Source organism: Phoenix dactylifera, chromosome 14 (assembly GCF_051530095.1).
Source record: "Phoenix dactylifera cultivar Ajwa chromosome 14, Ajwa_hap1_PhDact_Kaust_v1.1, whole genome shotgun sequence".
NCBI classification, from domain to species: Eukaryota; Viridiplantae; Streptophyta; class Magnoliopsida; order Arecales; family Arecaceae; genus Phoenix; species Phoenix dactylifera.
This window is the reverse complement of record NC_143203.1, coordinates 20,842,113-20,914,201: the sequence shown is the minus strand read 5'-3', so window position 1 is coordinate 20,914,201 and position 72,089 is coordinate 20,842,113. Positions and strand designations below refer to the sequence as shown.

At 39.2% G+C, this 72,089-nt stretch overlaps 3 protein-coding genes across 8 annotated transcripts; all 3 read right to left on the bottom strand.

Moving 5' to 3' along the window:
* Positions 1-20,358: 20,358 nt before the first annotated feature.
* LOC103712675 (galactokinase-like) lies at positions 20,359-40,078 on the bottom strand. Of its 6 annotated transcripts, none has more exons than XR_005514412.3 (14): positions 36,713-39,977; positions 36,425-36,609; positions 35,898-35,944; positions 32,764-32,858; positions 32,578-32,660; positions 31,005-31,073; positions 29,630-29,815; positions 27,910-28,044; positions 25,986-26,120; positions 23,563-23,615; positions 23,062-23,132; positions 21,786-21,863; positions 21,478-21,619; positions 20,359-20,701 (listed from the first exon to the last, which is right to left on the bottom strand). XR_005514412.3 is itself a non-coding variant. In XM_039132531.3 (14 exons), exons 2-14 carry the CDS (start codon positions 36,870-36,872, stop codon positions 20,591-20,593), a joined length of 1,497 nt encoding a protein of 498 aa, XP_038988459.1. In that variant the 5' UTR covers positions 36,873-37,362; positions 39,943-40,078; the 3' UTR covers positions 20,359-20,590. The 6 variants fall into 6 exon arrangements, 5 of the variants coding, with proteins under 5 accessions (XP_038988459.1, XP_038988461.1, XP_038988460.1 ...); XM_039132531.3 differs by lacking the exon at positions 23,563-23,615 and having other exon boundaries at positions 36,713-37,362; positions 39,943-40,078; XM_039132533.3 differs by lacking the exon at positions 23,563-23,615 and having other exon boundaries at positions 36,713-37,036; positions 39,943-40,078.
* A 55-nt stretch (positions 40,079-40,133) lies between these two features.
* On the bottom strand, positions 40,134-47,726 carry LOC103712665 (prefoldin subunit 3-like). The gene is made up of 6 exons (XM_008799249.5): positions 47,392-47,726; positions 43,617-43,674; positions 43,152-43,223; positions 40,774-40,893; positions 40,563-40,664; positions 40,134-40,402 (listed from the first exon to the last, which is right to left on the bottom strand). The coding sequence occupies exons 1-6, from the start codon at positions 47,541-47,543 to the stop codon at positions 40,331-40,333; spliced, it is 576 nt and encodes a 191-aa protein (XP_008797471.1). The 5' UTR covers positions 47,544-47,726; the 3' UTR covers positions 40,134-40,330.
* A 13,417-nt stretch (positions 47,727-61,143) lies between these two features.
* On the bottom strand, positions 61,144-65,665 carry LOC149751393 (uncharacterized). The gene is made up of 2 exons (XM_089927120.1): positions 64,300-65,665; positions 61,144-63,886 (listed from the first exon to the last, which is right to left on the bottom strand). The coding sequence occupies exon 2, from the start codon at positions 62,572-62,574 to the stop codon at positions 61,144-61,146; it is 1,431 nt and encodes a 476-aa protein (XP_089783246.1). The 5' UTR covers positions 62,575-63,886; positions 64,300-65,665.
* Positions 65,666-72,089: the final 6,424 nt, after the last annotated feature.

The window sequence follows — 72,089 nt, the reverse complement described above, 5'->3', positions numbered from 1 at the left end:
TTAAGTTTGACAACCTTTAGTGTCTTCTCTCCTGTTTGTAGATCGGACCTCCAACTTCGAGTAGATCTGTCCATTCGACTGTTCGTGAAGCTAATCCAACCTTGTCTGGCCGAATGTTGGCAGCAACCCTTCCAATCTTCCGGTCTTCCGTGGATACTCTATATCTCATGTGACCAAGACTATATATCATCAGTGGGAGGATGAAATAGAAAAATATATATAACTCTTTATATTACTTTTTTTTGGCATCATGTTAGCGTTTCTAATATTATCTTCTGATGGTTTCATGTTCTAAGTTTAGAAGTTAGGGGGGATGAGTAAATCCACCAAGGATCCCACTCAACGTGGCTCCTTTCTGGTCTGCTGCTTTGCATGCCTGTTCTTTTGCTAGATTCCCTCTGCTTGTGGTCTACTAATTGCCTCATTTTAATTCCTTGGGTCCATTTGGCTGACAAAAGAAAAGGAAACACAAGAAAAGAAAGCTTGTGTCCACGTTACTTTATGGCAAAATTGGTTGTCTTCTTGGTTTTAGGAAACTAATTATTGACCACAAGTTGTGCATCAAGGAACCCTTCGTATCCTGAGAAACATGCTTCTGAATCCCGGAGAAAAAGGAAAAAAATTAAAAAAGAACTTTAAGAGCCCCATAATTTCATTGGGTACCCATCCAATTAATTATTGGCTAGGCAAATTAAGAAGTTCGGCGAAGGTTCTGCTACCTCTTAAAAGCTCGTTTCCGTGATTATTATTATTTTTTTGTCCTATGTATTAAAAGGATTTTAACCTCCAACTTACAAGAGTACTAAGACACGTAGAATAGAAGTAAGATATATAGTGTTATTTTACCATTAAAGCTGTCATAGAACTATGAAATCCAAGTTGGTTGGGAATGATTTAGGACCAGGCTAGATTTCTACTGTATTGAGGTCATGTCTAAGATTGCAATTACTTGTATAGATTATGTCCAATGATTTTTTATCACTTTGTTGGAAATTTGCCACTGCATGCTCGGCTCAGCAAAAAGCCAAAAACACCTCCTTGAATCACCACAAGTATGCATTAAGAACTTTATGCGGGCTTTCAGATTTTAATGGAAGGCCTTTGCTTTATCATTTTCTCAACCCTTTCAATTGGTTTTTCAAAGATAACTTTAAGTTTTTTTCACCGTCCATTTGTTAAATAAATTTAAAGTAGCAAAATGGTTGTGCTTGAAGAATCCCTTCTTTCTCTATTACCACTGCTTCCAGAACTCCCTTGCTTCTTTTACTTATGATCTATGTACAATAAAAAGTTCAACTAACCTTTTAATGCTGACATAGTAGGGTCCGATTCCAAGCATGCTGGTGAGCTTTTGCTGAGTAGAGTTCCCACAGAAAACCTGATGGTGTCAAGTATTAGAGTACTAAATAACTTCTAATAAATTAGTTACCAACCCCCTTTGTGGAAAAAAAAAGGGAAAAAATTAGTTACCTGTCTTGAAATATCTTATTATTTTTTTAGAGGAAGTTTTTACTTTTATTATATTTTTATTTGGTAGTCTCTTTCTCTTCTCTCTCTATTTTATATCTTTAATGTGAGACGTCTCTTTAATGTGAAGGATATTCTCTTATCTTGAAGATTCTAAGTATCTTTTTTATGAAGATAAGAGGTAGAAGGCATCGTTTATTTGTTTGAAGTTCCTATGACTTAAAATAAAGTTTTCTTTTACGTGTTACTGCAAAAGTATTTCTGAATGATATGACACTTTAGATATACACATCTTAGTTTTAAAAGATACGTCAGAAGGTTGTTACCTTTGATTTGACATGATGGTATAATCTACCATGAACATATGCTACAGATGCATCATCAGGATGCTCTTACTTCGAGGACTCGATGTCCACTTGCTTTAGTTCATGCAGATTTGTGCTGTCAAATGCAAATCCCATCATTGAATAAAATCTTTATTTTATTATGTTTGTGGATGATTAGAACCAAATGACCTAGGTTTATTTCATCAAAAGAAAATTTGAAGTATTTTATATGTTTTGGAAATTTAAAGATCTTGTGAGGGATGAAAGTGGCTACTTGATTAGAACTCTTTGAGAATTTGTATCTAATGATTTTGAAATTTTTTGTGCAGCTAATAGTATATACAGGTAATTGACAATCAGCTATTCTTCTCAACAAAATAGTGTAGTAGAGCGCAAAACAAGAGCTTAATGGAGATGGCAAGAAGCATCCTGAAAGCTCAAGGATTTACTAACAAATCTTGGGTCAAGGCAACCTATATCTTGAGGTGCCCCACATCATCTTTAGAAGATATTACCAGTATGAAGTATGTGTCTTGCTTATATTTATGTTTCCTCTCAAAAAAGCAAAAAATAGGTGATAATTTTGTTAAGTGCATATTTATGGGCTATTATGATCGAAGTAAAGCATATAGATTTTATAGTCCTGCCACAAACTCTTTGATTATCAGTTATGATGCTATTTTTGATGAACAAAAGCATAGAAGTGGAAAGAAGTTGTCTACCAAAATCCTATTACTATTTTAGATGATGTACCTATGGCTGTTCAGCCAAATAATGATGACAGAAATCCTACTCTTTTTGATAGTGGAAATCCTATTTCTCGAGCTTCCTCGAGCCCTTCTTCTTCTGGTGCTGTTTCAAAAACATCTCCTAGAAGGGTTTAGTGACCTATTTCTCGAGCTTCATCAAGCCCTGCTTCTCCTGGTGCTATTTCAAAAACATCTCCTAGAAGGGAAGTCTTTTGCTGAAATTGATGAAAGATATTCGTTTAGTCAAATTGCTGAGTTATATTGGTTTTGAGATGCAATAAAGTTAAAAGATTGGTACAAGATGATGGATGAAGAAATTGTGGTACCGGTGAAAAGCCACACTTGGGAGCTTGTAGAGATCTTCCCCCAAACAAAGAAGCCATTAATTTACAGTGAATCTGTACGATACAATATGAGCTAGATGGATCAGTTAAAAAGCTGAAAGCAAGAATTGTGGTGAAAGGGAACCTTTACCAACAACAAGGTATTGATTTTAATAAAACTTTTGCTCCAATTGGCAGATTTGATACTGTTGGAATTATTTTGGCTTTAGTTGCACATAACGTGTGGAATTCTTTTCAAAATTAATGTAAAATTAGCTTTTTAAAATAGGTTTTTTGGATGAGAAAGTGTATATTAAGCAGCCACAGAATTATGAAATTAAAGGACAGAAGGAAAAGTTTTGTAGATTAAATTAAGAAAGCACATATTGGCTGAGCAAGCACCAAGGCCATCGTACGGTAGGATTGATGCACACTTTAATTCAGAATGGATTTTAGCATAGTGAAAGTGAGCCTAGACTCTACATCAAGTTCAAATGTACAGAAATTTTGATTGTTTGTTTATATGTAGATGACTTGATTTATGCTAGGAATAGTGAAAAATTGATCGATGAATTAAAGTCTCATATGATTAATGAGTTTGAGTTGGCAGATTTTGCTTTGATGAATTATTTTCTTGGATCAAAAGTGCAACAATGTGACAATGGAACTTTAACTATCAGAAAAAGTACATAATTCATTTGCTTCAAAATTTAATGAAGACATGCATGAAATTTTCTTTGAACAATGATAGAGAGAGGGTTAATGCCGGCAATTACAGATGTTTGACTCGTCATTCACTCTAAGTGATAAATACAAGGCCAGATGTTGAATTTTTTGGTTGTTTTGATAGCAGTGGGTAGGTTCTATAGATGATCACCAGAGCATCGTTAGGTTCTTGTTCAACAACGGTATGGGGGCTATTTATTGGTCCTTGACGAAGCATCACTCAATGGCACTATCATCTTCAGAAGCTGAATTCATGACAGTCACTGTAGCAATCTGCCAAGCCATATGAACAAATCGAGGCGACGACTATCTACTGTGACAACTAATTAGCTATTGCAATTGCCGTCGCCCGATCATTGAATTCATATGTCTAGGTGGGTGTGAAAATTGGAGCTCTTCTCTGCATATAGCATCTAAAAAAATATGAGTATCATGAGCAATACCCTCCTATCTAGCACAAACAAAAGTGAAACGCATATCAAAATTACAACAAGCCATAAAATTTCATGTAGGAATCCTTTTTCGGCCAATATATGGTACTTGTTTGGATGGAGAAATTTTCACTAGTATATGGGTGCCATTAATTGCTCCAATGTAGTTCTTAAAATAAGGCTACCAACAACTATCATCACGGATTTTACTTGGAATATTTTTGAACTCTTTAGCTAATAATATTCTTGGACATTCTTAAAACAACATTTAAAATATGGATGAAATATCTACTAACTGTTTCTCCAGAATGTTGAAATCGTTCTTGAACCATCCTATTCCCAAATTTATGTCCTAGAATCATCAAAAACATAGACACCGACTCCTCAACAAGAATATATCTAGAAGCTCTTAAACTATATTTGACTTTCAATTCCATGCACAGATCAATAAATATATGTTTTTCCATTCGAAATTATTGTTGGCATCTATTTGGATTGCCATATAAAATCTTTGATACAAACCTCTATCCGGTTTGATAGGAGGTCCTACAAGGCTCCTTCTCAATATATTTAATGTAATATTCAGTAACCATACCAACAGTTGCGGTTAGTACAGCATAAAAATTATCATCATCAACTATCTCTTCTTTACTGGAATAATTCTCCTTAGAACTATTGTCAATGCTACCCATACTTGTAGAAAAAATATTATGCAAAACATAAAACATCCATAACTGTTGGGGGGAATAAAGTTTTCCCCCAAATGACATAAATGCCCCTAAGAAGCCGTACAACCTCCGACCCCGGACAGCCGAAGTCAGCGTCCGACCTCGGAACGCTCGGCCACAAGACGACCGACCCCGAAACCTCCGACCTAAGAGAAACCCCGATGTCCGAGGACCGTACTCTAACACCCCTCCGGCATTTATTGCGCATGGCCGCTGTAATCTTCCGGCACACTCAACAATAAATGCGGATCTCCGGCTTACTCCACCATTAATGCGGATCTCCGGCTTACTCCACCATTAATGCGGATCTCCGGCTTACTCCATAATAAATGCGGATCTCCGACTTACTCCACAATAAATGCGCATGGCTCCTGACATCTACGGATCCCCAGCTCTCCACGGCAAATCGACCCAGCAGGGTCTAGTCGACTATGATAAGTCTCTGATCTCGGCCATACCGCCGACATCAGTGCAATGATTCGCCTGACCGAGCGCCGACCTGAACAACATGCCAAGCCGTACTACGGCCTCGCCCTGTTACATCACAGGTAAACCGACCCCCGCATATAAAAGGGAGCCTTGGCCTCTCAAGAGGGGATTGGAACATTCATACACCCAAAAATCACTGTTTATCTCCTTCTCCCCACTATTTGCCCCCACCCTGACTTGAGCGTCGGAGGGCTGGCGCCGGAGAACCCGGCCACCGGTTCGTGTGCAGGCACCCGGACGGAGGACGCCGCCAGCCAACGGATCGCCGCCCCGCTGCGAGGACCTGCTGTTCCTTCTCTCCGACCGCCCCGGACGGAGGACGCCGCCCGCCGACAGACCGCCGCCCCGCCGTGAGGACTAACAGTCGCTCCCTCTCCTCGACCGAAGATTGCCCCCGGGTCCAATTTCCAGCAACAGTTGGCGCTAGAGGAAGGGCCCGAGTAGCAGTCATGAAGTTGAGAAGTAAGGGAGCCTCTAACGTCTCCCGGCGTCCCCCGCAAAGTCCTGGACACTCCGTCCAGAATTCTCCAACTCCGGCTGACCCAGCTCCTCAGGTCCAGCCGGAACAGTTCAATGCCCTGGCACAGCAAGTCCAGGCCCTGGCCGCCGCCGTTCAGGGCCTGCGGCGCGTGGAGGCTTTACCGGCACTTCCCCCGCAGGCCCAGGCCCCGCCGGAGTGTCTCCCCAACGGCCCGGTTCTCCCCAGCCAAAATTTGCATGGCTCCTCCGGAGCCAACAATGGAGAACGAGCTTCTCCCCGGAGAGAGTTACCGGGAGAAGGTTTCGACCGGAGACCCCAACTTTCTGAGGCGGAGTCAGCCCCGGATCACCGTGAGCTGGCGCAAACCACAGCGACAATCCCACGAGTGGGGGAGCTCGACCGAAAAGTCGAGCATCTGGAGCGCCAGATTGCGGCACTCCACAGCAAGAAGGCAAGACAGGAAGGGGACTTTGAGTTCACTACCAAGTCCCCCTTCTCCCGCCAGATCGAGGACGAGCCAGTTCCCGCGAGGTTCAAAATGCCTCAGGTGGAGCCCTACAGCGGAATCACCGACCCCCTCGACCACTTGGAGAGTTATCGGGCCCTCATGGCCCTACAAGGGTCCTCGGAGGCCATACTCTGCAAGGCCTTCCCAGCAACCCTCCGAGGGACCGCTCGGCTTTGGTTCTCTGGTCTGAAGCCGAACACGGTGTCCTCTTTTGAGCAGCTCGGCAGGCAGTTCGCCACCAACTTTGCTGCCAGCCGGCGCCAGCGACGGACATCAGACTCCCTCCTGAACATCAAGCAGAAGGAGGGGGAGTCCCTCAAAGAGTACCTGGACCGCTTTACCGCCGCCACATGGGAGGTTCGCGAGCTAGACCAGTCGATAGCCATGTCGGCTCTGAAGACTGGGGTCCGCTCCTACCGATTCCTCTTCTCCATCGAGAAGAGCTTCCCGGCCGACTTCACCGAAATGCTGGCCCGAGCCCGGAAGTACGCCAAGGCCGAGGAGGCAGTCGCCTCCAGGCGGGGTGCAATCGAGCCCACCTCGAAAAAGCGGAAGAAGCGCCGCGAGGAGCGTGGTCGACAAAGGAGCCGGTCTCCCCGCCGAGAGAAGAATCTCCCCAGACTGAGGAGCCCGCCCCGTCAGCAGGGGCGACCTCAGCAGAGGACACCTCCTCGTCCGAGGTCTCCACCACGACCCCGGACGTACCAGGCGAGGTACGAGAACTATACACCCGTCAATGCTCCTCGGGCCGAGATCCTGATGGAAATTGAGGGTCGGGACTTCTTCCGACCCCCGCCTCCTATGCGAGACACGGGATTTCCCCGAAATTCCAGGAAGTACTGCCGCTTCCACCGAGATCGCGGGCACGACACAGAGGACTGCTTCCAACTCCGGGACGAGATAGAAGCGCTCATCAGACGGGGAGTACTCAACCGGTTCGTGAGGAACCGACATGAGGAAAGGAGGCCGGCGGAGAATGTCGCACCAACCGAAAATCCTGGCGGCAACAGGCCTATCGCCGGCACCATCAACATGATTGGGCGAACCTCGGCAGGAACAGCCGCCCAGGGAGCACCCCCGAAGCGCCCACGCACTGATGAAGTCATCTTGTTCTCGGACGAGGACTTAGAAGGGGTCGAGACCCCTCACGATGACGCTGTGGTCATCTCAATGATTGTAAATAGGTTTGATGTAAAGCGTGTCCTAGTTGACAATGGAAGCTCAGCCAACATTTTGTACTACCATGCCTACCAAAAAATGGGGTTGACAGAAGGATACCTCCGGAGAATCAATGCCCCGCTGGTCGGGTTTACCGGAGATGCGGTCCCGGTTGAAGGTGAGGCTAGCTTCCTTGTCACAGTTGGCCTCGCCCCCCGGGAGAGCACTGTGAGGATGGACTTCCTGGTGGTCCGTCTGCCCTCGGTCTACAACGCCATCCTTGGGCGCCCAGGGTTAAACGCCCTTCGAGCCGTGGTTTCAACTCGCCATTTGCTCATGCGGTTCCCCACCGGCCAAGGAGTGGGCGAGGTCCGCGGAGACCAACCGGTCGCCAAGCAATGCTACATGGCGGCCCACACAGTAAAGCAACCAGCCGAGGCACCAGACCGCCCGATGGGCCCTTCACTGCCCATAGAAACCCTCGATGCGAGGGACACCCTCTGGAAGAAGCAAGTAGAGCCCGGTGAGCTCCTTATTCAAATCCCACTACAAGAAAATTTTTCCGAGCTAACCGTGCAGGTTGGCTCCGGCCTCGGCGCCCATGAGAGGAATCGCCTCGTCAGCTTCCTGCGGGACAACGCTGACGTCTTCGCCTGGTCGCCCGCGGACGTGCCAGGAATTGACCCCGAGGTCATGGTCCACCGACTCCAGGTGAGGCCAACCAGCAGGCCTGTAAAGCAGAAGAAAAGAGGCTCCGCCCCTGAGCGACAACGAGCTGCGGCCGAGGAGGTGGACAAACTCCTCGGAGCCGGCTTCATCCGGGAGGTCTCCTACCCGGATTGGCTCGCCAACGTAGTCCTCGTAAAGAAGGCCAACGAAAAATGGCGTATGTGCGTGGACTACACCGACCTGAACAAGGCCTGCCCAAAAGACAGCTTCCCTCTCCCGAGCATCGACCAGCTCGTCGACTCCACTTCAGGACACCAACTGCTAACTTTTATGGACGCCTTTTCAGGATACAACCAAATCCGAATGGCGCCAGAAGACGAGGAGAAGACGGCCTTCATCACCGACAAGGGCACCTACTGCTACAAGGTGATGCCCTTTGGCCTGAAAAACGCTGGGGCCACCTATCAGAGACTGGTCAGCCAAATCTTTAAAGACCAGATCGGCCGGAACATGGAAGTCTATGTGGACGACATGTTGGTAAAGAGCCAAGCGGCGGAACACCACATAGCCGATCTCAACGAGACATTCGCCAAGCTCAGAAAATACCAAATGAAACTCAATCCGGCGAAGTGCGCGTTCGGAGTCACCTCGGGCAAGTTCCTGGGTTTCATAGTGACCCAACGCGGAATTGAAGCCAACCCGGAGAAAATCCGGGCACTGCAAGAGATGTCGCCTCCAAAGACAGTTAAGGAGGTGCAGCGGCTCGCGGGGCGGGTAGCCGCCCTGGGAAGGTTTGTTTCTCGATCAGCCGAGCGTTGCCTCCCCTTCTTCAAGAGCCTCAAACGGCCGAAAGACTTCCGGTGGACAGAAGAATGCCAGCAAGCCTTTGAAGAGCTTCGGAGCCTTCTGGCCTCTCCCCCGCTGCTCACCAAGCCCCAGAAGGGCGAAATTCTTTACTTATATCTGGCCGTCTCCCCAGCTGCAGTAAGCTCGGTCCTCGTCCGGGAAGAAGACAAGCTCCAAAAGCCAGTCTATTACACCAGCCGGGTTCTCAGGGATGCTGAGACCCGATATTCTAAACTTGAGAAGACCATCTTCGCTCTCATCATCTCGGCTCGGAGACTCAGGCCTTACTTCCAAGCCCACACGATAGCTATATTAACCGACCAGCCTATGAAGCAGATATTGCAGAGGTCGGATCGTGCGGGAGGATCGCCAAATGGGCGGTCGAGCTCGGGGAATTCGACCTAGAATATCGGCCCAGGCCGGCTATCAAAGCTCAGATACTCGCCGACTTCATCGTGGAGTGCACCCTTCCGGACGACCCCGAGCCGCCATCTGAGTCCGTGGAGGAGACCCCGAAGCAGCCATGGGTCCTGCACTCGGATGGGTCTTCGACCCCGGGGGGCAGCGGGGCCGGACTTATCCTCACCAGTCCAGATGGAGTGGTGGCCGAGCAAGCTCTGCGCCTCGAGTTCCCGGCCTCGAACAATGAGGCCGAGTATGAGGCTCTCATCGCCGGGCTCAAGCTGGCGAAAGAACTAAAAGTGGGAGACCTGACGGCCTTCAGCGACTCCCAGCTGGTGGTGAACCAGGTCCAAGGAGATTTTGAAGCTAAAGAGCCATCCATGCAAAAGTATCTCCAAAAGGTGCAAGAACTCACATCTGCCCTGAATTCTTTCAATATTCAGTATATTCCCAGAGCGGAAAACCTCAGAGCAGACCAGCTATCCAAACTGGCCACCTCCCGCATGAGCGAGCTTCCCAAGGGAACAGCGCTCGAGTATCTTCGGGTCCCCAGCATGGAGGAACCCGAGCCCACTATGTGCATCGACTCCGAGCCAAGCTGGATCGACGGGCTCATCTGCTATCTTCAGGACGGAACTCTACCTCATGACGAGACGGAGGCTCGCCGAATCAAGCGCCAGGCTCCCCGGTATGTCTTGTACGAGAATAAATTCTATCGACAATCATTTACTTCTCCCCTTCTCAGATGCCTCCGCCCCTCCGAGGCGGACTACGCCCTCCGAGAGGTCCATGAAGGGATCTGCGGAAATCACCTGGGGGGTCGAGCCTTGGCCCATAAGATCCTGCGGCAGGGATACTACTGGCCCACACTCCAGAAGGACGCAACAGATTTCGTCCGCAAGTGCGATCGGTGCCAACGAAACGCCAATATCCAGCGCCGACCTTCAGCTCTGCTGACCTCCATCATCGCCCCCTGGCCGTTTGCCCAATGGGGGATCGACATCCTGGGGCCCTTTCCCCTGGCCACCGGACAGAGAAAGTTCCTGGTCGTCTCCATCGACTACTTCACCAAATGGGTCGAGGCCGAACCTGTTGCCCGGATCACCGAGCAAAAGATGCGGGACTTCGTGTGGAAGTCTATAATCTGCCGATTCGGACTACCCCGTATCTTTATATATGACAATGGTCGACAATTTGACAATGTTCATTTCAGGGAGTTTTGCTCTGAGCTCGGCATTGATCATCGCTTCACCTCGGTTGCCCATCCCCAGACAAACGGGGAAACTGAGGTAACTAACCGAACTATTTTGCAGGGACTCAAAGCTAGGCTTGATCGGTCCAAAGGACAGTGGGTCGAGGACTTGTACAATGTCCTTTGGGCGTACCGGACCACGTTCCGACTGCCCACAGGAGAGACCCCCTTCAACCTAGCATACGGCACTGAGGCCGTCATCCCATTGGAAATCGGCTTGTCTTCTCCGAGGGTGGAGCATTACGACCCCGATACCAATTCCTCCCAGCTCAGGAGCAATTTGGACCTCGTCGAAGAGACAAGAGAGGTCGCCCGGGTGCGCATGGCGAGATATCAACAGCGAACGGCCCAATACTACAACTCCAGAGTTAAGCCCAAGCTCTTCAAAGTAGGGGACCTCGTCCTCAGGAAAGCCGAGGCTTCTCAACCAACCGAGCAAGGAAAGCTCGCCCCAAACTGGGAAGGACCGTATCAAATCGCCCGGGTACAACGGCCAGGGGCGTACAAATTGAAGTCCCTGGAAGGGACTCTGATCCCACGAAGCTGGAACTCCGAGAATTTACGAATGTACTACCAGTGAAACCCCAAGGGGTTCAAGATAATCAGGATAATGGACTCAGCTCCTTTTTCTGCAAATATTTCTCTCATTTTGATGACTGTAATCCTCTTCTAATATTAGGTCGTCTGTGATCCTCAGATCCCCCGGCCAAAATCGGGATGCCTCGAGGCTCGACCGTAGAGTCCCAAACTCCCTCGACCTCGGGAAGAATCGCAGGACGGTGAAACGTCGACTGGTGCAAGATTCCTCGACTAAGGTCGAGATGCCCCGAGTGTCGACAGTGCGTGCCCAGACCCCTCGACACTTCGGGAAGACGGGGTAGTACCTTCGCAGTCTCCCGTGGCGCTCGACACCAACAACGGGGTAGTACCTTCGCGGCCCCCCGTAGCGCCTCCTCGACTAAGGTCGGGATGCCCCGAGGGTCGACCGTAGAGAACCAGACTCCCTCGACCTCGGGAAGGCGCCGTGAGGGGTGGAAAGGGTGGCTCCACCCGGGGCGCCACAAAGTGGACCCCCGGGAGCGGTCGACGATCCCCGATCCCCGAAGCGAGCGATCCCTCGACTAAGGTCGGGATGCCCCGAGGGTCGACCGTAGAGAACCAGACTCCCTCGACCTCGGGAAGCGTCGCCGGTCGGTAGAGCGTGCCCAGACCAGCCGACCTGACGAACGATCCCTCGACTAAGGTCGGGATGCCCCGAGGGTCGACCGTAGAGAACCAGACTCCCTCGACCTCGGAAAGGCGCCGTGAGGGGTGGAAAGGGTGGCTCCACCCGGGGCGCCACAAAGTGGACCCCCGGGAGCGGTCGACGATCCCCGATCCCCGAAGCGAGCGATCCCTCGACTAAGGTCGGGATGCCCCGAGGGTCGACCGTAGAGAACCAGACTCCCTCGACCTCGGGAAGCGTCGCCGGTCGGTAGAGCGTGCCCAGACCAGCCGACCTGACGAACGATCCCTCGACTAAGGTCGGGATGCCCCGAGGGTCGACCGTAGAGAACCAGACTCCCTCGACCTCGGGAAGGCGCCGTGAGGGGTGGAAAGGGTGGCTCCACCCGGGGCGTTACAAAGTGGACCCCCGAGAGCGGTCGACGATCCCCGATCCCCGAAGCGAGCGATCCCTCGACTAAGGTCGGGATGCCCCGAGGGTCGACCGTAGAGAACCAGACTCCCTCGACCTCGGAAAGCGTCGCCAGTCGGTAGAGCGTGCCCAGACCAGCCGACCTGACGAACGATCCCTCGACTAAGGTCGGGATGCCCCGAGGGTCGACCGTAGAGAACCAGACTCCCTCGACCTCGGGAAGGCGCCGTGAGGGGTGGAAAGGGTGGCTCCACCCGGGGCGCCACAAAGTGGACCCCCGGGAGCGGTCGACGATCCCCGATCCCCGAAGCGAGCGATCCCTCGACTAAGGTCGGGATGCCCCGAGGGTCGACCATAGAGAACCAGACTCCCTCGACCTCGGGAAGCGTCGCCGGTCGGTAGAGCGTGCCCAGACCAGCCGACCTGACGAACGATCCCTCGACTAAGGTCGGAATGCCCCGAGGGTCGACGGTAGAGAACCAGACTCCCTCGACCTCGGGAGGTATCACAGGTCAGCAAAGCGTCCACGAACCCGCCGACCTGACGTGAGATCCCTCGACCAAGGTTGAGGCGCTCCGAGATCCGACCATAGGGTCTTAAGCCCCCTCGATCTCAAAAAGGGCTACAAATCAACAGAGCCTCCCCAGATCCTCTCAACTCCGGCAGGAGTCGCCGGGTCCATGGGAAGCCCGAGCCCCTTCTACAAGTCAAAAATGACTCCGGAGGTCGACGAGGAAGGGAAGCGACCTACTCCACCATGCGAAGCATGACCCCGAGAATGCAAGAGGTACACCCAACTAGACGCCCTCCTTGTCAAATTTTATCTACATATTGCCGAGCGGGATCTCGTCCAATGTTGGAGTCTTATTTTGCCCCAAAGCCGGGCTTCTTCGCTGGGTCGGCTTAAGACCGACCTCCCAACCTCATTATGCCTGCTCTGTTCGTCAAGTCTCCGCAATCCGTACTAAGGCTTCATAAAGTAGGGCCCAACTCGGCTCTTCTAAGTAAACTCCGACGTCCAGCTGAGAAAGTGGTCCCGGCCACGAATGTACCAGCCAAGCACAGGTACCAAGGCAATCTTTGGGAATCCCAGCCTTGTTCACCGAAATCTCGGCAGGGTCCGAGAACGATAACTATGAAAACCTTCGGCAATAACTTGTTTATTAGCCCGCGCTCCCTATGAGAGGTTCGGAGTTGAGTTCGGAAACCCGACTAAACTCTCCGAATAGCGGCACGAATAGACCTATTCCGGTCCCACTTGAAGGGCTAAGGCCCGACCTCGGTGCCTTAAGATTTTCCTAAAGGCCAAACGTGGCAACTCCCACGACTCTAAGATCCGAGTTATAGGACTTAGAGAAATTTTCTAGAAACCTAAGCTCGGAGCTCCCTTTGGTCGAGACGACTGGAATCCGAGAAGGCTAAGATATAGCCAGGGAAAAGGGCAGCTTCGTTAAGCAGCCCAAAGATTAAAATACGAAGTTAGAGGTCGTCGAGGCGGTTAGCTAAGGTTCTAGCCTCATCCACGACAACAGAGGGAAAGATGAACACAGAATGACAAAAACATTTCTTCATTAACAAAGGGCCGGAAGGCCAATTACAAAATTGGAAGTCGGCCACTCAAGGCCGACCCCGGATACAATGAAAAAGAAAAGAAAAATATGCTTAAGTCCTAAGCGGCGGGAGCCACATCCGGGGGGTCATCCGGCACATTGATGACCTCATGATCTTCCTCTGGAATAGGCTCGGGGCCGGGAGCAGGAGCTTCGGGCGCCGCCTCCGGGGTAAACCGCGATCCGACCTGGGGGCGGCTGCGTCACCCTGTCTTCCGGCCCTGCGGTTTCAAGGCGAAACCCGGGCTGGAAGAAGAAACGAGAGCGGATTAACTCCAGCTCCTCTTCCGACAGACTCGACCCAACCTCTTCGGGACCGGAACCCATTCTCACGGAAGAGTGGAGCAAAAGTTAAGAGTAGAAAATGGAAGTTGACGAGGAGGAGAAAAGAGGAAACCCTAGTGAAAACAGGAAGAAAACCTACTGGACATTGCCGGAAATCGCTCCGGGCACCACCAGCAAGATTCAGCTGAGGGAGGAAGCAGGGGGGAAAGACGACGAAAATAAGAGGCAGCCAAACAAGACCTTTAGGGCAGACTCGTGGGGTTTATATAGACCCCCCCTGACGGCCCAGATCGACGGGGTCGGTTCCCATCCCCCCGACCGGGTTGCGCCACGTGTCGACCTCGGAAGCCGAGGCACCGTATTCACTCCGGTTTAATAAATCGGATACGAAATCGAAGCGTTGTCCCATCGGATCTCGGGGCCTCATCATGGGTCCACAGAATCAAATCGTCTTGAGGAACGAGCGGACGTAACCCCCGCTCCCCTCGTTTAATAAGATCTGGGACACGTGGAGCCCCGATGAGGCCTCCACTTCTTCGGAATTATGATCCAGTAACATGAAATCGAAAGCGTCCGACCTCGGGTCGCGCCGCGTGTCCGTTTCAAACCCCGTAACGGCACACTCATTAATGAGCCAGAAACGTCGATTACGGAATCGAGACACCGCCTCGACGAGCTCGAGGTCCCCCATCATTAATCCGCCGTAAAATGATCCTGGCGATTCAAGAAGCATGATGATACGAGCTCCATCATTAGCTCACCGAATAAAGCAGCCTCGAGACGCCAAAGGGCGCATATCTCACCATGAAAGCTCCGGAAAGCACAAGGGGGCGGGCGAGACCTTCCCCCCAACCTTAGTGACAGACTTTACTTCCCACGTCCGAGCCCCACAAGCCGCTCGAACTCGGAAGTCGGGGGGTAGTGTTGGGGGGAATAAAGTTTCCCCCCAAATGACATAAATGCCCCTAAGAAGCCGTACAACCTCCGACCCCGGACAGCCGAAGTCAGCGTCCGACCTCGGAACGCTCGGCCACAAGACGACCGACCCCGAAACCTCCGACCTAAGAGAAACCCCGATGTCCGAGGACCGTACTCTAACACCCCTCCGGCATTTATTGCGCATGGCCGCTGTAATCTTCCGGCACACTCAACAATAAATGCGGATCTCCGGCTTACTCCACCATTAATGCGGATCTCCGGCTTACTCCATAATAAATGCGGATCTCCGGCTTACTCCATCATTAATGCGGATCTCCGGCTTACTCCATAATAAATGCGGATCTCCGACTTACTCCACAATAAATGCGCATGGCTCCTGACATCTACGGATCCCCAGCTCTCCACGGCAAATCGACCCAGCAGGGTCTAGTCGACTATGATAAGTCTCTGATCTCGGCCATACCGCCGACATCAGTGCAATGATTCGCCTGACCGAGCGCCGACCTGAACAACATGCCAAGCCGTACTACGGCCTCGCCCTGTTACATCACAGGTAAACCGACCCCCGCATATAAAAGGGAGCCTTGGCCTCTCAAGAGGGGATTGGAACATTCATACACCCAAAAATCACTGTTTATCTCCTTCTCCCCACTATTTGCCCCCTCCCTGACTTGAGCGTCGGAGGGCCGGCGCCGGAGAACCCGGCCACCGGTTCGTGTGCAGGCACCCGGACGGAGGACGCCGCCAGCCAACGGATCGCCGCCCCGCTGCGAGGACCTGCTGTTCCTTCTCTCCGACCGCCCCGGACGGAGGACGCCGCCCGCCGACAGACCGCCGCCCCGCCGTGAGGACTAACAGTCGCTCCCTCTCCTCGACCGAAGATTGCCCCCGGGTCCAATTTCCAGCAACAATAACAAATAAAACAAATGATATATAAACATATAATATAAATAACACAAACAAATAAAAAAGCACCAACACATAATATCTATAATATCCATAAAATCAATAGCATCTACGATACATTATCCAAGAGATAACATAAATACATATAGTCCATCATCATTCTACAATAGAAGTTCATAATTAAAATTACAAAACATATTGGCATAATAGTACATTTAGAACTATTGTAGGTTTGACATTTGCTTGAGCCATTCAATCTGAAGATAGGTATTTTAGAGAGCCACAAACATCTCTCGATGTTTTCTTTTAAGGAGCACCTTAGCAGCAGTCAAAAGCAGTTCAGGTTGTGTTGCCATCTCAAGTATCGCACGCACTACGCCCATCATCTCATCGATACTACATCCAAGTTTATCAATTATCTTGGATGACACTGTACTCCTCTTCTCCGCTGCATCAAGAAGATGACTCAATTGCAAATATATAAGCTTCTAGGGGCGGCGGTTTGAACATCTTTTTAAATGATAGTGTTCTGGATAAGCATATTGTTGTTTAGAAAATAAATAAAAAAAGGCATGGAAAAGAAAATATGGTTTTTTGAAACGCTAATAGAAAAAAGATAACTGGCGGAGCCATGATGAAGGTAAAGTGAAGGCATGTAAGTATGACCCTCTAGTTCTCCTAATCAAGCATAAGTTATCTTTAAATATATAGAGGACTTATATGCATCACGGATGCAATTAATGAATTTTGACCATTCATGCGCAGTTACAAGGGAATGCAAAAATCTCTTACAAATTTTTAAAATGAATAGAATTGCTTGATGAGATTTGCTAGTTTGTATTCAGTCAACAATCAATAGCAAGTGAAGTAATCAGTACAATGTGTTGGCAACATTGTTTAATTCATAAAAAACATGTTACTTGTTAATAGCTATATGACTACAGTCAATAACCAAGCTCCAATTTTTTCTTAATCAAATATGATAATAAATAAAATCTAGCAATGCAATCCACGTATAAATGGAAATAAAGAATATCCTGATTCGACATGTATATTGATTGTTTCCTAATAATTAAATACCTTTTCCAGTAAATACTATAGAGCCAACAAAGTAGGGCACGGGCATATCCTCTCTCTATAACATGATTGATCTCGCGGTCCACCGAGGATGGAGTTGGTGGACCGCGATGTCGTGGTCCATGCTTAAAGGAGGACCGCAATGTCGTGGTCCATTCTCAAAAGAGGACTGCGATGTCGCGGTCCACGCTTGAGCCTGGACCACGATGCCGCGGTCCATATCCTCTTGATACGTGGACTGCGATGTTGCAGTTCAAGCTCAAAGAAGGACCGCGATGCCGCGATCCCTACTTGAGCCTGGACTACGATGCCGCGGTCAATATCCTCTTGATGCGTGGACCGCGGCATACCACAATGCCGCGGTCCATATTCTTCTGATGCATTGCGGTCCATGCTCAGAGAAGGACTTCAACGTAGACCGCGATGTCGATGGAAAAGAATCAATGGAAGATGGATTGTTTCGGAAGGAATAGAGAAGAAATTACAATTTTTTTTCCTAAAACAGGATTCAAAAGTATGCATACAAAAATAGAAAAAAGAATATTTTTTCTGCACAGGAGGAAATTTGTCCTGCAGCTAAGATTTCTTGTTGGGACTCCTGCAGATTTTCAGGATTATAAAGGGACATTTTGTGTAATTTTTATATTTTATCACGGATATTTTAGTCAAAAAAATAGTTTCTTGACAGGGTTTAGAAGCGCTTTTCCAAAAAGCTCTAAAATGGAGCTTATTCCAAAAAGTTGTTTTTAGCTTTATAAAAAAGCAAAAACAACTTTTCGAAATTTTTACCAAACATCCATATTTCATTTAAAAGTGATTTTGGAGAGCCAGAAAGTACAAAAGCTCCTCCAAATGGGTCCTAAGTCCTAATCTGATCGAAGTATTATTTCTTATGTGGATGAGCCAATGTGCTTTATGAAATGTCTATAATACAACATTATGACTAGAAAATCCTAAAGGGTGATATATACAGACACATGCAAAAATGCATGGGAAAACATCTTTGTTGGCTGAACCCAAGAACCAAAAGCTCTGCCAAATAGGGCTTTATTCTTTACAAACATCTAAATACAAGACACCATCACTGCACATCCTTTGACCGCTATGCGACTAGTAATTCAGGTATGGCAGCATAAATTAGACATTGAAGGCTACATACCTTACAGTGAGAAAGAAAAACAATATTAAGGATAAGTTGGATTTAGGCATGGGACTTAAGAAAGAATTATCTGGATTTGCACATGTAACTGTCTTCTTTAATCCATTTAATCTCTCTGCTATTAAAATCCACAGTCCTAGGTGTGAGACCATCCTCAACCCTAGCAAACTCAAGCCTCCTCAGGCTACCTACCTTTCGGTTCCCCTTTTAACGATAAATGTACCTGACTCTCTGTAATTTCTTTAAAAAAAAATGACAAGAAAGGAACAAGCAAACAAGATTAAACATGGAGTATATTATCAATTCTACTCCAAATAATTTTCATCAATGAGATCACGGTGATCCATGCAATGCTCTATTCTTATGTCACACGTGCCAAGTGCTGTTGTCAATTCATGTTTGCCATCCATGGTGGGCTTGCATGTGGGAGCAATCTCGTATATGGAAGCCGTAGCCAATTTATTCAGGCTACATATCCAGCAACAACGTTTCCCTTTCTACATTGAATTAACGAACCAAATATTGTTAAAAATAGATTACCTAAAAGTTGCTATCTCGTTATTTTATAATAGTATTATAAAAAAATAATCCACTATAATAAAATAAAAGATTGAAAAGAGCTTGTCTGTATCGAGGTGTGTGTGATATACACAGTTCTAAAAATATGATTCGTCTCCTATGTGCAGGTTTGTAGCCATCTCGTCTTTAAGATACAACAACTCGGCTTAGCTCGGTCCTCCTCTAACGAGCCTGATTGTTATGGAGGCTTGATCCGACCGACTCTTTCAAATGCTCAAAAAATAAAAATGATAAAAAGCAAAAAGTTGAAGGGTGGAAAAACTCTGTCTATAGAAAAAACTTTCAGATGATAGAACAACAGTGAGAAAAAGATATTGGCTCATTTTTGAATCAATTTTGGAGGAGTCTATTTATAGACTTTATTTGGAATACCAAAGAGACACGATGGTTTCGAAAATACGTAATATTTCAGAAACACCATATTTTTTTGAAAATTAATGTTCTCTTTTGAAGAGTCACAACTTTTATAAAAGAAGAGCCTCATAAAAAAATATTTTAAAGCATTTAAAAAAACTAAAATTTAGAAGATAGAAAATTTCATTTTTTTAAAACAAAATTATTAGAGTTTTAATTAAAAAATTTAAATTCTATTATCTTCTAAACTTTTGTTGTTTAAATGCTTTAAAATATATTTTTGTAAGATTTCGAAAGATACGTTATTTCTGGAACATTACGTATCTAGAAAACCATCGTGTCTCTTTGATATTCTGGGTAGAATCTATAAATAGACTTCTCCAGAATTAATTTAAAAACAATACAATCTCTCTCTTCCTCACTGGTACTTCTCTATCTCTCGAGAGTTCTTTCTATAAATAGAGGGTTTTTCCACTTTTTCCTTTTTGCTTTCTACCTTTTTTTATTTTCTAGACATCTAAAAGAGAAAGATTTTCTACTTTTCAACTTAAGAAGAGAGAAGGATCGGACTGAGCCGAATTGTTGTACCTAAAAAATTAGATTGCCGCAAATCTGCATGTAGCAAGCGAATCACGTTTTTAAGGCAATGTATATCACATGTCTTAATCCAAACAAGCACTTTTCAACCTTCTGATTTTATTCTAATAAATTATTTTTTTATAATACTATTATAAAATAACAATATAATAATTTTTAGATAATAAATTTCTAATAAATATGTGGTGTCGGAGGCATCTCTTGTTGTAGCACGCATCCTTTTCATGAGTTCATGTGTTGATAAAATCCACCATGGTCGCTAGAGTAGGTGAGTCAAATGCTGTCATTCGGGTAGGAAGAAGAAAATTCAGGAAATAGAAGAGGAAAGACCAAGTGGATTAAGGTTGACAAAAAGACGAGGAAACAGAAGTTAACAATCACCATGTCCAATAATTTTTAACTTTAGAAGCGGTCTCTCCACAAAATATTTTTATGGATTAGAAAATTCAGACAAATAGAATGGAGTTAGCCTGCCGGGCATGTAAGGATCCACACACAGGGGAAATGGAAAAAATCAGCAGCTTTTTTTGTGAGATTCGTGTTATGCAAGCACTGCTCGGACAATGTTTATCATCATTTGCCAAAACCGAGGAGCATTAAATCCATGCTAGAGATTTTAAAAAACCAGCTGCCCAACCTGAGATGTCAGAACACGAGAAGCTACTGAATTAACTGATAGGTGACTTGATTTCAACTTGATTTAATTCTGCTATTTGGCAAAACAAGGTGCCTGATGGTAGCCTGGTGAAAACCAGGACCATTTTATGAGAAATTCTCCGACATTATAATTTACAGAAGCTTACCAGCCTCACTGTATTTATTCTGGTAAATGAAAGCTTGGACATTAAGCATTGTTAATTCCTTATAACACAAAGGAAAACATAGAATAGAATCTAAAACTTCAATATTGCTGCACCACTTGATGGCTTTGACGCAAACACGTACATGCCAAGATCATTCTTGTTAATGGTACCCCTCTCAATCCTTGACTGGTAGAACTTTTCCTGCAATAAATAAACCTTACATTTAGGAGAGAGTAATAATAGATATTAATCTAGAGAGGATATATTCGCAATTATCGCAACAAGTTGAACTTGTACAAAAGAAGACGAAAACTACCACATGCAACATTGTACCATAAAACAGAGTCTGCAAATCATCTTTCTCATAACATGCAAATCATCTTCCCCAGAAAACTTTTCAATGGGAAGTTACAGACCCCTACCCAGTGTTAAACTACTACTTAAAAAATTAATCTTCTAATCAACAAGAATTAACAAAAGAATGTTAGTGACAAATGATCTACAGCAGGTTAAGGATGATGCTATTTGGTCTGACCCATTTCCAAAGAATGGGTGCTGGTTTACAGGAAATAGCAGTTGATTATTTCCTGAACAGAGTCATCTAATTAGGGAAGAGATTTTCGATAGTATGAAGTACAGGAACGTCATAGCAATTAAGATGTTGTCTGATACGGTTTAGTTTACCACGCAATAACTTATAGAGACAAACATGTAGAAGCAAACCCATATCATTAAAAAATCCATGAAAACAATAGCTCCCGCGCATCTCCTATTAATAACAAGTGGTTGCAGAGTTCTAGACAGCGATATGACGTAATATCTATACAGCAATTACCATAGTTCAGTTATAAGTATATTGGAGTCTTCTCATAATTTTTTTTTAAAACATATTTCTTATTCGCATTCAAGGAACTCAACTGTTATTGGCTGTCTGTCGTTAAAAATCACGGTCAGTTAATCAATGTTAGGGAACCAACCTTCAAATCAAGAATGAACTGAGGGACAGTACTTTCTTTAACTAAAGCAACTGCACAACCACCCCATCCAGCACCAGTAAGTCTTGCTCCAAGTGCTCCATTATCTCGACAAATCTTTACAAGTTCCTCCAACTCTGGGCAGCTGATTGAAGAAAACTGATTAAGGTGCTGGCAGAATATAATTATTTATGTGACCTAATCAAGGTTGAATAACAGTCTGTAATAGTTGGAAAGCATATCAAAAGGTGACATCCTCAACATACAGGTGTCATAGCATTAGAGGAGGGGTGTACACAGAATGGCCATACCTGCACTCATAAAGTACACTGCAACTATAGTGGCTCACATTCATCAGGTCACCAAGTTTTTTAAGCATGTCCTCATCACTGCAAATTGGATAAATTCCAGGTGCATTATTGAATCTCAATATTAAAAGAAATCTCAAAAAAATTCAAAAGAATTGAGATTTTGTTTAATGTAGCATATGGGAAAAGACATGAGATGACTATTTGATGCATAAGTGCATTGTCCTGTCACACCAAATACAAGGCATAACTCGATAAGTAACTACTGTACTGCACATATTTCCTATGGTCATTGTTCTGATCGAAATAATAGGACATAAGTGCAATGTGTATCCTTTGTTGATGCAGTTCAAAACATGAATTGATGATGATAACATATTAGAATACTAAATTTGAAAAATTTATTGAACTGAAAATATGTAGAGGATAGCTTAGTGGAAGTATTGACAAATATATGGATTAGAGCTGATCATGGGCCGGGCTTGGGCACAGACAAGGTCAAATTTTAAATAGACCCGATCCAAAGCCCAATTAAAAATAAATAAAGTTTAGGCCCAAGGCCCGACCCGTGATCAGCTCTAATATGGATGCAACTTCAGTGATTGATTTGTGATGAGGCCTGCATCAAATTTGATGGCCAATAGCAATCATTACAACCAACCTGAATTTTTATTATACACAACAATGGAGAGATCAACTGAGGCATATTTGATGGAACAAACTAGGGGTAAACAAAGTGGAGGGTGCTTCTTTGGTGTTTTGTTCTCATTCCAAAAATCATTACAGTGAGCTATTGAATGATTGTGCAAATATGGTGTACAAAGACTTTTGTTGTTTACGTCAAATTATGCCATATTATTCATGTATATCATGCAAAATCTGGCTAACAACATGTCAGCTTTCATTGGAGAACCATAAAATTTTGTAGCAATCAGCAAAAACCATAAAGCATTCAATCCTACATACATAAATAAATAGCAGAAAACAGTGTAGCTATATGATCAGAAAATCACCCAAACTATTGCTACGACATAAGCATAGATGAGGATTTAGATTCACTTATATTGCTGATATCATCATGTAAATTCTGAGACTAAGATATACACAAATTGATTTATTATAATTCAAATATCTATAAAAGCAGTAGACAGCATGGAGTCGTATACACTGTTCAAGAATTTGCTCGATAACCACAAGAAGACTTTGGTTCAAGAGAATTAGCCAAGAACATTAGGAAAAGGATACACGAAGGTATCAGATTGAGAGTAGAAAAGTGCACCTGAGTTTTGATAAGACAGTATCCCTAAATGCATGGACACGCTTGGCCTCGGAGTAAACATGGGAGGCACGCTGAAGCAATATACATGTAAGTGGATCAGATACTCAAAAGAGTGAAAGAAATTTTGCCTGACCAGACACTAGTGCCAAAGAGGAAGAATCAATTTGAGAATTGCAAGTCTGCCATTTCATAGTGACTGTGAAAGTGAGATATTTGAACTCAAGTCCACAAAATTCAACTCCAATAAACTAAACGTTGCTTTTTGAATTATCTTCTTATCTCCATATATTATGCAAGGTACAACAAATAACGACTGAGTGTTGAATTTACAACACTCAGTAGTTAATTATATACAGTAGTCCAAGCATAACAAAGAACAAATTTGTATGAGCATTTATAAATGTATGGAAAAAATAATATAACAATTTTCTACTTGGAAGGACTAAGTTGTATGGAACAAATTTATATGAGCATAACAGAGCTGAAAGCTTTGAACTCAACCTGGCATATGAAGGGGAAGGGAGTACTGCAGCAGCAGATCCTTTGGCCTCTCTCTTTGGTGCAAATGTCAAGTTCATTGAGAAGTTTCAGGTTAGATGAGTTATAATTTGACATATAAAACATAGTCCATGAGATCAAAACCATGGGATTAATCTTTTTGAGATACAGGGGAAGACAGGGAAGGTAAATATGGACTTGCTTTCTTCACAGTACAAGGGCTTACTGCTGCATTTTTCCTTCCCCACTAATAGCCATCCAAATAATATTTTTAATGTGTATTTTATAAATCTTGTTTTAACATGATATAGCCAAACAACTAAATATTTAAAGCCAGGACTTGAAAACCAATATTAAAAAATGTTTTTGCAAAATCTACCTATAAAATCTGTCTTGTAGAATACCAAACTTGGCAGCCAAACAGCCCTTAGAGGACCTCTTTGGATTAGGCCGATTAGTAGTGGATGCTCCAGAACACATGTAACTATTCCTTCAACATGGACTCTACTCCTATTCAAATAGGAAAAGATATTTTCATATGCAAATAATTTATATTATTCTTTGTTATTCAATGTTTTTTACAGAAATTGTTATTCAATATCATAACAACTAAAAAGCTCTTACAGTATCTCCAATTTTTTAAAAATTAATAATGGTCTCCTCTCAATAACAATAATAGTAATAGTCTATTACCTTTTTCTCAACAAAACAATGGTCCATTACAATTGATGCCTGGTTTTGAGCATTGACAATTACATAAGGACATAAGCCAACCGCGCATCGAGCATACCAAAATATCATCCTTTATTTCACAGAAATTACCCAGAATCCATTTCGATAAATTGACAGGTTTCTTCTATAAATTGCCTACTTTCTACTACATTCCTTAGTTTGTAAGATTTTCTTCCCCTTTTCAGTAAGAAAAGCTTTACTTCGAAATTCTCCTTTCATCTAACAAAATTATTTTAATTTCAATTATTTTAATATAACATATGGTGCATACCATGTATTGCATGCATCTGCTTTAAGTAGTGCTAGCTTAGTTCAAAATATACTCATATTATATTTTGCAAAACCTGAGCTCCATATTTTTTATACTATTATAAGTTAAAGACCACTTGCTTTCTTGAGAGAGTTTTAAGTTTTAGTTATTATATTAAAGTTACATTTTTGATTAATAATGAGACATTATTTTTTTTTATTTTGCATTGCATAAACCATGTATCTCACAAGTTTTAAGCATGTTATGATCTATGTTTTAGCGTTTCTCTATCTCTTCTTTATATCTACCAAATGCACATTGACATGTGTGAACTTACCAGTGTGTGTGCATGTGTATATAGGTAAACTAGGACCTGGTCGAGTAGATCTCCACTTAGATCCAATCAGGTCATGATTGGAGGATGGGGGTCCAACATCAATGATTCAAGCTATTGGATGCGATCTACTATCTTTAGATTGCTTACACAAAATATTGTGTAAGTTGGAGACCCCTACCCTATGCATCAAGTGGTAAAAACATATATTATTGATGCATAGGCTAACGATCTCCAAATTATATAATTTTTGGTGTAAGTAGTTTAAAGGTAGTAGATCACATTCCATGGCTTGGAAAATCGATGTTGGACCCACATCCTCCCATAATAACTTGACCGGATCGGAATGGATATCTACTCGGATCCTAGTCTACCTCATATACATACGTACATATATATATGTCTATATATATATATATATATATATATATATATATATATATAGTTGGACTACACACTTTACATTAACTCCTTGTAATAGGAGCTAACAATTTCAAAATCAATTATAAGCCATCCAAATTGAATATCCAAATTATTGAACATGATCTACACTATTAAAAATACTTAGAAAACAAAATCCACAAATGATGGTTGTCTACATCAAGTCAGTAAACTAATGGTATTAATTGCACTACTATGGTAAAATACATGATAGGGCACATAAATTGAAAATTCTTTTTATTGATTGATCATAGCAAAACATGGTATCAATTGATCTACACATCTTAAAACATGGGCAAATATTAATTTAACTAGGTTTCAATGATTAGATCATAGCAAAACATAATATCATGCTATTACCACCGTCCATTTTGACACCTAATTGCTGATTAAGTTACAGCCTAGAAAACATGATTTTTGGTCTCTAGACATTTTTTATAGTGTGTATCATGCTCAACAGTTTGAATCTTGATTTTAAATTATCTACCACTGATTTTGATTCTTTAACTCCTGTTTCAAGAAGAAAGAGTTAACATAAAGTATGCAATCCAACTCATATTTATGTTTGTGAGCGCAGCATCTCACTTCAACAAACTTAAGATTTATATTAAAATTTATGTGCACATTATAGAACATATGTAGACAACACAAAATAAAATTCAAAATTACCTGAAACAACTTAAAATGCTTGGCAGCTCTTAAAACATCTAATGAAGTTGGAGAATTTGCAAAAATAGCAGTAAGACTCTCTCCTGTGACTTTTTCAACATCTTCAGTAGTGTAAGGCTCATCTTTTAGGAGTTCCTATGGACCACGATAAGAATATAAATTAAACTATACAAAACAAAATAAGAACATAAAAGCTAATCATACTACAAAAAAGTAATCTTGGAAACCTTTAAAATTGCTAGGGGGATACTGCATAATTCACAAAATTTCAGAAAGACAAGAGAACTACTGAGCATAATGCCATCTAGATAGATTTTTTCTGTATTGCTTAAATGGAAAATATTTTGCATTAAAGGAGCAGCACCAATTAGACTGACTTGGACATGGAGAATAAAGATGGTCTAAGTAAACAAGATAAATGTAGTTCAAATGAGATGGGTGTGTCATAAAACTAGGAAGCATTTGGCGAGGAACGAGTGTATTAGAGACATAGATATTGCATATTGCAAGGAAAAACTAATGGTTTATTTTTATTTATGGTAGGCCCGTGCATGGTTAAGTGGGATGACATGGTTTCAAATCTTAGTGAGATGTTCGATGGGATGCCAGGGTAGGGTACCATACTATATCGAACCGGACAGTATGAGGCATATCGTACCATACCGGTTTGGTACCAGTACACAACAAAGGGGCATACCAACACTCGGTACGCCGAACCGGCTCCGCTACCGGAACGGACACAGTGACAGGATGGCACCGATATGAGGCCCAGTACCGAGACGACATACCTTGCAAGGTACCGTCCCAAGTGTCGATATGGGATCATCCCACCATCATGCCAACATCCTGAGCAGCACGTCCTACGAAATTCCTCATCTTACGTGTCAAGATATGCGAGATGGCGGTGCATCCTATTCCATGGAAGAACCGACATGGCCCTATCTCACAGGATTTAAAACGTTGAATGCCAGTCCATGCCAATCAGCATACACCGTGTCAAGCCAAAATCTCCACTTAACATTGGGTCAACACCACACATCAAGCCCTTTTCATGACTTTTTAATTCTGAAAGGGCTTTTAAGTCTTTTTATTATTTCCTATTTTGGCATGTGGTATGCTAGCAGCACCACGATCCCTGGGAACATGCCCATTGAAGATTTAAGATGATTCTAACATGGAGAAATGCTTGAATATATGCTGAAGGATCTAGGATGAGGTGGGGAAGATTAATGGCTGGACAAATGGAAGTTGTGAGCAAGAAAGAGAAGACTTGCAATGGCCCAAAAGTAGACCTTGATATGAAGAATCGGTGAACGAGGATTCAATGTCAAATAACTGGGGCAAGGTTGAGATTTATGGTTAATTGGTCATTGTTTTTTTAATAACTTAAAACATTTATGCTTTGTTCGTGTTTGTTTTGCATACTAGGTTCCACTTCATGCACATACACATGTCAAAGCACAAATTACATCATGTAGAGTAACTATTTTCCTCTATTAGCCATGTCAACTCTTGGCTAAGGTTGCATGAGAACCTTAATGAATTCACAAAGCCATGACAGGTTTTATTTTAAGCCATCAAAATTAAGCATTTGTTTAATTTCAGAACCAGCCAGGCAGTGATGAGGACCTGGCCATCTTTCAGTTCCTTCAGCATGAGAATCTTACTTAGATAGAGAAATTCAAGAAGTTTCTATCGATTTAACTGTAACGATCTGCAATCCTGTATAACAATTTAAATTCATTTTAGTAAGTGACTCGTCCTTTGTACATAATTGGCACACATGCACAACTCCTATAAGCTAGAAGAGTAGCCTCTTCTTTATTACTTACTGAAAAATAGTTTCATGAACCCCAAATTCATGGGCTAGGCATGATAAAGACTATAGAAAAGTGCAAGAATAAAAGAATAATGGCAACAACACCTTAACAGCCACTCCAGGATCAGAAGATCCATGGCTGCCAGCAAATTTGACACACATCCCTTCAACATCAGATAGAGTCTTCACATTGGAAATTGCCTCAGTTGGTTTCATTCCTAGCTTTATGGCAAGAACGATCTGCAAGTTAAGGAAAATTACTCTTACTGAAGAGGTAAACAAATAGTGTCAGAATAATGACATCAACACTCAAAAATGAGATGGAAAAAATTGCATCCAAGTGAAAAATTCCACGAGAATGGTGACATGGTGCATCTTATAACAAAGCTTTAGTTGCAGCCCCAAAAGAAGAAGTTTGAGTTGATATACTAAATCAGAAATAGGTTGTACGTTAAGGATAATAATTACTTTTCATCTATTTAAAAAGTAAAAAAAAAAAAAATTTGGAGACAATGGACCTTTTTGGTGCAAGCATTTTTCCCATTAGCTATATAGCATTTTTGAACTCTGCAAATGGGGTAACTGTAGTTATGTCATAACTGAATTATATGGGGTTGCAAGTTTTTTTAATTCCTTTCCTTTTCAGTGTTGCTGTGGTGAGGAGGCTAAATCTTCCTTCAATATGCCGACTTTGTATTATAAATAAAGAAAAAAAAAAGCAGCAAACCAATGCCAGAATATTCCATTTTTTCCAAGCAAATGCAGCTCCCACCCTTTGCTTCTTCCAAGCGGACAGACTGGTCCATACCATTCACAAGCAGTTACTATCGCTAACCAATTTTCTTCAAATAATGATAATTTCATTGAAATTTCTGGATTGCAATGCATTTTGTTCTCCATAACCCACCCTACTATTGCTTATCTTCCACCTGCATTTTATGCCCACTAAAGTTGGCAAGAACAAGGGACAAGAAGATTTTAATCGGTCAAAAGGTGGCGAATGAAAATTCAGTTCAATTATCACGAACTGATAGATGAGTAACAGAAGCAAAAGAAAGACATGGGAGAAGGATCAAGGGATGAAGAAAATAATATTATTTTTCTAAGAAATGGGTAACAATGGGTCAGTAGGTGGCAAAATCATTTCATCCAAATTAACAAACAAAAAAAGAAAAGAAAAGTATGAAAGGATTATGTTTGCTTTAAAAAAAGATTTTATGTAGTGGTTCTCAAAAATGTGACCTGTCAAAATCCCAAAAAGGAAATAAAAAATAAAATCATAGAGCATGTAAGCTCCCATAGCTGAAAGGTGATACAGCCAAGTCATTGTGACAACGTCCTACAGACCACCAGTAGGCAACTAGGGTGATGAAAATGATTGCCAAACTAGAGCAACGATATGCTTTTCTGGGCCATAGAAAGGTTCGAGTAGCAGTAAAGATGGATGAAGCCATAAGTGGGAAAGAATGATGGAAAAGTTTTAACCAACCACAAATTGTCAGGGTAAGTTTGTGGATTATGGTTTTTATTGTATCCTATATGATGCCAACATTTCTTGTGCAATAAACAATTACTAAGTCAATGTCCGGCTTAACAAATACAATATCACAGTTTTAATTAGTATAACCATTATAGCTAGATCAATTATATGGAAATCTTGTTTGGCAGAAGCTGTACCATTTCCTATGTGTTCAGTTCCCAAGAATCTTCTCCAACATACAATGAAACAATAACGGTGTAACATGCCATGATATATAATGTTGGGAAAGACATTCAATTTAACTGAAGATTTCTTTCTCTGCAAGAAGAGGGGACATGAACTTACAGCAGCCAAGCGGCATTCTACAACACGATTATTATAGTTTGTTGCGGCTGTCACTGCCTTCTGTGATTCTGCCAGTGAATGTGCGATTATAAAAGTACCACTGGCAGGTAGTTGCACATCACTTGCATGGATAGGATTGAAATCTATTAGCTCAGCAAATCCAGTTTTGGCCATGACAGAGATTGCCTGTCAAATAAGATGATACAAAGTCTGATGAAGGTATTTCATTATTGACAAAAAAAACACAACTCAAAATCAAACAGATGCAGAAGTCATGCAGTGAACAAACAAGTTAACAAAAAATAGCAAATAGACTGGAACAGGAAACATGCACCCTTTTCTGTATTTTGCATGCAAGTAACGCAAGATACTGTTTTCTGAAACTACTAATTAATAGAAGAACAAGAAAAAGCACAAACACTACAAGAATCCCATTTTGCCTAAGCTGGATTAATTATCTTCACATGGACTTAAGCACAAAATTATTAACAAAGGATGGTTAGTCCAAGTTACTATGCAGCTCAAATACAGGATGTAGTCAAAAACCAAAAGCTGTGCAGATATCTCCCTCTATGAATACATGAACGTTTTAATTCAGAATTTATATTGTGGTTCTGTGATATGGTGATTTGCAGACATTGTGGTAAAAGATTGGTTGACCGAAACAAATTGAGCATATACATCTTAATCGAATATATAGGCATCAGAACATATAACCAAAAACAGAGAGCATGACATAGGACAGAGATTCCAGTTTTACTTTGCAGCTTAAACATCCATGCAAAAATCAAAAAAATGACCACATTATCCAATTGAGGTCATTTAAATTCTGTACTTATATGTGTAGTTCTACAAACTGGATATATGATAAAATTTGAGCTTAAAATCCAAGTAAATTAAATGCAATGAGATACAGAGTCATTAGTAGACAGGCAGCAAACTCTACAAAACAACAATAGGGCTACTAATCTAGAGGCATAAGATCTCTGAAGCAAGCATATTCTTATAACACTTAACAAGCGAAGTACCCATGAATGAAGTCTTGAGAGATTGCAGCCTAAATATGGCATAGGCAAGTGATGTAAATCATTTGCAAGAAGTAATATGCAACCATATGAGAAATGTGTTCCACAACCTGGAGATTGGAAAAATGGTTTTGCTTTATTATACCTTAGACTACAATTCGCACGCAATTTGAAATCATTAAAGATAAAGAGCCATTAAACATATTAATCATTATAGAATTCACTCAACTGACTTAACATATTGAAGTGTCTAAGTCATGAATACACTAGTTACTTTCTTCAAAAAGGAATATGACATGACTTTAGAGAAAAATCATGCGCAACATTCGATGTGAACATAGCTATTTCACCTGGTCCATGCCCCCGGATTGTGTTCCAATGTGCCGTTCACATTCACATGTAAGTTGAGCAATTTCTTTCTGCAAAATAGTAAATCAGATTAATGCTAACACAATATAGACTTCCATCAAAAGGGGAAAAAAACTATGACCATGTTCATCACCAAGGCCCCTCCTTCTATCGTTGACTAAAATAACAACTTATAGAAAATGGAACAAGCTTATATCATCATGTTAAATTTCTACGTACAGGTGTAACAAGTGAAGACGATGATTAAATTTAAGGACCTTCGGCGTAGATGCCAAACCAGGACAAATGCTCAAACAATTTAAGGCCCACATGGAACTATTATCATTCAGTTTTTGTTTATCAACTATTATGTTGCAAATACTAGCCTATGTTCTTTATCCAATTCTCACAAGATAACTTCCACAGATTATACATGTTGGTGACAGCATGTCAATATGATTGTTGTTTAAGTAGTCAATATTGTTGCAGTTGATTCTACCAACTCTTGCTAACAATGTGTTGATTTCTGCCTCACAATTGGTGCATAGTGTCCTAAGTTCTAGTGTAGAATGTTTAGAACATTGATGCATAAAAAATAACATAAGAAAAATAAAGGAATCGAGTAGTTAAGCCTGACATACAAGTCATTTAGCAGAAAGTCAGCCATGCGCCATCTTGCTAGAACAGATTAATGATTCATCAGTTGATGTGGCTCTAGCTGCAAGTTTGTGACAATATCAATTGTGGGTTTGTAATTAAATAGTTTGGCAACCCAGAATTTGACCACAATTGTGAATAAAGTGTTTTGATGATAGGGACTTGTGGACTTCACAATTGCGGGTTGCTGGATTACTAAATTGCAAACCAAAATTGTTACTTTGGTTCGGTACTTAGGGTTAATGTTGCACTAAATAATCGTGATATTTAACAAATTAGCAGTAACTGAAAAGATGGTCCTACTAATCCGTAGTTGTTTAGTCCTAGTGCTACGTCACAAGTATGGCCCTGCCAGACACAGCATTCTGGTGATGGGTAGAGGTGGCTGTGAAAGTACTAGCTGGTGGTACACATTGGGGAATAGAGGAATGATGATCAGTAGAAGTGGAGGAGGCAGGATTTGATGGTTAGCCAAGTCAGTAATTGGTGACAGTTGTTGTGGGTGGTGCAATCCTGATCATGATTGTATGGTATAGCTAGCTGCAAGAATTATGTGTTGTTTATCAAAATGAAACTCAATAGACCACTATCAAAAGAAGAATCTAAGTTACCATAAGGCAGGCCTTGTTCTAGAAATCTGGCCCCAGGCTAGCAGTCATCCCCAGATTTGCACACTCTGACCCATTAGGACATGAGACAAATTTACCCAAATTTTGATTTTCAAGGAAAAGAATTCAAAGATATATCAAAACATTGATTCAATTTTGGAAAGAGAGATCTTCAAGATGTTTTCTTTGAGTAGACACAACCAATTATATGAATTAGATAAGGTTTTTGAACAATATAAACTGCAATTTGAGACATTAGCGCAACCAATCATAACACTTTTTTTAGAATTAGATGCTGCAAAGGTGATACCTTTGGGAAATTCTTGTCAAAAACAGCCATTATAGCAATTGTGGCAGAGCAAACAAATGCTGCAGAGCTTGACAACCCAGAGCCTAAATGACAGTAAAAAACATAGAATTAACTGTTAAACATATGAATAGCCATTTAGCATTAATAACAAATTAGCAAATCTATTAAAAAAATGAAGAGTAGCACCTGTGGGAACAATCCCATCAACAACTACATCAACGCCAACAGGTACACCAACATCTATTCCTTTTGATTTAGCAAACTCATAAAATCCTTTGTACCTGTAGATAGAGATCTTGTCAGATTAGACCTGCCTTACAGGCATAATTTTCTACAGTCTACAGGCAACTTAAATTTCTCAGAAAATGAATACGTGTGCGAATTTTAGAATAATACACCTACTGCTCTTCATAAGTGCAGGTATGTGGAAGCCATGATGGTGACAAACCAAATCTACATAAGTGCAGATTACGAGCCATTGATTTAGATGTGCAATGCATTTTCTGTTTGATGACGACTTTACAAATTTCATAATAATTATTTTCTGGCAGAAGTCCTGCAAAATGGAAAGCTCCTCTAGATCTCTATTCGCTCCATCCATCCGTTCAGTTTTTTTTAATATCATCTTTATGACCCTTTAATTGGAGGTTCCAGCCTCCCTAGACCATAACTGGCTTAAGCCTCCTCCATTTGTTTCCTCCCTTCTACACATGTTTAAATACACTGGGCGTAGCTACACTTTTGTGCCGTATGAATGTACTTCTATAAATTTATAATTGAAACAGTTTGATCTACTCATCCCACTTAACATCATATCCTTAATCATATGGTTATCTTTTCCATCTTACTTCAGTTCAATTATGGACAGATGTCAACCTGATGGATGCATACATAACCAAAGAGTCCAAAGTTAAGTACACATCCACCCTTTTCCAAAGTCTAAAACTTTAGAATCCTTCCAATTCTAATAGTAGTCTTGGGTAATCTATGTTTTGTGCTTCTTCCATGCAGATGGGCATGGTGGATCATGCTTACACTATGATATGTTATGTTTGTCATTCATGGGCAATGTCTAAAGAATGGTGGGTAATGATGTTATGCTCTTGATTCTAGACAAATATGAGATTCAAATAAAGGCACTTTCTTTTAGCAGCTCTCTTCTCTACCTCAGCTTCTGCCTTTCTATCATCTCTCAACTTCCTCAACCTCCAACCCTCTCTTCTGACGAATTCCTCTCACCTTGCCTAATGTCTTATTTTCCTTGGCCTCCCATTTCTTGCATGTAAAATGAGGAAGTGATTGTTGAGGCATCGGGGCAGGCTCATTATAGAGCTTTGGTCATGTCACTTATGTCTCAAATGAGGAATCGCTAGATACTGCCCCCAACATTATCACATTCCCTCCCTCTGCTATTTAATATGTATTTTTTCTTTTAACGTTCATCATCATTTGCTTACTTTCCAACTTTACAAGGCTATCTTTCAATTCATTACTCACCAAACATATTCAGAATTGCTATACATTTCTCTCTCAACTGATAAGATTCATATCTTACAAGAGATGATGACACAAAAATCAACTCACTCTCATGATGTGATTTAGATGGGCTAAGCTTGTAGCAAATACCTTTTCTCAGTGTTGGTTAAAGCTTTAATCTGGCAGAAAATAAAGAACCATCATTCCATTATTGTTGTTGCTTGTGTGGTTCATCAAAAGATTGACTTCAAGCTGAGAGATGCTTGATAGATGTTCTAAGCTTTTATCAATGGCATAACTCTGTCCATTCTATCACCACAACTAGAATGGCCATAAGAATAGGTGACCCTTCTTCAATTTGACAGAAGCATTTTTAAATGGTAATTGTCTTTTTTCCCTTGCTTTGAACGTGTTCTTGTATCTACAATATATTGGAAGGTGCTCCTTATAGTACACTATAATATAAACTCCAAGTTTGACAGCCTAATTCTCATCCCATTCAACAAGGGGTAAAAGTGGATCGGATAATATCCATCCGGATCCATTTTTGTGTGACTTATCTGTCAACTTTTCCACTATCACCCCCAAAAAACCAAACTTTGCCTGCTCAACCGTACTTTGGCTATCTTACGTAGAGCTGAATTTGGTTTTTTCTGCTCACGAGAGAGCTTTCCCTAACCCATGAAAAAGCACAGGTCCACAGAAGTAACCAACATTCATTGGTGGGGAGCGTCGACTGAGCTAAATTAGCCCTGGGCGGGAGTGAGAAAGATGCTGCTATCTTAGCAACTGGATCTGAGACTGCTGCAACAACTGATGTAGTTTCTACCCGGATCTATGAGGATATGGATAGAAATTTGAGCATCCGATTAATATTTGTATCCGTATCCATATCCATCAAAGAAAAATAAATATGGATATAGACAGACAAATATCCGATCCATATCCGAATATCTGATTCTATTTGTAATCCTATTTAATTTTAAATAGCACTCATGAAGTTTTTCAAAAAATAAATGATCATAGTAACATGCTATTAACTTGATTTATCATCTACTTAGTAATATCTTTAATTATGTAGTCATAAAGTTTAATTATATGATATGTATCTGTATTTATATCCATACTTTCGATATCTGATTTGTATCCGTATCTGTTAAAAATAAATATGCATATATAAATTTTTGCAACCGACTAACATGCATATCCATATTTGTATTCGTCAAATAAAACAAAAATGGATATGGATATGCGAGTATCCGAACCGTATCCGATCCAATTTCAGCCCTGAATTCAACCCTCAATCATTGACCAAAGGCAATCCGATAAACTTTATCTGCTTTTGCACTATAAAAAATAGACCCTCCTTTGGCTACAATTGAACTTCTAAAAGTCTAGACTATATTTTGGTGGGAGAGAAATGTTAAAGTGAAATATAGAAAGTGAGAGTGAGCGTATTATGTTCTTTTTGCAATTTTTTAACTATAATTTTTTCACCATCACAAGCATTTCATGTCTCCCAACAAAAGTTAGAGTTAAAGAATTAGCTTCTCCAACATGTTTACAATCTGCAACTCTGAGGTTTAACGGAAGTTTGTTGATTCAGCACCTAAGGTGACAACCTCTCCATGACTGATTCAACCTATCCTCGTACAATAATAAATTATATAAATGTTTTTATTCAAATACATTATTTCAACCAATCAACAGTCAGACCTTATTATATAATGCTGAAGTTAAAGGTGCACTAATTGCAATTAATCAAGAAAAAAAAAGGCATTCCATCAGCTAAATTAAGAAGATGGGAAACTTCTTAATAAAAAACATGGAGAATAACGCCCTACCCGCAAATAAAATAATGTCCCCACTTGTGGTTCTTCAAATCAACTTCCTGCAAAATAATAACATTCATTGTATGTCCACGTGATGATCAGAAGAGAAGAACATCTTAGAAATGAGTAATTAATGAAGATAAATAGATGAAAAAAAAGAATAATGCAATGTAATCTATATGCAAATAAAAGCATGCAGAAATCCAACAAAGCTGAAATTAAGAAAATTGTTCCACATTTTCCTCTGCCTGGCACAGTCCTCAGCATTCATGTATGTCTGCTCTACCAAAATCACTCAAGCAGTCTTTTCTCACTGTTTTTTTTTACCGGTTTTTCTGAGTACAACGGCGAGAGCACCACCAAGCAACTCCACTTGGGACAACCTCCCCCAAGATGGGAGCGGTGCAACCACCGAGATACAGCCCAAATGTTCTTGAATCATCCAAAGAGACCGAGATGCTTAAAATCCAACATCCCCAACATCAAATCCTTTCGCATAAAACCCAAGAAAAACGGAAATAAAAGGAAATGATACATACTTGATCGGGATCAGCAGGGTAAGTACACATGGCATACTTTCCATTCACATTCCCAATCCGGAGCACCTTCGGCGACTCCCCGGCATCGTGCCTCCTGATCCCCACGATCGTGTCCTGCCGTATGGCCATCGGCAGCACCGAGTACCCCTCGTAGTCTATATGCTCCCCGATCAGATTCACCCTCCCTACAAACCAACAACACAAATCCATCAAAACCGCCCAATCCCACCATCGTTTCCAATCAAAAACAGCTCCAAAGAACGCGAATCCGCGGATCAAGAACCTTACCAGGCGATCGTGCGTAGACCTCGGGCTCCTGGCCGAAGAGCTCGACGAACTTGGCCTTGAGCGTCTGGAACCGGAGCTGCGCCTCCTCCAGCGGCGATCCCTCACCATACACCGGCTCCAAGGAGGAGTAAATCGGGACCGGAAGCTCCTCATGCGCCATGGATCCAAGAGAACACCTCCAAGCTTTAGGACTAGGGTTAGGGTTTCTCCTCTCTCTCTCTCTTTCTCTTCCCGTCTTTCGCTCTCGCTCGCCGGAGCTTCGCTCGCGCTCTCAAAAACCGAGATCTCAACGGAGTGAGCTCCGCCCTTAAACGCACGTACATTCTGAACGAAAGGAGAGGATGGAGACAATTAGTACGTGTTCTTCGCATATAGTTTATATGCGAGAATAAGATCGCCGTCCTATATTTCCCAGAAAAATAGCATGCGTAGACGTGGGGAGAGGATTTACGATGTCGCGTGGAGATTTGTATGCGCAGATAAGCGAGAGGGGACGAGAGGGAGATGGGGTCGGAGTCAGAGGAGAAATCGCGACCGTTGGAAGGGGTGATGGAGGATCCGGAGATCTCGCGGGAAAGGGTACTCAAGGCCGGGCCAAGCGGTTGGAACCGTTTATCCACGTGTGATAATTTTGGCTAATGTATTCACATCTGCCACGAATTGCTCTTTTAATTAAGATTTGTTTACATAAATATCCTCTTAAATATTAAATTTTACATTAACATCCTTTCCAAATTAATATTTACATATATATCCTTTTAAATACATATTTGCTATCCTACCATTTTTATTCTTATTTTTTGCATATGTATCTAGGCCATCTAATACCATTTAAAAATTAATGGTTTCAAATTAAAATGACTAAAATATCCTTAATAGACTGATGTGCAAAAAAATATTTTATGGAGGATAAAAAAGTAATTTCAAATTTTTATTTTGTTTTTAATTAAAATAAATATGGTTTTTTATTAACGGTATTAGAAGAACCATTATATTAGGAACATCTATACAAAAATAATGTTTTATGAGAATACATGAAATAAATATAAATTTTAAGAAGATATACACACAAATTTGAATTTTTAAAAAGATATTCATGCAAAAAAAAAACTCTTTAACTAAATTAGTGTCACACAAACTTATCCATTGTACATCAAATTCTGTGTGTTTAGAAATCATGATTGAGGATTGCTTGTTCTATAACATTTTTTATAGTTTTATGCTTGATGGAATGATGAGTTTAGGTGCTAAAACCTTTACTTTGCACATATGCATGGTGGGATAGCATAAATTTCAATAGTTAATGTCAAAGAACCTATTTTTGAGCTGCACATCTAGTGCTAGATGGCTACTCTATCATCTCCAGGTGCAAATTTTAAAGGGATGTGGATTCATGAAACGTGGCATCAACGAAGGCAGGTTTTCATGTCCATCTAGCACTTTGTAGAAATATAATTTGAAATTCCCCAACCCCAAGCCCAACACAATTCTTGATCACATGCGAAAGTCCTATAGTGGAATCTTCTTTTCATAAAAAGCCAATTCGCTAGAGCACCGGCCTTCCTATATTGTGCAAAGAGAATGGCAGTTCTACCGAGGAAGAAGGGAAAAGCGACTGAGGCTTCAACAAAAGCAGCAGAAGCTGCCTTTTGAAAGCTGCCTTTTGAAAGAGAGTAGACGTGTCATCATGGGTAAAAACAAGTGCGTTAATGTAGAGAGGAGAGATTGCATCCAAGGCAGCTGAGGCTGCGGCAAAGAGAGCAGAAGAGTCTCAGAAGGCAGTGGAAGAGGAATCGATGGGAGTAGAAACAGCAATTGCAGCAGAAGCTACTACAAAGATAGCAGCGGTGGCAGCAAAGAACACAGAGATGAGAGCAAGAAAAAAAGTGGCCAAGTATATCATATTGGTCCGAATAGATCGATACGAAACGTATTATACCATATTGATTCAATACTGGTATCCGATACGGATGGCGTACCGAATATCGATAAGCCAAAAAAACTCTGTACCATACCATACTGACACTAGGCTAATGTGACACGGTATGAAGTGCAGTACCCAGACAATGAACCTTGTCTCACAACAATTACTCTCTGAAAGTAATTTATTATTCACAAGTTTTTTTTGATAAATAAGGTTCATGACTCAAAGTTAGGCATGCAACACATCCCCATGCACACCGCCAATTACAACCACTAGTTCCGCACAGAAATAAGCACTTGATGAATGAAGCCGACAAAACAAGCAGCTGTGATCGGCAACGTGCACAGCCACGTGGTACATGCCACGAAGGATATAATTTCTCCAGAGTAATCTAGTTCATTGGTTTGCTTGTTTTTTTTTATCCCACCTCTATCCCGAGTTAGTATCACTGGATTTAGCATACCAGTGACTTTACTCTGAGGCAAGGGTATGAATGAATAAAAGGTTCCCAACTTTCAATGTTAGAGACCACCAGCTGGAATATCCAAAAAATTTTCACGGCCTTGAATTTAATTCTTCATATAAAATTTTTGATATACTAGTAAGATCTTCCAATTAATACTTCATATTATATTTCTAAAAGTGATAGATATATTATTCAATAGCAATTATTCAGCTGTCGTTATCAAAGCTAATTAGAAAATAAAACTGTAGCTCTTCAGGTAGCTCTTACTCAAGCACAGGCTTAAACCAGTTGATGCATGGCACTGGTGCATAAGATGGTGAAAAAACAAAAAAAAAATGATGATAATTGGTCATTCACAAGGTCGAGTTTGGAAGTAATGACAGTGAAATCAATTCGAGAAACATTAAGGGAACGGGGAAAAAAATGAAAGCACTTAACATATTATGACAATCAAAAACAACAGAGAATCAATTCCTGTACAACAAATTGCATGGCATAATGAAGGCACTAAGATCACATTATTGAAATGAAGATTGTTGCCTAGAGGAACACCAAACTATTAGTTAAAATGTCAAAAACAGTACTCTTAGAAGTAGCAGAATTATTCAAATTAAGATGCCCACAGCTGACACAAAAACAAATAGAAAAATACTTCAAAAAAATAACAAAAGGAAAGAGTATGGCCTGTAATGGGAGAAAAATCAACATCTTGTTGAATTAAGTATAGTTTCAGCATATATACTAAAAGTTATACCAATTCTCTGTCATGGGTGGTGCTAAAACCATTCAAGGCCAGACAGCAAATTGTTATTGAGCCAAAATAAATTTCAAAGACCATACCAGATGCATATATTATCATGTGTTCTCAATGCCGACTTTAACCATGATGCTTGTTATTTTCCTTCAATATGGCAGTCCATAAAAGGAATGTGCACCGCAGCCTTTGAGCCCAGAATACTTTGAACCCAGAATTATGATGGCATTACCTGTAGTGCGCTCATTATTGTCTTAATGATAGCAAACAGCGAATATAAATCTGACAAAAACGCTTGATCTCATATCAACATACACAATCAGTAGAAATTTTCTGAAGATATAATTACTTCACAACAACATAACTAAAAACTAACAAGAGAACCTGATTCAAAAACTGTGAGAAGAAAGAAGCAACCAACTAAATAACATAATCAATCAAGAGCCAGTTTAATAAGATGGGGCTACTAGAAAATTAAGTTTCCTTTGCAGCTTGTCTGATCCTTCGCTGATGAACATCCCAGTTATACACTCGAGCGGTAGTAACCTGCACAAACATAATTTCTGATCATTACAAAATGAGATGTATACACAGGTTAAAAAAAAAAACATCGCCATCTGTTTCTGCATAGATTTCTTCTAGAGAGAGAGGGGGGGAGGAATGGATTTACCAAAGAAAGAATAACTATAATTAAAGAGCGTAGTACCTGAGTAATGGTCACTTGATCCCTCAAGAATTGTAAATCAGCAACAAGGACTTCTAAACTGGCCCTAGCATTTTCTAAGTTCTTTTGTAGAAGGGTCTTTGCCTAAAGAAGTCAAAAGGATCAGCACAAAACTAGGTCCTTTAACTGTAGATCTAAAAAAATCATAAGCACGCATGTGAATGGAACCATATACTAGATCCTCAGAACCAACCTCTTCACAAGAATACTCTAGCATCACATTTGCTCCCAACCAAAGACACACCGAATCAGTATCTTCGATTCTTGCCCGTGAATAAATGCCCTCAGATACTTCGAAATCAGCAATCAATGCCTGCATTCAGCATATATGAGGCTGATGGTATGAGATTAAGCTTAAGGTAATATACAAGAGAAAGGGTCATGAACTGAACTATCGTCGACATATTGAAGAAACTGTCATACACTTATTCAGATGGACAAGAGGGGAAAGCTGTAACATATATGCATTCATTGTTTACATCTCTTTCCACTGCATCAAAAAATCCTGAGAAGCAGGATACAATGGCCATATAATATAAAATATCTACAGTCTTAAGGTAATGAAATAAATATCAAGCTCCCAAGATGCATAACAGAACTTAACAAATAATCGCTAGAGGAAACTGTTTAAATTATGGATGGAAGTTTCCAATATTTCTACATTAATAGGCATGACATGAGATGCAGCTGTCCGATCACATGATTTGGGTGATGAAATTATATCGTTCTCTTGATTCAGCCACCAAGCAAATAGCCTAATACAGTGGAGAATCAGTGCTTTAGGAATAAGCAATCAAGATAACAATGCATTTAAGTCAAGGGGATGCAGTTCAAAATGAGGAAATATTCACAAATGGAAACCAGAGAGAGGCAGCTGAACCATATCATCTTGCACCAGCAGTTCAGACCTTGCTGTACAGCATGGTACATCAGATAGTGGAAGTGCCACTTTAAGAAGTGTGATACTTTATGCCATCATCAAAGCTACTTCCACCACTATGTTCATATCTTAGAAAAGGAATAATAATAATAATAAAACCTCAGCATTAAGTTCAAAGAGGCCTAGTGTCTAACTATTTCTCAAAAACATCAAGTTCAAAGAATTAATAAAACATAGCTGCACTGCCTTTTGAGATTTGCTATAACATTCTTAGAATCATCCAAGAGTTACATTTGGTAGGAGGATTGAGAACAACAGAGAAAACTATGTATTATTTCTACCTTAATAAATAGTAACTGGTTAACATACAAAAAAAATTTCTACCTTATTTGATTTGATGAACGTAAAGTATAAAGTTGACTCAGAATCAATTAGGCTAAGCTAGTATGCAAGCTCCACGCTACTCATCTGTTAGTTTTTCAAGAGCATAATTCATAATTGTAAGGCTCTCTACAGCCATGATCTTAAGTTTTCATTTAAAATAAAAGGCTCCCCTTTTCTTTCCCTTTTATTTTTCCAGCAAAACCAATTTTGGGTATCAGTACTTGCATTAATCTGCTGCTTCCTACTTTTTCCTTTCAGAAAAAACTGGACCGCTTTTACATACCACCCTGTTTCTGAAAGGAAGAGAGTAAGTTGTCTGTACTGTAAAATCAACCCCACAACAGTAGGTAGTATTAGAAATAACCATAGAGGTGTAGCAAATTACTAACTAAAAACTGTTAGATGGTTAAAATTTAAATGGTTATTGAAGGTTGTAGGACATCTACATCCATTTATTCATGATAAACCAGTATATAATTTAAAGTGTATACAAGCCTAGCATAAATTACTTTCATTAACAGCCACATAAATCATGCTTGATAACATTTTTTTTGGGTACAGGCTGGATAACATTTTTTACTTCTATCTTTTAACAACTCACTTCTTCAGGGTGATAGTTTCAGATTAAATCAGCCAACACGAAATGACATGGGTGCAGTATTTCATTCCACGATTCAACCATCACCTATAATGAACCTCCATGGAACACAAACATAAGGAGCAAGCAGATGTAAAACAAACTATAAAAAGATCAAGATGACATTACAGGAGGATAGAATAAATCATAGCGCACAAAAGGTGAACAATTATGCTAGAGTGCTCATACGATATGAATTTAACATCCTACAAGTATCTGTCTCGTTAATTATAAACAGCAATGAGCAACATCATGTCAAACAGAGACATCAATAAGCTGGACAGGCTTCTGCAAAAGATTAAGCAAATGCATGTAATGTATAAGCTCGTGTTTAAATTACAGCATGGAATCCCAAGTTCACAGAACTGTAAATCTATTAAAAGATTAAGTCTAAGTGGATGCAAGGTAAAAGAGGTTTCTTCTTGAAATAGATGCTGTGATGGCATCTTACAGAACATTCAAGCAATATGATGTTAAATTTAAACCTTTAAAATAGGATAATAAGAAAAGAGATTATTTGCAAATCAAATGCATCCTCATCAAAAAAATTTAATACCAGCCAGAAAAGGCTTGATGATATAACATTCAATTTTTCTGGAATGATTTCATCTCAAGAACAATATTCCAACATAAATATGGAAGGGAAGATTTGAAATTATCTGAGACGGACCTCACCAGTACCCTTCTTAGCTAGTAGCGTGGCGACAATATCCAAACATTTCTCAATATCAGGAATTTTAGCCTGTAGTAACGAAAGTAGAAATCACAGCCAATCATTATGCAGCAGTTTTCATCATAATAAATCGTCAACAAAGATGTCAAGATTGAGTTAATTCAATTTTTCCTGAAAAAACCTCCAACTCAACTGGTTATCACTGCAAGCAAGCATATCAATTTTTTTTATTTTGAAAAAAGTATTATCTGATGACCATCCCACATAATATATCAATATTGCATTAATTTAAAGGGAAGTCCTGTCAATCTAAAAGCCCAAGAGAAAGTCTGAACTGAACTTGCAGGGATAAGATGAGCCGCAAATGTAGAAAGTCACACCACATAAGTATACTATAAGTTGATGTAACGCATTCACATCAGCAATTTTCCTGCAGAAAGTAGCCAAAGAAAGGAAAAGCACCTGAAGATCCCTTTGCTGTGCTAGAAGTTTCATTTCCACGATCTTGTACTGCTGAAGCCTGGAAAAAGGGGAAAAAACAATGCTTCTAGATGAGCCAATTTAAAGATAAAATAAGGGCAAATCAGATTATTGACTTCATAACAAGCAACAAGTTTCCATGTGTTGATCAAAGAAAAACATGTTGATCAAAGAAAAACATGAAAATAATTATACTTTATGTTATTATAAATTTATGGTCTACCATCTAAATCTTGAGACTTGATCCCATAGTCAATTGAAGTTGTAATTACATATTGTTTGATAAACACTATCGACGAAGCATGATTTTACTCGATAGGCACAACTGCACATGACGCTCTTTATATCTTTGCTTTGGAACTGAGGAAGATGTAATACATCTAATGCAAAACAACTAGAAGTGTTATGTCTGGTGTTAGCTGATGCATGTTTATTTGCAGTATATCAGGATAAAAGATAGAAATGTCATCTGAAATTAATCGTGGGAGTACCACCACCACCACCCCACACACCAAATAAAAAAATAATAATAATAAAAGATCGTGGAAAATCAGTCGAATACTCCTGAAGACACTTAATGAGATAACTTTCTTCAAGAGGCATTTGCCACTTTTATCTATAACAAATTTACTGCCAATTAAAGATGAAAGGAGAGGGGTTCTCCTGTGAAAATACCTGGTCTAGCAAAAAGAAACCAAATATATAGCTTTTCTTTTTATCGGCGACTGTTTATACTCATGCAGTTATGAAATGTACTGTAATATTTTTGTTTTTCAGTACACATCAACCAACTTAGCCAATACAGCAAAAGAAGGCTTGTATAATATCAAACCAGGTTGCCTGGTGGCGTGGCCTTTTATTAGGACATGGCAACAAAATTTTCTGAAAGGATGCACAGTGATACTCAGGAACTTGCTCACATTTAGCAAGCCCTTCCATCATCTAAATCCAACTTGGAACAGCAGAAGCTTGTAAGTAGGAGACAGGAAGAACTGATAGAATGGAAATGGTAAGTTTTTGTATTCTCTGGGACAGGTAACCACTGCTTGAGGCAGCCAATTTTTGTCAAATATGTCAAGGATAATGCTCAAAATGGACTAATCATAAGAAAACGGGAGGTCAACATATTTGACTGAAAAATTGCCAGCAGTGCAACCGATAAATAATTCAGATTCTTTAATTTGTTATCCCCATTCAAATCTTGCTAATTGTGCTCTTAGCAAATTCTGTTTGATCTTTTAAGATGTCCAAGCAACAGGAAATTCAAGTAAATAGTGAGCATATAAATCAGTATTCCATAATCTACCATTCAGCCCCATATCAATAGAGTACCTACATTTTTTTTTTTCCCATTGAGGATTTTGCTGCAACCTCTCACAGTAGGTACCATTCAGAAAAAATGAGACTGGATATATACAACTTCATATCTTAATACTCAAAGGCATCGACCTTATTGAGATGAAATTTCCACCTAAACTGTCATACATACAGCACCGAGGTAGGATTCGTGAGCTGCCAAAAAGTTCAGTTGATATATTATCTTTATAATGAAGGTTCGGTGATTAATGATTACAAGTTGTTATAAAGACCTGGTTCACTGTCATGCAATTAGTTAACCATGCAAGTTAATGGAAACATGCATGATTTCTTTTGTTTCATTTTTAAACCTCCAAATATATTGTCATAATGTTAAAAGATCGCAGATTGATCCAAACATATTGTTCTCTTTATATACACAAATTTGGCAACCAGCACTCCTTATGTGTTTCTTGGGTAAGATTATAGTGATCAGTAGTAGTCAAGCAGCCAAGTCGCTTCTTTTGAGTTTTTGGCTCCTATGCATTTGGTACCGTGTACTTGCTACTTAAAAATTTGCTGTCATATGCAACAATAGTCCCATATGTAAGAGTTAGAAAATACCTTGAAATGACAAAAGCTTCTGTATGCTTGATGGAAAAACTCATAACCCTAAACCATAACAAACAAGCCTTATTTGCATCTGTATCAGATCAGTTTCATCCATCAAGTTCTGAAAACAGCCTACAATCTAATCTCAGCCCGATGTCAGTCCTCTAGGAATCAGCATTGAATTTAACTAAGGCAAATTCAGAAAAGAGGGGCACTGATCATTAAATGCTAGATGACCTTTTGTGTTTAGAATACCAACTTTAAGCACATAGAACTCTACATGTTTAGATTCATCCGAAAGAGTTTATCCAATGGCAGGCAGACTTCAGACTTCATTTTCATGTATTGAACAGAGTCTAGAGCCAAGACATAAGTTTTTTTTTGTATTTAAAGTTTGACAGTTTCAATGTCATGCTTCATGTAACCAAACAGTTTAAAACCAGTGGCCTTTCATCTAATTCAAAATGCGAAAGAATAAACAAACAGAAGTGTATCAGAAACCTTAACAAAGATGTAGAACAGAACATAAGTGTAGCAGATCCGTTAACAAAGATGCTATAGAACACAATGGAAACTTTAACATTATCAGTTGCATATGCTTGAGTTGGATTTTCATGTTTAAGTGGAGAATTGAAAGCTTATTATGGTTTGTGCCTATCAATCAATTGTAAGACTCGAGATACAAAACATTTGTGTGAGTTATTGAATAACATGAGCTACTTGTAGAAGTGTTGTATTGTGGTATTAATTGAAAACAAAATAAGCCATATGTCTAGGATATTTAGCATTAGATCTTGTTAATTAGTCAATGCTAAAATTCCTCAGCTGCACATTCAAAATTATCTTTTGATATCATCATATGTTGAACTAGTTCTACAAAAATCAAGTCTAGCATGTATTTTTAAGTTATCTTCGCAAGCCAACTACTTGTATTGCATGGTCTATGAGATACCAAGGAAAGAAGAAAAGATTTCTAGGAACAACAATTCCAGCAATACTTAGCACAATATGCAATTCATGACCAAAACCTTCGGAAACCAAGATCAAATTCTAGAGCCTAGACCATTTTTCAACATATATGAAAAAAAATTTAAAAAAAAGAAAGAAAAAGTGATCACCTTACTGCAGTTCACTTAATATGTAAGAAAAGATGGACCTTTCCGGAAGAAATGAGAGGTACAAACAAAATGATTGAGGAAATGCACTACAAACAACAAGAAAACTATTAACTTCCAGTTCAAACCGTCACGTCCGGATAGATTCTTCACATATTTAAGAGAAATAAAAAAGAAGCAAAAGAACCGAGTAGCCAAATAAGCATCATAAGCAAGAAAAGCCAAGAATTCTTAAAGAAACGCATGGGGAAATTAGAAAGATCAAGAACAAGCAACGCCAACAAGGAACCATGACACACAAAAAAAAAAAACTACGACTGAAACCTAGATCAAAACATAACTCAAATACGCATAATAAGTAAGAAAGGACAGGCCTTTCTAGAAGAAACGGGAGATATAAATAAACTGATTGATAGTAGAAGTATTCACATATTTAAACGAAATCTATTTAAAGAAAGTGAAACATAGTAGAAGTATTCACATATTTAGATGAAATCAAATACAAGCAAGAGAACCCAGTAGCCTAAAAACCATAACATGTAAGAAAAGGAGCAGATTCTCTGAGAAACCGAGATTAACCATAATCAAAAGCACCTAAAACCTAAATCTTCAGAGCCTGAAACCTAGATAAAAACATCAAATACAACACGATCCTCTACCGATTGAAGAGAAATCAAAGACAAGCGCGAGAGTTTAGTGATCGGGCAAGGATTGAGGAACAGGAAAAGAGGTACCTTTCCTGAAGGAAGGAGAGGGAGGAGTTGACATCGAGGCCGGATTGCTTGAGATAGGTCTCGACGTCCTCCACGAAGGAAGTTGCCGGGATGCCCCTCCGCTCCGTGACGCCGGGGGAGGAAACCGACGAGGAGGAAGTAGAGGCCGCCATTAACGAGAAGCAGGGAAGGGAAAGAGATGAAGAAGGATCGAAGGAGCTCAGGCGAGCTCGCCGAGTACCTCTGAAGCCTCTCTCTCAGCTCCCGCTCTCTCCCTCCAGGGTCTTTGAGGGTTTTTTTTGTCCGAGAAGTGGAAGTAGGGGACCGTGTGAGTCCGCTATCTCGTGGAGATTTTTGTAATGACAAAGGCCTATTTGGAGAGTTGTTAGTAGTAGAGCTTTTGGAAGTAGAGCGGTTGGAAGTAGAGCTGTCTAAAGCAGAGCGTTTATAAAAAGCTGTTTGCTGTTTGGTAACTAAATTTCTAAAGTGCTGTGGCACTTTAACATGTATTTGGTAAACAAAATGAGAAAATACTTCTGTATGACAAAATGACCATAAAGAATATTACCAGTATTATACAACAGAGCATAATAAAATATAATACATATTAATACATAAATATATGATATAATATAATATTAATATAATGTAATATAATATTATTATGATATAGTACTATAATATTATGTATTATAGAATAATAATTTAATATAATACTAAATTATTTAACATAACATAGTATTATGATATAATGTAATATAATATTATATTTATAGTATAATACAATAATAAATATATAAAATATTATAATTATTAGTGTAAATTAATTTTTCATCCTTCTAATGACCATTTATCTCTCTAACAAATTTTCTAACTAGGTGATAAAATTTGTTAAATAATTACTAATATTTTTATTTATTTATTTATTTAGATCAGATTATTTGTCACTCACTCATTATTTTTCTTTTTATTTATTTTATTTAGTTATTTATTTGTTTATTTATTTTATTGAAATATAAAAGGATCGCCGGCCATGGGTAGTGGCCGGCATGGTGGCTGCCACCATGGGCAGCCACGAGCTCCCAAAACAAAAAAAAAAAAAAAAGAAAAGGAAGAAGGAAGAGGCAACGACGTTGAGAGGAAAAAGAAGATAGAAAGGGAGAGGGAGAGGATGGGCGAGAGAGGAAGAGGTGGGATGAAGGTTTTGGAGAAAAAAGTGAGATTTAAATGAGGATATTTTGGTCCAAAAAATAGCTTTCCGACAAAGCTAAAAACAGCATTTTTGGAAAGCTCCAAATTGCGGAAAGCTGAAACAGCTTTTTAAAAATTTTACCAAACACTATTTTTTATCTAAAAGTACTTTTGGAGGGCCAGAAAGTGATTTTTAGCCCTCCAAAAACTCTCCCAAATAGGGCCTAATTTGATATAAAGCCGGCGAGGATCACCTGCGCTACCTCTTGAACGGCCGGTTCTGTGAGTCCACTCCTTGCTACGGCCAAAGAAATTCATGGAGATTTTAGTGATTGAGATCGGGAAATCTAGATCGTTCAGTAAGCAGCGCAAGGCCATACAAAGTCGGGATTACATAACTCTAATAAGCTGGCAACTACATTGCCGACTTCAGCAGTGGTGAAATTTCTTCCAGAAAGGCATCATTTAGGATTGTTCTTCGAAGGTCAGTCCTAAGTAGATTTTGCAAAAGAATATCCCTTCAGTGCATATCTGGAATTTAGAGGCGGCAATGCTTGATTCATTTAACTTAATCCAATCCGTTATAGATTGGCTTGAATTATTTATTTTATAAATAATTTTGAATCTGAATTTTTGATTCATTTAATAAATAGTCCGGGTTTGGGTTTAATCAATTTCTGACTTACCCAATTTTCAGCCCAATCTGATTGCCTCTCTTGATATGGACAAAAAGGATATTGTTATAAAACCAAAAAATTATTGAAATAGGGTGGTGCCATAATAGAATCTCGGTCTCGACGACGACGACAACAAAACTAGGGTATCTTATGATATTTGTTGTTTAGCAAATTTTAGAATATTTTTAAAGGTAGAGGTAACTTTTGTTTGGGAGAAATCAAAATCACTGCCCAACAATTCATTGACCACCACGTTAGACACTATAATCAGATCGATCCGAAAATTCCTCTTCCTCTTAAGTAACTTATTACATTATCTTCTTCGTAGCACCAGCAAAATCAAAAATAACAAAGCCAAGGAAAAGAATAAATGGATGTGAAATTTGGCCACTCGATAAAATTTTGTCCATTCTGTTCATCCAACAGCCCAACATGAATCCTCAAACAACATTAAAAATAGTGCCTTAAACCTTACAGATCAATTGACTGTGGAAGACCAATAATCCATAAATATGGTATGAATGAATCCCAAGCGGAGATGCAACGACCCTCTCATAGCAAAAAAACTATATACTGAGCCAGGAGCGGCATAATGCATTTGGAGGCCTAAGGCGAACTCACTAAGAGGAACTTTTTTTCTTTCCGTTTTATCTTTGAGGCATTATCTGCAGTAGGCCGGCCTAAGGCGAACTCACTAAAAGGCCTTTTTTTTTTTTTTTTGAAGTATTTTCCGCAGTGGGCCTTCTTTGAGTTGGGGCCTTAGGCGACCGCCTCAGTCGCCTAAAGCTTAGGCCGGCCCTATACTAAACAATTCATGTTCTATAAACAAGATAGAGACCTAGAAAGTATAGTTCCATCTCTTTCACAAAATGGGGCAGTAATGACTTAAGAATCAAGTTCGAAAGGAGGAGATGCCAAGAAGAATGGATTGGAGAAGAGAGAAGAGGTGGGAATACTCTTCATATGCAATGGGAAAGTTGTGATCATCATGCATGATGACTGAGGGTATTGGCGATGGCATGTTGATGGTGAGAAGGGTGCACGGGATGTAGCATGGGCGAGAGAGGAGACTCGCATTAGGTGGGGGAGAGCTCCAGGCGAATCATGGTGGGGAAAGCAAAAGAAAAAATAATAGTTAAGTTTATCTTTCCCATAGATTATCCTATTTATTAACCATAACCTTCATCCAAACGGCCATTTTTAATAGATTTTCTTTTTTTTTTTATCTTTGAAGCTTAAAATTTCTACAAATCATCAAATTCTCTAATTCAGAAGAATTTTCAGATTCGCTATGGACCACTTTGACTATTACAAATAAGGCTGATAGGTCCAGAAGCGAGATCCACTATATTGGAAAGCCGAGCTGCAGGCCAAAATTTTATAGACTATAACTTGGTCATACAACGTCCGATTAAGATAATCTTTTTTTTTTAAAATCAGATAGTTTTTCGAAATCTATAATATGACGTCACACTCTTTAGAGGACAGTGCCCGAGCGATCGAGAGATTTAAGCCCTGCTTTCATAATTTAGGGGGCGCCCTCTTTTCTTGTTCATTAATTAAAGAAAATGGGATGTAATTTCTATTTTTGTAATTCCTCCATCTTTTTCTAATTTTCTTTTAAGAGATTCGAGTTGAGCAAGTTGAAGAAAATCTTTCTTCTTTCCGATCGGATTATTCTCATACACAATTATGTGGACTAGATGTCTCCAAACAACCTCTTAAATATTGGTTTTGCAAGAAAATATTGGATTCATCCTTCTTTCTATAGGGTAGTACATAGTTAGGGCATTATCCTTCAATGTAAGCATAAAGCAAGCAACGATCTAAATAAATACATATTAAATATTTAAATATACACCTCGAATTCTAAACCCTAATTCGTGAACTCTAAATTGTAAACCATCATATGTTTATGCATATATCGAGTACTTTAAATTTGTATATAACCTATCTCATACTTAGGACCAAGAGACAAAATCATCGTGGAATCTTAAATATGTATTGTTCTGCAAAATTAAAGAGAAAAGGTAATCTTTTCTTACAAAATCAACATTTAAGTTCAAATTTCACCTAGTGATAATGAAATCTTTTTATTGTCATTTTCTATTGGATCAATCAAGCCTAGCAATCTAATGTGCATTGTCTAATGACTAATGCTCTGCACAATCTCACAATCTGGACCCATAGTGTCTTCCTTATATTCTAGACACTTTCACTAGTTGTTTAGGTCCATTACCCAATATTATTTGGGCCAAATTGCCTAGTTTGGACTTATTTGACAGACATGTCCACCTAGACCCAACCAACCCTGAGCCATTTATTTTAGAATTAGGCCAAGCTCATCCCCATGATTGCTTTGATGGCCAAGCTCGTTCGCCCGATCTCTTCGATACGGATGGTAGACAAGCCGAAAACTCCAGCAACCACCATTAGCTCGGCTCTTGGGTTGGAGCGGTTCCCAGCAACAACACTAACCATCAAACATGAACCATCTCCAGTTATCTTCACTATATAGAAAAAGTGGAAGTTTCGAATTTTGGCATATTTCTTCATAAATTTTGTTCGTCATATTCTAAAACAAAATTACCTTCCAAAAATACCAAAATATCCCACGATAATAAAAAAAAATTTTAAATACTCTATTAATAAATAATTTCAGAAGTTCAAATAACTGACTTCTATCATCTCATGCACATCTCTTCTCTCATCTTCCTTGCCCCGTCTTCCTCGCACCCTCTTCCCTCCATGGCTCTCGTTGGCCAAGCCCTCTAGCTTAGCCCCCTAACACAAGTAGTAATTTTTTAAGATTTTACTTAAATTCTTCTTATTATTTTATTGTATTATAATTCACTCAACTTTCTTTTAACTTCTTTTGGGCATCATTTGCAAATTGATCCATTTTTATTCTTGTAATATGTATTTTCATTTTTCATTTTTTTTTCACTTATCAAAGTTTAGTTTTTGTCTACATTATTTTCTAATAATATTTCTATACTTGATTTTATATTTTCAATTTATCGTTCGCCCTATTATCAATTTTTAATATTTTTGGCTATCATACCAATTTTCTAAGATTATAATTCATTATTTGAAATTTTATTTTTATGTCATTTCTTTTGCTATCTTTTGCTCAGAGTTATTTGTATTTTATTATCTAATCTTGTATTTTCTTTTCAATTTTGATTATATTTGGATTTCTTAAAGATTTGTTTTGTGCCTTTAGTTTATATATATATATATATATGTGTGTGTGTGTGTGTGTGTGTGTGTGTGTGTGTGTTTGTATTTTAAGAATTTATTTCTAAAATTTTTATATCTCGTTTCATCATTGAGTTAGATTACTTTTCTTACATCATTTTCTATATTCTGTAGGTGATCTTTTTCTTCTATTTTCTATATTCTGTATTGTCAATTTATTCTTTGATTTGCTATTTGTATATTTAACTTAACTAAAAAATAAAAGAAACAAAGTAAATAACCTATTTTATTTTCGATAATTATATTTTTGCAAAACATGTATTACAAGTGCTTGTTTGCTAATTCCAATTAAATTCTGGCTTTGTAGGACTAACAATTTAGATACAGACTCTTTTTTTTTTTTTTTTGGTTGTGACAAAGAAAGGAGGCCTATCTTAGGTGAGCAGAAGAACGAAAAAGAGTGTAACATAAGTCTTGGATAAATGGAGTGAGCCCATTCTAGCCTGGTTAAGGCTAATTTTCCTAATAGAACCTGATTTTTATGCATAAGCTTTGAAAATGAGCGAGCCCAAGTTGATAAAATGGTCTTTTTGCCAAGTTACTTACCAAACTAACATATTTGGAACTATTGTATCATTGATAGAGGGGGTTTCTATTAGATCCAATTACGTTAGATCCATACTTCACCGTGTTAAAAAAACACATGCATATCCTATATTTTGAATGGTTTGCTTTAAAATGATATAGGCTACCTTGATACACTTCTGCCCTAATAAGATTTAGGGTTTGCCAAGTGGCTCAGCAACATGCCCTAATTAGACCTAATTATTGCACATATCTTATATTGTGACCTGCATCTTTTTGTCCCTATGTACAGGCTCTAATTGGTGGCTCATGCCTCCTAGAATATAGTGATAATTAGACCTATTTTACAGAGAGAGAGAGAGAGAGAGATCAAAGATGAAATTGCAATCCTTAATATGAAATATATGGACTGTTTTAATATTAACAAGAAATTAATGAAGCATTGCCATTTTTCAAATACCACCTTACAAACATGAACTGCAAAACCTATATTAACTAACAATGTAGTGGCCACATATATATATATATATATATATATAAAGATTAGAGTAATAATTCCACCTTACAAACATGAACTGCAAAACCTATATTAACTAATAATGTAATGGGCACAAATATATATATATATATATATATATATATAAAGATTAGAGTAATAATTCTATGTCTTGCCCTCTAGAATTTCGGAGGAGGATCAATCACCAGAATCCATTGGTGACAACGCACTAACCATGATCTGCATCAGCTTCACTTGCATCTGCAGGCACATAATGTAATCTGCTGCCTCACCGAAGAGCCCTTCGAGCCCCATGGACTCCCCATCTGGAAGGAGACGTTGGAGCTTCTTGATCCTCCTCTCCACGCGGCTCATCGGCTTTCCAGAACCTTCTAGAAGGGCCCATTCCTTCCTTGATATCATCTGCCTCCTTGTCCGCGCAAAAGTGGCACCACCAATCCTCTTAGTCCTTGCCATTTGCTTCCTTCTTCTTAGTGCATGGTGTTGCATGGCTTTAGTTAAGAACCAGCACGTTCGTGATTGGTTTGTGCTTACTGGCCTCGACGTCATGCGAGTGGAGTTGAGAGCTACAAGGAAGGACCGTAGGGAGGCTACCATGGTTGAAAGGTTTAGAATACCACTTTGTTTTCCTTTCAGAATGCTTTGATTGCTAGGTGAGGAGAGGGAGAGAGAGAGAGAGAGAGAGAGAGATTTGGTGTTTAGATCGATACAAGACCTGATTGCCCACAAGGCTTTGGGAAGAGGGGAGAGGAACCTTATATATGTTCTTTAAGAACAAGGAGGAGTGACCCACAAAAGTAAATCCTCCTCCATATGAGTGTGGGATTGATGAGTAGAGAAGCGGCCGAGAGAGAGAAACGAAGGCAGCAAGGAGAGGCTTTCCTTGTAGAAAAGGTCATGTTCTCCTAACGCAATGCACATGCACCCACATGTGGTTCCTTAAACACCCAACTATTGCCTCCCAATCCTATCCCTCTCATAATCCCCGGACTTAATTAATTCTCCCGTCCTATTGTTCCCTCCTCATCACATGCAACACCCTGGATTATTCCCTCTCGCTTTCACATTCAATGCATTATCAGGGATGGCATGCATGGTGGTTAGCCACAAGCTCGAATCCTCTATTTGGCGCGCGCAGCACCGTAGAATGTTGGGCAGATGTGAATGACTGCTATCGAAAGCACTGTTAGCAGACAAGAAAGTTCACGTGCACGTACGGTGCGCATTGTTTGATCGCTATCCATCTTCTAATAGCAGCTATCTAGAGATGCACAGCATTCTGAGGTGCACAAGCCACACCGCAGAGGATTCATGTTGGGTTAGCCATTGAGGCTTGTGTTTTCTTGTACGGAACTCATGGTAGGCTCCTATTAGGTTATTAGGTGCTTAGGCATGCATGCATGCTAATGCATGTGGCAGCAAGGGGGGTAGGAATGCTAATCTTCTTGGAAGGAAGTAAGGATTGTGGGGATGTTCCCCTAATATTGTGGATGGACTACGAGATGACACTTGTTTATTATTTAACAATGTCCCTGCATGGAATATAATTGGGATAAAGATGCCTGGTGGAGAGAGCATTGCATTTTAGACACGCAAACTTTTGTTGCTTTCAATTGTTAAGGGGAAGAAGAGTGGGCTTCAAGCAATTAGACTGATGGTTTCGTATGTGTAGGGATAACTACAATTAGAATCTTAATAGATGCATGATTAGTGAAGCATCTTTGACAATTAGCCACTGTGTTAGGTGGATAACACATGGATCGATGTTTCCTTTCCACGACATGCAGTGACTTATCTACAATGCATATATAATAGTCTAATTATTTACATGAAAAAAAAAGTACTAATTGGTATCCATGTTCATACCAACATAAAGAGAATCTCATAATCAAAGGGTTTAAAAATTCTTCTCAGCCACCATGTGCACTTGGTTCATTTTGCATCTGAAGGATAATTACTTGGGATCCATGTCAATAGATTGTTCTATGGTTATAATAATTCAAAAGAGACCTCGAGTTTCCCAAGTAAGATGGGCGCAATCATGTGAACTGCACTATGCTGCAAAGTATAGAGCCTAGCTAGTATGTTACATGACCTAGATTGTCTTTTGCTTCAAGTTTTCAACCCCTAAACAATACACTCTATATCCTATAATTTGGTGGGTTAGTGATAGCTAATTCCACTGCTGGTACCTTTAGAAATGCCTTGCTACATCCCATGACTTTTTTTTTGTGTGTGTGGGGGAAAGAAGAATGTTTATTTAATAAGATAGAGGATAATGTGTTGGTTTATTAATAAAATATTTAGTTCAAAATTTTGAGATTTTAATCTTCTATATATTGGATATTTATCAAAACATAAACCAAGTTACGAATGATATTGTTCATGAAATTACACCACCTTATTCGCCCCAGTCTAATGGAGTGGCTGAAAGAAAAAATAGAACTTTAATTGATATGATTAATTCTATGATTGCTAATTTTTGTGCATCTTTTATTTTTGGGGGGAAGCTCTTCTATTTGCTTGTTATATTCTTAATAGGATTCCCTAAAAGTTCTAATCTTACACTTTATGAAATGCGGGAAGGTAGAAAACTTAATTTAAATCATCTCAAATTGTTGGGATGCTTAGCCTAGGTTAAAATTTCTGAAACTAAGAAGAGAAATTAAATTAGGTCCTAAAACGGCAGATGGGATATTTATAGGATATTCTCAAAATAGTGTTGCTTATAGAATTATGATCGTAAAGTCAAAAATTAATGGAATTGATGTAAATATTCTAATAGAGTCCAGAGATGTTGTTTTCTTTGAAAATATTATGCTTCTTAAATATAAATTTAATAAATATTTTAATATTTCTAATTTACCTTCTAGTAGTAATTCTAATATAGAGGATATTAGTGAAAATGCTAATTCTTCATATTTAGAAGAACCTAGAAGAAGTAAGAGACAAAGGATTGAAAAAAAATGGAGATTATTTTTACATCTATTTGGTGGAAGATGATCCTAAGTGTTATAATGATGCAATTAATTCAGTAGACTCTATGTTTTAGACAAGAAGCTATTAATAATAAAATAAAATCTTTAATAAATAATGAAACTTGAGTTCTTGTTGATCTACCTAAAGGGTGCAAGCCTATCGGCTGTAAATGGATCTTTAGAAAGAAATTAAGGATAGATGGATCTATAGATAAGTTTAAAGCAAGATTAGTTGCTAAAGGTTTTACCCAAAATGAAGGTTTTGATTATTTTGATACATATTCTCCAGTTACTAAAATTACATCCATTAGGACTTTAATTGCTTTAGTTTCTATTTTTAAACTTGAAATTCATCAAATAGATGTGAAACAGCATTCCTTCATAGTGATCTTGAGGAAGAAATTTATATGGAAGAAGCGGAAGGCTTTATAGTATCTAGACAAAAACATAGAGTGTGTAACTACTTAAATCCTTGTATGGGCTAAGCATTCCTTCTCTATATGTGAGGCTGATAAATGTGTCGATACTAAAGTAAATTGTAATTCATGTGTTATTATGTATCTCTATGTTGATGATATTTTGATTTTTAGAACCAACGTAGAAATTATTAATGATACTAAATCTTTCTTATCTAGTAATTTTGACATGAAGGATCTAGGTCCGGCAGATGTAATCTTAGAAATTAAATTGATAAGATTTCCACAAGGAATTACTATTACACAATCACCTTCTATAGAGAAAATGTTAAAGAAATTTGATAGAGCAAAATAGGACTAAATGAACTAGTGGCACAATTAAAGTACTCACAAATTATTGGTTCATTGATGCATGTTATGAATTGCACTAGACTAGTTGTTGCTCATGCTGTATGAAAACTTATTAGATATACTAGTTCTCCTAATGAACCACTGAAAAGCACTTGATAGACTACTTAACTACTTAAAAGACACTAAATTTTATGATATTCATTATACTGGTTATCCCAATGTATTAAAAGAATACAGTGATGCAAATTGGATTGTTGATTCAAAGGACTCAAAGTCCACTACTGGATATGTGTTTACACTCGGTGGAGCTGCTATAGCTTGAAAATCAACCAAGCAAACATGTATCTCAAAATCCTCTATCGAAGCTGAGATGATTCACTTGACAGTACTGGTCAACATGTAGAATAGCTTAAAAGTCTGTTAACAGATATTCATCTTATAGAGAAGCCAATTTCTACTATGTCCATACATTGTGACAATCAAGCGGCTACAGCTAAAGCTAAGCAAAACACTCTAATGAATCTAAGAGGCACATATGCTTGAGACTAAGGACATTAAGGTACCTTTAAAAATATGGAGTAATGGCATTGGAATATATAAGGTTTACTAAGAATATAGCAAATCCACTAACTAAAGGACTTGTGAGAAGGCAAGTTATAGAATTAACGAAAGAAATAGTACTAAAGACCATTAATTGATCATCCAACAATGGCAACCCAACCTTACTGATTGGAGATACCAAAAAGAAGGTTCAATGGATAGTAACAAGTTATTTTGGGATGACAAGAGAAGCACTATTTAATTCGGATATAATTACTCCATAGTTCCATTCTGATAAAAGTGCTTTTTAATGCAACGGTAAGAGGAAGGATAATTATTTTTAATGGGTTCATAGCTAATTGTATTGGGTGTTCATCCGTAGCAGACACCCTTGAAGGACTTACCTATATGAGTGTAGTTGTACGGCCGCAACCTATAGGACTGGGCTATCTTTAGAGTACTCATAAAACCAAGATACTAACACAGGGACAAAAAGCATTAATCCAAATGGACCCAACAATAGCCAAAACTACATGTGTGGCATATGAAATTTGTATTAAAAAGCCTAGTTCAAGACTTTGTTCACTATAGACTCTACAGATAGAACTTGTCAACACTAAGTAAAGGCTCAAACCCACAAAGTACCTTTACCTATTGCATAGTATTCTTAATTCAGATGTATTTTGTATGTCTTATATGATTTTCAAAATTTTGAATTATGTGAAGGATTGTTGGTTTATTAATAAAATATTTAATTCAAAATTTTAAAATTTTAGAATTCCATATTAGATATTTATCAAAATATAAACCTAGTTAAATATAAAAACTTATCTTAGACTTCCAAATAACTTAGTTTTCTAAATAAATAAGATTTAATTTTTTATCTTTATCCTCTCTCCTCTCTTAAAATTCTATAGACATATCTCTAATTATTTCTCACGCGGTATCTTACAAAGAAGCATGCAAATGCTTTCTCTTTTCGCAAGATATCCCAAACGGATGTTTTGCAAACGGACTCTTTGGGAGACTTCCGTAGATAAAAATATGCATTCTCACAAAAAAAAACGCATCTATCTAATGGTGATCCTAAGAGACACAACCCTTAATAAATGAATGAATTATGTGAAGGGATGTGTTCAACGAAAGGATGCTTAAGCATCTAATTGTACTCACTCTTTCACATGTATAAATAAAAAAGAGATCGTACTTTTCATCCATCAGAAGAACATCTCCTTTCTATCTGAATAACTACAAATTAGATAAGAGAATTGAGAGTACTAAGCGAGTGAACTCAAGTGCACCCAATAAGCATTTGAGAAGAGGATTGTGTCCACATATAAGAGGATTGAGAGAGATTGCTTCAATCAAATTTACTAATTTTCAACGCATCTGGATTTGGCTAGTTCAAGTTCGACCTTGATTCTCTTTTATTAGAGTGCACTTCAAAGAAAACATGAAGCAATTCATTGTATCTTAGGAGTAGACCGTTATCAACCATTTGCATTTGGGGAGGGTGAATTCTACTCTGAAGAAAGCGCTTTTTATAGCGTGCCTCAACCTAAGTAACATCAAAACTTTATTTATTTATTTAATATGTGCAGAAAGCCTATAATTAAATTTTGAAGATAAAATAATAAAATCACATAACATAGATTTATAAAATTTATCAGATAAATATTTTTCTAACATAATGTTATCCTTTTCAATGTTTTATATGCTCCCTTTCAAACCAGGTGAAAATTTCAGCTGTGGCTCTTTAGAAAATGTAGAACTTTAATCATAAAAAGAAGACCAAGGTTCTCCTTACAAAAATCATAAATGAAAAATAACAAGAGAAGAAGAGGATAACTCCTATGTGGGTGTCTTAATGGATCATTGACATGTAGAGGATTCAAACTCCAATGGGACTCTTTCTTTAAGCACCATAGGAACAATGACTTCATGGCATTTTTGCTAAGCAGCCCATGAGCTCAGATATTGTTGTCGCTGGGTGCCAGCTTGATCCGGACATCGAGTGGGTAGGGGTTGCTGAAGATCTTAGCTTGTTTATCGTCCGGATCGAAGAGATCGGATGGGATTGCTGCACACCTCAACAGCGATGTTCTGGTGGCCACTATGCTCGATCAGCGGTGATCCCAACATCAAGCATCCACGAGTCAGCATTGAACGATGAAGAAATGGCTTTGGACGATGGAGGAATGGCTCTGGATGGCGCTCCGACATTGGCTCAAACATGAAACAACAAAAATAAAAAAATCCATTCACCAAAGCATGTCCGATAGGGGACCTTTCAATGCCTAAGTCAGACGCAACTTTTAGAGAACAAGAGGAGGCTTGAGAGGGGCAGAGAAGAAAGAAAGTTGAAAGAGCACTTACCTGGAGGACTCCTGGAAATGTAATATATAAACAGGAGTCGAAGCTCATTGTCGACTAATTTGAGGTTATATGCTGGTTGATAAGGTAACAAATTGCATATCTTATCCGTAAATTTCGCCCTCATTTTTCAATCACAGGATTTGCTCGGATATCAGATTTGTTAGAAAACAATTAATGATCATGGCTGAGTCGTTGTTTAAAATATAAAAGACTCTCCGCACGTTTTTGGGTCGACCATATGGCAAGCTTTGAATAGTCAGTCCGCGGCTAGATTGTCAGTTGTCATTGGTCGGTTCACCTTGTCAATAAAGATCGGTTTTAAGGTGTATCAGATGTAAACTATAAGAAACCTAGCAGAATATTATGAGTGGTTGAAATATGCATCGGAATTACAAGGCAATTTTTCTTTTTTTGGAGATGACATGAAGAATTAATGACAGATTTAGTTAAATCAAAACTATATCCCTAAAGCTGAGCAGCCAAGCAAAAGTTCACTCGAGAACATCAATAATATTGAGCACATTGCTTTCTTTTTGTCTGCAGAATGAAGCTCATATTATCCTACTCGAGAACTCAGGAATTCCCACCCTGAACAAGCCAAAACATCATCATTTGAGAGAGCACCTAAATCCACCCCCAATTCCTATCACGAACAACAGCTTTTTTGACCTCTTCTGCACTAAAGAGGGACCTATTTATTAGGAAAAGGTGACAGCTTTCACTGATGCATACGCTGATTTCGTTCTGATATGCATGAAATCTAATGGCCTTATCAGCCGGATATCAACCATCCAGAACAGCCCTTTACAGCTACGAGGTCAATCGATGCTCTGTGATCTCACAGGGGCGGCCCAATACATTTGGAGGCCTAAGGCGAATTCACTAAAAGAGGCCTTTTTAAAAAATAATAATAATTTTTTTAATAAATATAAAATATTTTTTTATTTAAAAATAATTCGTCTAGCTTTTTGAGATGCAAAATTACTAATCAAACTTTTGTACTCAAGATTCATTAAAATACTATTTTCAATCGATAATATAGCTAATCCATTTAATCTTTCTTGCGACATAGTTGACCGTAAATAAGATTTTATCAACTTTAATTTTGAAAAACTTCTTTCAGCAGAAGCAACTGTTACAGGTATTGTTAACAATATCCTGTAAGCAATGCATGCATTTGGAAAAGAATCTGTTTTTTTTATAAAACTTAAAATATCAATAGGGGTACTAGTTTCTATTTGTAAAACTTCTTTTAAAACTTTTAACTCTGAAAACAGATCAAGACCATCAATATCAGAATTTTCACCATGCTTTAAAAAGTTTTCAAGATTAAGGCAATACTTTTTCAACTCCTCTTCATTCAAAGATTTAAACTTTCTAAAATTAAACAAAAAACTAAAAATATCTTCATATATGGTGAATTGTTCAAACCTATTTTGAATTGAAGAAATAGCTTGATCTACTATATATAAAAAGTAATCAATTCTAAAAGATTCTTCGGTTGATCTTTCTATCTCATCATCACTATTTTCATCAAATTGTTTTTTCCTACGGATCACACGTTTTTCACGAAATGTAGGTTCTATTTTCATTTCAATTGCAGTTTCTTTAGATGAAATCAAAGCAGTCATGAATCCATTTTCTCTATAATTTTTCAAATAAGAAAGAAGATCTTTTAATTGATTTATAGCAACATCAATATGCATATCTTCAGATTGTAAGTTTTTACTAACTGAATTAACAGCAAACAATATATCATACCAAATATTCATGCCTAATAAGAATTCAAAATTTTCAATCTCATATGTAGCTAAGCATATGGCTTCACTCTTTGTTTTAGGATCTTCGCTAGTTTCTGCTAATTGAATTAAGGCATCTCTTATTTTAGGAGCTTGGTTTTTAATTGCTTTGACACTTTCAATACGACTTTCCCAACGCGTTTGTGATAAGGGTTTAAGAGTTAATGTGGATACATTATTTTGTAAAATTTTCCATCGTTTTGTAGAAGAAGAAAATAAGGTATAAATTCGTTGTATCACTCCAAAAAAAGATATAGCCTTAGGACATGAGTTAGCGGTATCACATAATACTAAATTTAAGCTATGACATCCACATGGTGTGTAAAACACTCTAGGATTTATATCTAATAATCTTCTTTGTACACCTTGATGTTTTCCTTTCATATTAGACCCGTTGTCATACCCTTGTCCCCTTATGTCATTAACCTCAAGTTTATATTTTTCTAGTATATTTATAAGTTCACTAAAAAGACCTTTTCCAGTTGTATCATCTACTTCTAAAAATTCTAAAAAATATTCTTCTACTTTTACTGGACTTGTTGTAGTATCTACACATCTTAAAACTAGAGTCATTTATTCTTGATGGCTTGCATCAGGAGTGCAATCAAGTATTATAGAAAAGTATTTTACTTGTTTAATCTTTTTAATTATTATAGTTTTAATTTCAGATGCTAACATTTGAATTAATTCATTTTGAATCTTATGACCTAAATAATGATTGTGAATTTTATCTTGTTGAATACGTCGAACATGCTCTTGCATTATTGGATCAAATTCTGCAATTGTTTCAATAAAACTTAGAAAATTTCCATTATTGCTTTGGTATATCTTTTCATTCTTTCCCCGAAATGCTAAATTATTTTTTGCAAGATTTTTAACAACAGCAATAATTCTTAATAGTACTTTTTTCCAATGGTCTTTTTCTTGGTTTATTTGTTCTTGGAGACTTTTATCAATTGTCTTGTTTTCTAACAATCTTACTTCTAAATCAATCCATTTATTCATGCTAGTAATATGTTCATTAGTTGTTTCATGATTTTTGAGCTTAATACCTAGATTTTTCCAGTCCCTAGTTCCTTCATTGACTAAATGAGTCGTGCTATGTGTTGAATCAAATAATTTACAACAAAAACAATATACTCTATCCAAATCTTTCGAATACACTAACCATTTTCTATCATATTTTTCACCATTAGGTAATTTACGAATATAATGTATAGTAGAGAAGTGTCTATTATTTTCATCCCTAGAAAAGTAAAGATCATAGTCTCTAATTGGACCTCTTTCCACTAATAGATCTCTCAACTTTGTATCAATATTTTTCCATTGACCAGGATCATATATATTTGTAGGATTAGAACTAGTTTCATTAAACTCTATACTATCCTTATTTATCTTATCTCCATCTAATTTTTCATTGTGTTCTTCATTAGAGATTGGTTCATCAGATGTTTGAATACTATTATGAATCTGATTGTCTATCTCATTTTGTTTCGTTCTTTTTATGTCATCTTCAAACTCTATTTCATTCTGAGTTGAACTTGATGTAGTATTTTGTTTATTTGTAACAATAAATCTATCTAAAGCACCTTTTTGAGATAGAATAAGTTTTTCAATTTTTTTTTTCTTTTTGAGTTTTTCATATCCACATTCAAATTTTCTATTAGACATTTGAATTTAAAAATAATATTATCAAACAAAATAATTAAGACAATCACTACAAACAAATTAAAATATAAGAGAGTTAAAAATGATATAACCCGAAATGTCAACAGAAGCAGTGTTGGACGGCCCGGATTCGACGACGAACTCAAGTCCCCACAAGCGGTGCCGAGCTCAACGGCGAGAAGTGGTGCCGGAGCTACTGTCAATTTTAATGGGGACCCTAAACATGAAAAGCTAATGTCAATTTTAAAGCAATAGACAATAAAACATGCATAAAAGAGGAAAAGATGAATAATCGAAAAGTAAACATGCATTCATAAGTCATTACATATTTACATCGTATATAATATATTCCATTCTTTCAAATAGGTGCTCCAGGAATTTTCACTGACAGGGAATTTAGGGAAAGAAGGGAAATCTGTTAAAACTTTATATTATTCAATCACCCAAATATCCAATAACCTGCAATAGGATTATGAGTATATAATAACAAAAATAAGTAAGTAATAACTAGTTAACTACCATTACCCACCCATTACGACATTACCCAACCCAAGTAACCCAACAAACAAACAGAACACTGAACAGTGAACTGTGAACACAGAACACAGGGGAGTGGGGACGGAAGCTCACCAGTCACCTCCGGGCTCCGGCGACGGCGGCGAGGGCGGAGGGCTGCCGGGCTGGGTCGAGAAGGAGAAGAGATAGGCGAAGGACCGAGGACGGAACTCGGAAGTCGGAAGAATCGAGCCGAGGACGGCGAACGGGCGAAGGACGGAACTCGTCAACTCGGACAGTCGGAGTCTCGGAGGTCGGAACTCGGAAGAACCGAGCCGAGGACGGCGAACGAGCGAAGGACGGAACTCGGAACTCGGAGAGTCGGGTCGGAGTCTCGGAAGTCGGAACTCGGAACGGAAGATTGGGCCGCCCCTGCTCGGAAGAACCGAAGATTGAAATTTGAATCAACTAGGGCTGGGGATTAGGGAAGCCTGGAAGGAAGAACGGAAGATTGAAGAAGAGTTTAGAAGGAGAAATGGAGAAGGACTCTCTCTGGACCTCTGGTTATCTACTTATCTGGGATTCTGCAAATCTGCCAAGACTGCCATTCTGCCTCTGGTGACAACGGCCGGCGGATGGAGAAGATGGGCTATGGGGGAATGAGAATCGTAGGGGGGCATAGCCGCATAGGGCCCTCCATAAGCTGATAGGCCATAGCCCCGGCGCCCCGCTGTCCATTGCCCGTTGGGCGTTGCCGCGTTGGCTATGCTGCCAGTGCCATGCCTGGAGAGTGGAGGCTGGATGCCTGGATCCTACTTCGTAGGCAAGACCGCAAGGGGTAGGCAGCTAAGGGCTCGTAGGCTCGTAGCTTCCTTCCGTGACGCGGTGACGGGTGACTCTTCCGACTTCTTCTTCGGCGGCGAATGGCGATCCCAATCCCAAAATCGTGATGCCCTGGCTGCCTGGCAGGAGAGTGGAACTGTGGAACTCACTGTGGAAGGCCGGAGCCCGGAGGCCTTCCTTGAGGCTGAGGCCTTAGGCGACCGCCTCGGTCGCCTAGGGCTTGGGCCGCCCCTGTGTGAGAGTGAAGCACTTCCTCAAACACGCGTCTTAGTTTAGCAAAATGGGAAGGAAAAACTGGACTAGTTTCTCATGGTTCCATTTTTCATGTAGGTTGGGCTTGTCACAGGAGACCTAGAAATGGTGCACAACTTATGGTATCTATGAGGTAGGCATATGGGCTCGCTTCACATTCTTTAGAATTTAATGGTGAAATGGTAATGTTGGTTCAAGTCATGCTTATCATTCAAGTTGGCAAGCCCTAAAATTCTCTTAGAGCTCATTTGGTACGCGGAAAAATGAGGAAGGAAAGTATGGTCAACGGAAAAGTAATGAGATGCTTCTTATTTGGTTGGAGTTTTCAAAGGAGAGAGACGGAAAAGTTGTATTTCCATAGGATTATGATTCCCACGTTTTATGGAAAAGTTTTTCTCATGAGAAACATGAAAAAGTTACTTTCCCGTTAGCCGGGAATCACTACATTTTTATTATTTTTTCCAAAAAGGCCTTTCAGCATTAAAAAGACATTAAAGATCTAAATTTTATTAAAAGGATAATAGGAATTATACATAACTTTTTCAGAAAAGTGGATAGTCAACCAAATATAAGCACTCTGAAAACTTGTCACTTTTCCATGGTCAACCAAACACGCTAAAAGTACTTTTATAGGCATCCTCTTCTTAGAAATCTACTTCCTAGAAATCATATTCCTAAGAAGGAAAATGCTTCACACGAACTAAACGAGCCCTTATTGGAGTGATGGAATGCTTCAGCATGAGAGCCTTCTTTTTAAGGGCAACAAATTAAGCTAATGCCAAGGCAGCAGCATTGAAGAGCTATTTAAGTATTGATATAACCCCGCTTCTTTCGTAGAAATTTTATATTTTTTTAAGAAAATTTCTTTACATGTGGAGGGTAACCAATCTGATATTATGTACCAAATGATCATCAAATGAAAAACTTACCTACAATTTTCATGCAACGTAACTACAAAAGTTATTTTATATAAAAATTTTGTGTCTCTACCAGAGAATATACAAACGTCACGTCACGACACCTAAGTTATTTTTAATACACCTAAGTATAAAAAAGAAACATTTTAATTGAAATATCAGTTTGTATCAATACCAGGCACCTGAATAGGATATTTCGTATTGGTTGATAGTTTTCAATTATATCTTACTTTCTTAAATAATTAATAAATCTCAAATTCAATTATCAAAATAGTTTTAATCTCAAATTTAACATACTAGTGGAAATTTCAATATTTTAGTCCAAATATATGGACAAAGACCTACGTAACTTGATACAAATATATTGATCGAGATCTCGAAAAATCAAATTCTCTCCAAATTTTTCTACTTTTTATATTAGCCAGGATGAAACGAGACCCTACACTACAAGAGAACTTACCTTTTCCAACGCTATTTAGGGCCTTTAGCGACACTTATAAGCGTCGGCTAAAGATCCGGCGACGTTAATCAAAGCGTCGCAGAAGCATCGGCGATACCGGAGTGGAAAAATATTTTGCCGACGCTAAATGAAAGTGTCGGCAAAAATCGGAATTTGCCGACGCTTTAAAGCGTCAGCAAATATTTGATATTGACACAAACATTCAGATCATTTGAAATATTTATATTGTTATATCTAATTAAATTTACATAAAAAGTTATGAATTACAATGTACTTTGAAAATATTAAAAAATATATACATATCAAACTCCAAAAAAAACAATCTACAAAGTATCAAGGACGGAATTCAGCTCCATCATCATCATCTCTGCGAGCATTTGAAGTATCAGAAATCTACACAAAAAAAAAAAAAAGAAACCTTAGATATTTGTAAAAATGGGATACATTAACTTATACATCATAATTGATAATATGTAAAGTATTCAAATATATATAGTTAGTTACCTGAGAAGGGAGAAATTGTTGTAACAAAGATGAAATATTCGTAAGCTGAGACTGCAAATTTTCTTGGTTCGGCACTGGATCTCGACTTATTTATCCAACTTTTGTCCATTCTATTAAAATATTGATTGAGCTGCAACTAATATAAAAAAAATTAGACAATTGAAAGGAAGAACATGCTCAATAATACATACAATTGCATGTGACCCATACGCAGCCAGCATGCCAACGAAGCTTGGATCAGCATAAGGGTAAGGAACGCAAGCCTGTTACAGAAACACCACAATAACCATCAAGCATATGCAGAAGCATACACATGAACACAGAAATATGTGGTTACAAACGGTCTAAAGCAGTCAAGACCACTTAAAATTTCAAGAATATGGCATCAACTTACAAAAGGCCGGCTATAATCGGGTCTTGGAGGTACAAAGGCAGCTTCTGGAGTCCCCAGAGATAAACCTGAGTTCATGTGACCCTCAACCCGCTTTCCACATGTATTAGCATTACCTAAGTGGGAAAAAAAAACTCCCAGCATCAGATGGCTTACATCTGGTGGCACAATGGCAGACCTCGGTACACTGCAAAAAAAAGAAAGCCTAAGATATAAGTTTCAAAAAAATATATTTCACAACAATTACCACCTTATATATGCACACAAGGTCAAATCAGTGACTTAGAATACCATTCACAATCGAATAAATAATAATGACTGCCAAGCTGCCAGCTTATTGCCAATAAATTGGCCGCAAAACTTCTTTGTATCGTGAGAACTCCCCAGATCAAAACTTGAAGAACATATTTTGTACCATTCATCATCTCTAAGATTGCATTAGGCATTTAGTCAGGATTTTGTCAAGTAATGTTCTTCTAAAGTAAGTACATAACAAGAGGAAAAAGTAAAACATGGTAAAAGAATTGGCTACACAATTTGATGCTGAACGGACTAAACTACTCTCTGAATATTTGTTGCTAAAGGGTTGCCTGTCATAAGCCTTTACATTATTAAGAGGCATCTCTCAGTTCCACAGATATTGCAAGTCCTAAGAGATGTTGCACGCTTCTTGCTTTTACTGCAATATCGTTATAATAAAAAACCAAGCTATTTAAATAATCATGCACTGAAAGGAACATAAGAAAACTGCAATCCAAAATTTAAATCATCCTAAACCACTGTCACAAAGAACTTGATATACATATTCCAGCACAATTGAATGAATTTTTATAAACAAGAGGGCAGTATCATTGGAAGGCTGAAATAAACATATTAAACCATACATCAGGAGTTACCAAAGTACATTAGCAACTAAATAGAATGGTAAGAAAAGGCCCAATAGATATCAAAGAAAATTTAAAAAGAATTTGAAAGTTAGAATTGAACAAATACACAAAGAGAAACTAATAAATGGCATAAGTACCTAATCTGGGGAAAAACATCAAACTAGATACTAACGATCAAAATCAAAAAAAGAACATATTGCAGGTATTAGTTGTAGTTTTTAAAAACAGTCCAGTTGGAAGCCTATACAGGCCATATAATTTTTTCTAAAAAAATTAGGAATAAGAATGACTAATACATTATTTTTTCAAGTTGTATGTTAATTTGAAGCTTTGATATCAAACCTCTTGATTTATTAACTTGGATCATCTTAAAGTGTCCCTCTGATGATCAGAGCAACTTAACATCCAACATCCGGACAGAAAAGAGCTAGAGAGAAGGTAACTTCTCATCTCAAATTATGTTATTGAAAATTCGGCAAATTCATTTTAAATTAGGCATAAGATTTCAAATAACTTGCAATAAAATCTACAATAAATCTAAACAAATCCAGCATTGTTCTCCTCAATGAAGCTGATCGTCGAGTTGATCAGAAGCAGGGTAATAATTCCCACGAAATCCTGCCAGTCTGGGGGCTTCCCCTGTTGAACGAAATCAAGAACTCATATGGGTTCGTCACAAAAAAAAAAAAAACTAAAAAAGAAGAAGAAATGCACCAGAGAAAACAATCAGATTATGATGTTTCCAGGACTCACCCCTCCATTCGCGAGGGCGATGGCCATGCTGGCCGCCGCCTCCATCACCCACGACAGCAGATTCCACATGAACCCTAAGAATTTCAGAAACTTGCTCTCCTGCAACCACAAACAAATTCAAAAAATAAATAAATAAATCAACAGCTAGATTAAAAAACAAAAAGCACATACAAGAGGGTTGTCTCACAAATCTATATCAGTTGAAGTGGTGAGGGAAAGAACACATCCCCTCCCGCGCGCATCTCAGATTATCAAACACCTCCTTCAAGGGTATGTTGTCGTCGAACCACATCCCGCCCGCCACCACCGCCGTATCCAAAGCTCGGAGGGGTAGAACACCTTTCTCGACGGCGCGGGGTCGTCCTCGAAGCTCGAAGGGGGAGGGGGATCCGAAGCTCGGTGGGGGGTTTGGGGGGAGATGATCGGGGAGGAAGAAGGGGGAGGAATGATGGCGGCTGGGGATGAAAGGGTTAGGGTTTGTTGCCCTAACCCTTTTTTCCACCCTAACCCTTTTTTCCTCCGCACGAGAGAGAGAGAGAGAGAGAGAGAGAGAGAGAGAGAGAGAGAGAGAGAGGGAAAAAGGCAGAGGATTGAGAAAAAGGCAGGCGATCCGTGGGTTTGGTGGCCTTTTTCCTCCGACGATGCTTTGAAGCGTCGTCTTATTTTAATTTCACCCAACGCCTCACAAAAGCGTCGTAGTATGTCAGCACTGTTTCGAAATTTGCCGACGCTTTCTGTTAGCGTCGACGGAAAATAGTCGGCAAAATCCTATTTTGTTGTAGTGCTATTTCATCACTTAATGAGACAGCTAATGTATCGAAATTTAAAACATGAATTATTGACATGGCCTTATTTATTTGGTAGAAAATTTATATTTTAAGAAAATTTTACCTCACAAATGGGGGTGCCTGTCAAATGTCTATGCATGCCTTCATCCCAGGGGATCCAAGGGGGGGCATCCAAGGGTGAACGTCGTATGTACACGGAACCAGGCTTCCACAGAACATTTAAATGTCATACCGACCAAGATCCCACGTGGCTTGTCCCATCACCCAATTATATGGTGGTCCTCCACCTCACAGATATGCCGACATCTGGTGTCCCGCCAAGCCCTTCCACATCAGGCCATCAGACGGCCAAGAAAAAGACAGCAAGGCGTCCATGTGGTCCTGTCTGGTCCTACAGTTCACTGCTTGGTACTGAGACAAAGAAGGCATCTTGACAGCTACAAATGACATGACTCTGAGTCTGAAATCGAGATCTTGGCTTTCACCGGACTCTCATTTTAGGAGTGGCAGGCACGTCGAGTCGGATCAGACTAGATCGGATGTAGAATAGAATAAGATTATATCAACCCAAACTCCACTTATTTATTAAATGAATCATAATTCAAACCTGACTAACTTGTTAAATAGGTAAAGCTATTTAACTTACAACAAGTTTAATCAACTTAGACAGATCAAACAAGCATTACCAATCCAGAATTTTACCCAAAATGGCTCGCTAAAAGATGTTATTTGGATTCTTTGATCTTATATAAATACCTAAGATCTATGATATGGGACTAAATACACACCCGTATGGATCCTCACATAATTCATAGGTCTCAAAACCTCACTCAAAATTACTTTGATACTATTTATAACAATCTAGGATCTCACTTAAAATGGCTAGACAGAATGTATTATTTGGATTTCTTGATCCTATATAAGTACTCGAGATCTATCCAGCAAATAACTGATGTGGCACTAAACACACGCTCGCATGGATCCTCACAAATTCATCGTACATTAGAGTGTAAGATTCGTCCTCGCTGCGTAACAAATGAAAACGTTAAAGGTCTCCCCTCCTGCCCTCCCATCGCCATTCAAATCTAGCAATCAATAATTTATAGAACAATACATGTGACCTTGCCTGGCACCACCTGTCCCAACCAGCCAGCACTCCACATTTACAAGATGTGATCTGGAATGCAAATTTATACTCCTTGGCGTTTTAGAAATAGGTCAGGGCCCTGTGTGGCCTCAAAAACTTGTGCATGTTTGGACGTGGACATGCGCCCACCCTAAAAATGGATGACCACCACCCATCACTTAACCCGTCATGTTTGGTAATGCCAGCCGTATTTGGCACACAACGCGATAGGTGACAGCTCTCCATTTATAGGATGGGTGGCATGTTATCGAAACATGCACCTGTGTCTACAGTACAAAACATGCATTGCGAAGGGATCGTGCTCGGGAAGCGGACAGGTATGGTGATGGTCACCTCTTTATCCGAAAGACTCGCAGGATGGCTCGGCTAATGAGCGGATTTCAGACAGACCACGTGTTTAGGAAGGCGAACGGGGCTACAGACTGGGTCACCTCTGTCGTGGCCCAGCATTCCGAGGATTTTTTGTGGACGTCTGTTTCATATGCTCCTTTTACTTTGTTGTCTTTCCTTTTCCATGATATGGCTAACTGTACTCATGTTAGATTTATATGAATGAGTAGCTGTTTTTACCAAAAAAAAAAAAAAAAAAGAAGAAGAAGAAGAAGAAGAAGAAGAAGAAGAAGAAGGAGGAGGAGGTTCGAGCTTTTTAGATATTGCTTATATCAACTCAAAAGGGAAGTGAGAGATTTTATGATATATAATGACTACTAATATCATCTAGCAGTTAGCAAGGGGAAGGTGTAATCCTTCCACTTTTTGTTATAGTTATTTCATTTCTCAATTCACTCGACTCCCCCTATAAATTTCTCAAAATATGCAGACTCTCCAAGAAGCAACCAGTCTGGCTCTGGCTCACTCTCATAAGCCTTTAGCAGCTCCTAGCGATAGAAAAAGATTTTGGAACCACATCTAATCTAATCTCATCTATATATATTAAAATAGAGGCTTTGGTTGTATAGAGCACAAAATAATAAGTATGGTTG

Excerpts from the sequence above, each read along its gene's own strand:
- LOC103712675 (XM_039132531.3), bottom strand. The coding sequence starts at position 36,872 with ATGGCGCATGAGGAGCTTCCGGTCCCGATTTACTCCTCCTTGGAGCCG. Across the intron at positions 32,859-35,897 it reads GGACATTATTTTATTTGCGG|GTACAAAGGATTTTATGAGT; the intron begins GTAGGGCGTTAT and ends CTCTATCTACAG. Across the intron at positions 32,661-32,763 it reads TGATGGGATTGTTCCCACAG|GCTCTGGGTTGTCAAGCTCT; the intron begins GTGCTACTCTTC and ends ACTGTCATTTAG.
- LOC103712665 (XM_008799249.5), bottom strand. The coding sequence starts at position 47,543 with ATGGCGGCCTCTACTTCCTCCTCGTCGGTTTCCTCCCCCGGCGTCACG. Across the intron at positions 43,675-47,391 it reads CTCTCCTTCCTTCAGGAAAG|GCTTCAGCAGTACAAGATCG; the intron begins GTACCTCTTTTC and ends CCCTTTTTCCAG. Across the intron at positions 40,894-43,151 it reads CTAAGAAGGGTACTGGTGAG|GCATTGATTGCTGATTTCGA; the intron begins GTCCGTCTCAGA and ends TGCTGAATGCAG.
- LOC149751393 (XM_089927120.1), bottom strand. The coding sequence starts at position 62,574 with ATGACTCTAGTTTTAAGATGTGTAGATACTACAACAAGTCCAGTAAAA.